We start from the raw sequence: 72089 nt of genomic DNA, 5'->3' as shown, positions 1-72089 counted from the left end.
GTGGGGGCTTTAGACAATTAGACCGATCGAAACCACAAATGGGGTGGAGTTTCGGAGTTCGAAACCACAAATTCTTGCGTTGGTGCAGGTTGAAAGAGAGTTGCAGGTTTTTTTATTATTCAAAGAGAGATTGAGATGATACCTGCAACTCATCTTCCCCAATCGATTTGGGGAAGATGAGTTGCAGGGTTTTTTTTTTTTTGTTTTTCTTTGCAAGGGTAATTTTGATAATTCACATCGTATTTTTAACGGTGTTAGTCATAAACTGACGGAATGGGCTTATTTGTTACAGTTTGCAAACCTCAGGGGGTACGTAGAATTTTCCAAAACTAGGAGGTAAAATTATCCTTTCGTCAAACCTCAGGGGTGGTATGTGTAAATTACCCTATAATTTATTAATAAACTATAATATATTAGTACCAAATTCGGTTTGAACCGACAATCCTATGCTTGAACCAAAGCCGAACCAAATTCGGTTCCTACATTTCAAATCTTGATTGTAATCAAATATTTAGGGCTGCAACAAGGTTGGGTTGGGCCAGGCTTTTTAAAACCCCAGCCCAACCCTGAGTCCCCTTAGCTAGGCCCAGGCCCGGCCTAACCTTGAATCAGAGCCTGAAAAATTCAACCCTGACCCACCATCCTCAGGGTCGGGCTGTGACCCTGATTGGTCCTGATTATGGCAAGGGGAAGGGACATGCATGGGTTGGGCTGGACCATGGAGAAAATCATCAATTTTACATAAAATATATTATATTATTTATTATCTTCATATATAATATATTATATAATAAAATATATATGAAGTTTAAAGTTTATAATATATATTTCATAGTATAACTTAAAATAGGGCCGGGCTGGACCGGGCCAGGCTTAGCCCAAGGTCTCAACCCTAGCCAAGCCCGATCCCAACTCAAGGCCAGAGTATCTCAGCCCAGACCCTGTTCGGACCAACAGGGCCAAACTTGCACCCCTACAAATTTTATTGGATTCCGGATTTGATTTTAGGTTTCAATTCCAATTTGACAACCCTTAGCCTAAATGCAATACACCAGGAAAACCATTACCCTATTGTGTATCAAGCATGTAAAGTTACATGAATCCGTCTTAGAAAGTTTACCCCAAAAAAGTTAATAATAAAATAATCTGTTACACAAACAAGTCTCCCAACTCCCAATTATGGCCCCAATGCAACGGATATGAACTTATGGAACAGAAAACAATGAAACAATAACCTTAAACCTTTCCTTTTTAATAAGGAGTGGAGTGCCGCTATCATAATAATGCTCTTACATAATAATGATTCTGAGAAAAACAAATCCACTTTCCTGGGTGGGCTCAACACTTCCCATTACCAACTCTTTCTTTTCTTGTATTTCTGGATCGATCTTGTCTACTTGGGTGGGCTATCATCGCTTTCACATAATAACATAACATGTCATATTACCAAACCCTGTCTCTTTACATGCCAACATTCCTAACTATGGTAATAATGATCTTAATTCTAAAACATTGTAATTATTATTCCAATTACATGTTTATTGAGTCTCATACATGAGAGATACCAATACATTTAACATTGAACACATCCATAGATGTTTTTTGTATTCGTTTGAGAATGTCCACCCATTAATCTTGTACCTCTTCCAAGGTGAAGGAACTCAAGATCATATCAATTTCACACCAAATCATTTTAGTAGTTAGTCATATTTTTTAACCAACGTCCATGACAGTGCACTCTAGATTAGGTAGCCCTTTCTAAGGGGCTCCACTCTGCTCCAGGTGTGACCAAAAACCTAAAATACAAAAAAAAAAAAAAAAAAAAAAACCACCATATGCCTGAGGTGCTAAAAAATGAGCCAAGCCAGATTTCTTAGGCTTCTATAGCATCAGGTCATTGGCTAAGAGGACCATTCAGCTCGGTTGAGAGCTCTGATCAACCTAAACTAGTATTATTGTGGTAAATTCAGTTGTATTATTTCATTCATCAATATGTGTTTATATAGTACAAGAGAGAGGGTTCAAAACCCTAGTGATAAGAGAGGAAATGGATCCTATACAAGAGAACTAGATGAGATGGGAAACTGTTAATGATAACAGCCACATGTGATAATGTGATAAGGGATAAGATCTATCCCATATGAGGATTGAGTTTCAAAGGGTTTGAAACACCTCATACGGTGATAGAGTCCTACATATGATAATACACCCCCCCAAGATGGAGAGGCGTGACAGCGAATCTTCAGCTTGTCCCGTAAAAACTGAAACCGAGTCGTTGGAAGCGCCTTAGTGAGAGCATCAGCAAGTTGATCGGTGGTGGAGATGAACCGGACAGAGAGCTGACGTTGAGCAACACGATCCTGAACAAAGTGGAAGTCGATCTCCACATGCTTAGTGCATGCATGGAAGATCGGATTGGCGGATAAATAGGTGGCGCCAATGTTGTCACACCACAAAATAGGCCGGCCGACCCAATTCAGTGAACAAGGATTCAAGCCAGATCAGTTCGGCAGCAGCATCAGCAAGGGCCTTGTACTCAGATTCGGTGGAGGAGCGGGCAACGGTGCGTTGCTTGTGGGAATTCCAAGAGATGAGGTTAGGGTCGAGAAAGACGGCATAGGCACCCGTAGATTTGTGATCCTCACCACTGCCAGCCCAATCCGCATCAGAGTAAGCCTGTAAAGTGCAGTCAGGGGATCGACTGATCAGAAGACCATGAGTGTGAGTAGCTTTGAGGTAGCGCAAGATACGTTTAACAAGAGACCAGAGATCCTCAGTAGGGGCATGCATAAATTGACATACACGGTTAACAGCAATGGCAACATCAGGCCTAGTGAGAGTGACATATTGGAAGGCACCTACAATGGAACGATACTTAGTGACATCAGAGAAAGGGACACCCCCTTGATCAGAGGGTTTAATGGAGGTAGCCATTGGAGTAGAGCTAGGCTTGCAGTCCATCATACCTGCACGTTGGAGAAGATCAGTGATATACCGAGCCTGTGAAAGTAACAAACCACCAGAGTGGAAAATAGCCTCAATCCCAAGAAAGAAGGAAAGAGGACCAAGATCTTTGATGGCAAATTCCGAAGACAGCTGCTGGAGAAGAGAGGTAATGCATGCAGCAGAGTTACTAGTGACTAGGATGTCATCGGCATAAATAAGGACATAAACCGTGTGAGAAGCATCCTTGAAGATAAAAAGAGATGGGTCTGTCTATGAAGCCCGAAAACCCAACTGAAGAAGATACTGAGAGAGGCGATGAAACCAGGCCCGCGGTGCCTATTTCAACCCATAGAGCAAGCGGTGAAGCTTGCATACATGATCTGGCCAAGTGCTATCAACGAAGCCAGGAGGCTGCACCATAAATACATCTTCAGAAAGAATGCCGTGAAGGAAGGCATTGTGAACATCAAGCTGGCGTACTGGCCAGCCCTGAGAAATTGCAATAGTCAAAACAGCACGAATAGTGGTAGGCTTGACAACCGGACTGAAAGTTTCAAGGTAATCAATGCCAAGCTGTTGATGAAAACCCTTGGCCACAAGACGGGCCTTGTACCGTTCAAGAGAACCATCAGCTTTGCGCTTGATACAGTAGACCCATTTGCAGCCCACTAAATTCATAGCAGGGGACCTGGGAACAAGAGACCATGTGCCATTCTTAATAAGTGCATTGAACTCATCAGCCATGGTAGAATGCCACTCAGGCAGCTTGGAGGCCTGCGAGAAACAAGTAGGCTCAGGAGGGGAAATGTCAGTATGTAAGGCATGAGGCCGAGAATGGCCACTGGATGGAGGGAGGGGAACCGTGGAGGTGTAGAGCTCCTGAATGGAGCGGGTTCGTGGAGGCCGGGGGAGGGGTAAGGGTGAGGGGCTGAGAGGAGGGGAAAGGGGTTGGGGAGGAGCAACCGGGGAGGGGGAATTGGTCATGGTAAGCGGGGGTAGGGGGAGATGGCACCACACAAGGGAAAGAGACCCAAGGAGATGAGAAGGATGGTGAAGGGGAGAGGGAAGGAGAGGGGGGGGGGGGAGAAGAAAAGGGAAAAACATGCTCGTCAAATCGGACATCACGGGCAATCCATAACTTGTTGGAACAAAGATCAAGACAGCGATAACCAGTGTGGGAGGGACTGTAACCAAGAAAAACACAGGGAGAGGAACGAAAATCCATCTTATGAGAGTTGTAAGGGCAAAGAAAGGGATAGCACAAACAACCAAAAACCCGTAAAGAAGAGTAGTCCAGGGACTTATGGTGTACTAGTTGAAAGGGAGAAACTTTGTCAGAAATGCGAGAAGGCATACGATTAATAAGAAAAACAAAGGTGTCAAACGCAAAATGTCAATATTTCCTAGGAACATGACCATGAGCTAAGAGGGATAAACCAGTCTCAACAATGTGACGATGGCGGCACTCAACAGCACCTTGTTGCTCATGAGTGTGAGGGCAAGAGAGACGATGGGAAATACCCAGGGTGGAGAAAAAATTGGGGAGAGTACGATACTCACCCCCGCCCCAATCGGTTTGAACACTACAGATCTTGCGATAAAAGAGGCGTTCAACAAGCAATTGAAAAGTGTGAAATGTAGAAAAGACATCAGACTTGCGCATAATAGGATAAAACCAAATAAATTTAGTGCAATCATCCACAAAAATAACAAAGAACCTGTGATCATCAACTGAGGGAGTGGGAGATGGTCCCCAAACATCACTAAAAATTAAATCAAGAGGAAATAAACTGCGGGAAGGGGAAAGCTTTAAAGATAAACGAGAAGCCTTGCCAAGTTGGCAGGCATTACACAAATTGGAAAGTTTAGTAGAAGCACAAGGTAAATTATTTTCACGAAGCATAAAGCGGAGCAGTTGCTCATGGGGATGACCAAGGCAGTGATGCCAACCATCGATGGAGGTTCTTTCGGCAATATTAGCAGTCGGTGATGACATTGGAGAACAGGAAAGAGTGTAGAGACCATTGCTACTTGGTCCAGAAAGCAGGTTATTCTTGGTGACCTGATCCTTAAAAAAAAAGTGAGAGGAGTGAAATTCAAAATAAACACCATTATCCTGACAAAACTTTTGAACAGAAAGAAGATTCTTAGAAATCGAAGGAACATGTAAGATATTCGATAAACGAAAAGAAAGAGAAGCAGAGTTAGAAGGGACAGAACCAGTACCAATGTTAGAGATAGGGATACCCTTACCATTACCAACATGGAGTTGATTAGAACCAATGTAGCTGTCATAGGAAGAAAGGGAATGGAGGTCTGGGGTAACATGGTGGGAGGCACCAGTATCTGGATACCAGGCTAAGGCAGTGGAGGGTGGAGGGGTAGGGAGTAGTGGTGGATTGGCGTAGTAGGCTGCCGGGGAGGGAGGGGAAGGGTGAGGGCGGTAAGTAGGGGAAGGTGGTGGGATAGGGTGTGAAGGGGTTGAAGGGTGATGGAAAAGTTGAGGTTGATCCTTATAGTGGCATTGCGCTGCAATGTGATATAAGCGATGACAAACGGTGCACCAAGCTGTAGATCCTTGAGGGCGACCACCAAAATTAAGACCATGGCCACGACCACGACCGCCCCTCCCACGAGATGAACCCTGAGGAGAGCTGGATTCAGTAGGAGAGGAGCCCTTGTGAACATTGTGAGCAGTAGGGGCGCTGGCAGTGGAGGGCGAGTCAGTGATAGAGAGCTTTTGTAGAGCAGTCCCATGAAGGAATTCATGGCTTTGAAGCATGGCATGCAAATCATCAGAAGAGATAACATCAGTGCAAGTCAACAGAGAAGAGACCATAGGGCGAAATTCAGCATGCAAGCCCTTGTATATGTGCATGTTGAAGTTGCTAGGCCGTAACGGCTGACCGGTGGCAGAAAGTTCAGCCGATATAGCCTTGGCCCGGGTGAGAAACTTGGAAACAGATTCCTCCGATTGTTGGGTGAGATCGTGAAGGACCATGGTGAGGGCCATGAGCCTGCTTTCAGAAGGGGAGGAAAGAGATGTGGAGAGAGCATCCCATATAGCCTTGTTGGTAGTCTTGCCGAGAATAAGAGGGAAGACATCTTCGGTAAGATAAGCAATTAACAAACTGCGGAGCATAGCGTCTTGGCAGTGCCAAGTAGTAGCAGCTGCAGCATTTGGAGGGCATAGCGTGGAGCCATCGAGATAACCGAAACGGTTTTGTGCCTGCAGAAACGGTTCAACCTGTGTCCTTCAGTAGAGATAGTTAGTGGAGGATAATTTAATGGAGACATAATGATTGGCGTGGGGGAAGGGACTGCCAGGAGTCGCTGCATTAGGAAGAGGATTAATGACCTCATTGCCGCCACCCATTGAAGAAGAGAAAGAGAAGAGACAGCAGGAAAAAAAAGAAAAAAATAAAAAACCAGGAAAGATTAGCTCGTTGGAGAGCTGGCGGATGATACCATATTATTGTGGTAAATTCAGTTGTATTATTTCATTCATCAATAGGTGTTTATATAGTACAAGAGAGAGGGTTCAAAACCCTAGTGATAAAAGAGGAAACGGATCCTATACAAGAGAACTAGATGAGATGGGAAACTGTTAATGATAACAACCACATGTGATAATGTGATAAGGGATAAGATCTATCCCATATGAGGATTGAGTTTCAAAGGGTTTGAAACACCTCATACGGTGATAGAGTCCTACATATGATAATAACTAGGAACCCTACTCAGATACTTATCTGACCTAGTCTGACCCTTAGTTAGTAAATACAGGTATAATATGTGTATTATACGCGTACCCAAATTTTTGAACGTATAATACTCCCGTCCCCATATTTTCCCTTATTTTTATAAAAAAAAACACATTTTTTAATAGATCGAGTATTATACTCGTATAATATGCATATTATATGTTTTTTTTTTTTTTTAAATACCCAAAAGATTAGAATTTAGGGAAACAATTTCACTTTCCCTTTCGTCCCTTTCGATTTGCATTGAACATCCAACCGTAGCAGGCAACAGTAGCCGCCCTCCATCTCCGTTCAACAAAGCGGCACTTAAGTCTTGTACTCTCCTCTTGTTTCTCTGGTCTTTGAACTTTGATGGTGGTAGTGAAGCAAATGAATCTGGTGTGATATTGGCGAGAACGGCTCAATCTCTATTCTATTTTATTCTTGTTTTTCTGTCTCTTGTAGCTAATGTGTATAGTGGAAATCCATATCTGGAACTCTCCCTCTTGTCTTGTGTCGGTTAATTAGTAGGAACTCATCCCCCTTCACAAGAACACATCTGGTTAAAAATATATGGTTATCTCATTGTAGATAAAAAGAAATGTAATGTTGGAAGAATGATTTAATGATAAGGTAATCAACTTGCTCATCTCATTTTCAGACAATCTACATTCATTTCTTGTAGATTATTGATATTTTGGTATGTTAAATGATAATCTTAGAGATGTTATATAGCATATTATATTATTGTGTTTATTTTAGTTCATAAAATCATGATATTATTTTGTTTATTAGGTGGTGAATGCATGTTATATAATGAATATATGTCCGTTTTTTTTAAAGTATTATTGTCGTCTATGCCGTATTATACCCGTATTAAATGCGTACCATATTATTACCATATGCGTTTTATGAAGCCGGATTTTTGAAAAGTATTGTTACCGTCTAGTCTGTTTAATTGCCGTACGTATCCATTCCCGTTCAATTGCCGTTCCCGAACTTACTAACTATGGTCTGACCTAACAACCATTCCGTAGATAACATCCATGTCACGTCTACTCAACAACCAGCTCAACTTAGACCTTTCGCTTTGTGCATGACTCCCCAAAAACCAGGTGCCAACCTGAAGGATGCCACATACCCATACGGGAGACACTCCGAAATGGTCCATCACTACTTGGGTTCAACATCGATCAACCATCTCAACTCTATGAAAGGGACAAATCATTTTCTTCTCTACTTTTCTAAGAGATTTATCTATTACGAGAGGTCTAACTTTAGCATCGGTTTGTCTCTGCCGGTTTAGACCGGCACTCCTTTGTTCAGCTTTGTTCTTCTGTGCTATACAATTCGACCACAAGAGAGCTCAGATCAGATCTTGCCACAACAAAAATCAAGTCTTGCAACTTACAAAAGAAATTAAATGCTAAGAATGAAATAAAACCACGTATCTCAATGTCTTGATCTTTATCATCGTTTTCTGTTTTCTTGATGAATTCTTTGCTTTTGTTTTGAATGCTTTGTTTTTTGGTTTCACATGTTCTTTTTCTGTTGTCTTAGTTTAGGATGTTGTTTTAGACCCGATTTTAATGCATGGCCATGTACGTATACAACCGTACCTTTTAACCATTGAATGAGAGTGGGGACAGAAGTATAATAACACATCCCCTCATCCAAATGGTTGAACACACAACCGTGACCGTGACATAACCATGCACTCATATAACCTTTTGCCTTTTGTTGTTGTTTAAAACTCTTTGTTTTGTTTTGTAGTACCATATCTAGCATTAATTATCAAAATGGCTTGCTAGAATGTGTGTTGCAACTTGCATCCTGATATTCTGCTTGTAGAGGATCTTCGGCTTTTGTAGGGATAAAAATTGCTTCTTTCTCAGGTGGGTCTAGTTTCTAAGGCTAAGTGCTCTACTTGATATTTTTATTATCTGTGGCAGGAAATCCGGAATGGCCGGGTTTGTTCTTTATTGAGGGTATTCAATATATTTATCATATATATGCTTTCTCTCAGGTGCTTCTAGTAACTTACTTTTATGATCACATTGCCATCTTCTCGTCTATTTGCATCTTATAAGTAGTTGCTATTTCATTCTGTTGGGGTGGTGACTGGTGAGGGTTCTTTTCTTTTTTGTTGCAACATCTTTTAATTTATAGATTTTTTTTGTTACAAATTTTTTTATATCAATTTATTGTAAAAAAAAAAATTCAAAAGAGAAAGGAGGAAGAATATACAACATAGCAACTAAAAAGACTCCCAAGGGCAATACCCTTAAGGTCCCGTTTGTTTGATAGGACTTAAGTAGAGTGGGAGAATTGGGGTGAGAAAGGAGGAAGAATATACAACATAGCAATTAAAAAGACTCCCAAGGGCAATACCCTTAAGGCCCCGTTTGTTTGATAGGACTTAAGTAGGGTGGGAGAATTGGGGTGAGAAAGCATTGATGTGGTAGATCAAATTCCCACTCCAATCTTATTTATTTAATGGGTAATTTACACATACCATCCCTGAGGTTTGATGAAAGGATAATTTTACACCCTCTATTTTAAAAAATTATGTGTACCCCCTGAGGTTTGCAAACAGTAACAAATAAGTCTATTCCATCAGTTCATGACTAACAATATTAAAAATAAAAAGTGAACTGACGGAATTACCTTTGCAAATAAAAATTTTAAAAAAAAAAAACCTACAATTCATCTTTCCCAAACTGGTTCAAATCCTATCATTAGGCACAATAGTCTCCTCCCCCTTACAAAAATCAGTAGCGCAAACATAGGTGTAGCTTACCACTAGTTTTGGTTCCTCATGAAACTCATGGCAAAAAGAGCCAGAAGTTTCAGAAAACAACAAAATGAGGAAAAAACGAAGACTTACGGTTTCGTAGCAGCATAAACAGCATAAAGAGGATCGGAAGGTATAATAATGGCTGCCCCCGAACCGATGTTGACGATTGCTCCTTTCTTCCTCTTAAGCATACTGGGGAGCAGTGCCTGCGTAACCTTGGTGGTGCCTTCAATGTTGATATGAACCAGATTCTTCATCAGCTCTTCATCCACTTCATGAAAGAACCTCGCATAGGAATAGGAAACGCCGACGTTGTTAATGAGAATGCCAACATCCAGACCTTCAATGGCTTCCTTAATCCGACGTATCCCCTCGGAAAGGTCACCGGAGAAATCAACCACCACATTCTTGATCTGGGTTTTCCCAAACTTCGCCTTGATGGCGTCCGAAACGTCCTTCAACTTATCAGGATTGCGACCCACCAGAACCAAGTTGAGTCCCTTCCGTGCCAATTGGAAGGCGAAACCCTTCCCAATGTCGTCAGTGGGTGCCGTCACGAGAGCCCACGACCCATATTTCTTGAGATTCTTACCAGGTCTGAGAAAAGAAACGTAAACCCAACGAAGAAGAATCAAGGTGAATTTTGACAAACACAAGAGACACAGAAAAGATAAGAAACGAACCCAAATGGGTTGAGCATTGAAATGCTGCACAATGAACCAGAATTCCATCTATAAAGACTATAGAGTGATCTGCAATTGAGGAATAAATAAAAAGAAAAGAAGGGCCTATAAAAAATCTAATCTGGGTTTGTTCGAATTAGGTATGATTTGTTGAGATTAGCAAAGATATGACAAGAAGCAGAGACTGATAACAAAACAGAAAATCTGAAAGTAGGAAGAGGAGAGACGATGAGTTATGGATCGGTAGGTATCCCCATCGATTTAACTGTGTGCACGAATTACCCAATAGAGATTTCGTCCTACAGTTATCGGTATAAGCTCTTGTCTTCCAATAATGAAACTTGGAGGAAAGAGATGTTATCGTTTTGGATTTTAGAAAGACAGCAGGTTTGCCAACTCTTGGGGAAGATTTTTGCAGGTGTACAACAGGGTTTTGATTTGGGATTTTTTCCCAATTTAAAACCCTAAATTCCTTAAAGGTTGAAAGGGTTTTGAAACCTGCAACTCATCTTCCTCAATCGATTTTGGGGAGATGAGTTGCAGGTTTTTTTCTTTTTTTTCTTTTTTTGCAAGGGCAATGCCGTTAGTTCACCTCTTATTTTTAACACTGTTAGTCATGAACTAACAGAATAGACTTATTTGTTACTGTTTGCAAACCTCAGGGGGGTACACAAAATTTTTCAAAACTAGGGGGTAAAATTATCCTTTCATCAAACCTCAAGGGTGGTATAAATTTGGGATGGTGAGATTATAAAAGCTCTGGAAACAACATTAAATGTTTTGTCTACTGACGTGACACTTGAAAATCTCTACCCCTATGTTATCCGAAGTCCAACAAAAAAATAAAGAACTTTGATTACTGTTCATAGAAAAATAAAAATAACACCCATGTTTTTAAACCCACTACACTCTGAGACCCAATCCCACAATATTCCCACCTCATTTTTCCCATCAAACAAACAAAACCTTAAAGGAATCAACTAACCCCAAACATAAATCAACAGTCTAAACCGACAGAGGGCCATCAAAATCAAAGAGAACCCCCCAAGATAGTTCAAGGTGAACGGCAAAGAAACCCCCCCCCCAATAAAGATCAAGACGAACGGGTCCACTAAATTTGTAGACCCCAGGCCAACAGTCTACTAGAAAAGCATTCTATGTAGGGATGTAAATGAATAGCCGAAATCCGTTTCCGTATCCGTGTTCGTATCTGTTTAATACTGTCCGAATCCGTCTGAAAGCTAAACGGACACGGATACAAATAGGCTATAGCTATCCGAAAAGCTATATTTATATGTAAATGGATAAAATATCTTATCCGTATCCGTGTCCATATTCGTTTAGCACTATCCGAATCCGTCCGAAAGCTAATCAGATGCGGATACGGATATAGCACTATCCGAGCCGAATCCAATCCGTTTACATCCCTAATTCTAGGTGGAACTTTAATACAAACTTCCATGAGAAACCTATGTTCTTGAATAATAATCTATGGTAGGAAAAATTCAATAATACATGATTTTCATCTTTAAAATTCAATTTTTAATGAGTCAACCTAACACATGCCTCAATCAACTCAAGTTGAGTGGGTGTTGATGGACTTAAGATGCAAACTCAGTCAGTAATGCCAAATAGTAAAAAGTGGAAGAAAAAAGAGTTCCCCAACCCTTGGTATTTATGGGCTCGAGCGAACCACCATTCAAGGAATCAGAATCAGATCAATCAAAACGGCCAAGATTGATCCCGATTTCAAATTATTCGAATTGACTGATTCGACTTCATTTTAGGGTTCACCATTTTTTTTTTTTTTTGGTTTAATGAAAAGAAGCATTATATAGCAAAAGAAAAATTACACAGTTTTGAACATATAGTCTTTATCACACCATTTAAAGGCTAAACTACTAAAGATAGCGGATGCTTCCGCCAATTCACAGTATTTGTTTATAAGGTTCCAAGGAACGGGATTAGAGTTAGAGATAGTAAGTATTTCACAAAGAGCTTTGTTGCAAAACTGCATTTCTTTTAATTTAATATGTTCTTTCTTTGTTGTTCTCCATCCTTGAATGAACCCAAAAAACTCTACTTCTTTATCATCTTGGTTGACATGCTACCTGCATCCTGCATCTGTTAGGAAATGTTGGTCATCTAACAAAATGTAAAAAGTCCACTTGGCTATTTTATGATCAGGTTCATAACTTCCTACGACTAGTAAACTAGGCAATTCCATTCCAACGCTATCAACTATTGAATCAAGTGGTGGAAAGTGTGTGCTATGTGGTAAATCCATACAGGAATTTGTTAATGGAGGATGAATATTCAAATCTGAAATCCATCTTAAAATGTTATGGATGACCACCGTGGAGTCAGCCTTAGCGTCACACACAATCACTTTGTTTCTTACATGCCAGACATAATAACAAGTTATAATAAAGATAGATAAAAACCAAATTAAAGGTTGTTTTTCAAAGGCATTCGAGCCTAAGAAAGATGCACAGAGATGGGTGAATGGTGGAGCAAAATATTGCTCGATTCTTAATCCAAAAGGGCTTGAAGCCCAGATACGCTTAGTCCAATCACAAGATAAGAAAAGACGTCAAATCGATTCATCGTTAGAACCACAGAAAACATATGAAGGCTCAACGGGCATCCATTTCGAAAGAGAAGCTCTGACAGGAAGTCCTGCATTTAAAACACGCTAAAAGAAAATTTTAAAACGAGAATGAATATAATCGGAATTGGTTGAGGCTGATTCTGATTCTAGTTCCTTGAATCTTGGAGCCAACTATTCAATATCTTTGATGCAAGCTTTTATAAATCGTAAGGATGTCAACAGATATTTGAAAATCCGTATTCGATCCGCGTCCATATCCGTTTAGGAGAATCCGAATCAATCTAAAAACTAATCGGATACGAATATGATAATTTGAATTACCATTAACATTGAATTTGAATTGAATTACCAAGACTGTATACAAATCGAATGAAACTGAATAAGAGTCAAATAAAAATGTTTACACTATTTTCAATTTTGGCAAACACAAAGATTGCAGGGCATGCCAGAGCCTATGAAAGCCCAAGAGAAAGATTTACCTGACCCTTATGAAGCAAAACAGATTCTTCACTCTTGCCTTGATCGCTCCAAGGACTAAATCAGACTTACCTGACCCATATCGGTATGATAAGAAGACTTGCAGAAAATAACTAAATCAAAAGAGAACAAGCAGTCGAAATGTTTGGAAATTTAAGATTACCTTTATTAAAATTGAAGAAAAACTTACAAGAAACAAACTCACCTGACCAACCCCTTCGTTGAAATCAAGAGGAAACAAGAAAAATCAAAGAAAAAGCGAAAGGAAGAAAATTAAAAAGAAAAAAGACACATCTTGCATAATTTCAGTTTTCCATAGTTGTTTGTGATGCCTTTCTCTAGTTCATTTCTCCTTTTTATATTTTCTGACATTCTTTCCATCAACAGTTATTTAATCGCAACCTTGTACTCAAAGCGGTTATAACTAATCTTGATGTTCATCACCAAACCAGCACCTATTAACTGATGGTGATCTATATCCTTTTGGTCAAGAAGGTCTTTCAAGGCCCTGACCGGAATTACTTTGTCATTGCTTTCTTCCATTGATACTTCAGTCAAGATTGATCGAAAATGGGTGTAAACAAAAACCAAAATCGATTCAATTCAATTTCAATTTAAAAATTATAACAATTAATCAATTTAAATTTATGCATATTGTATCTTGAACCAAACCAAAATCCTACCCAAAATAGTTTGGAGGAAGATAATTGCCACTGGAATTGGTTGATACTTTGTCAATAGAGTACAAATGTTCAAGGGATTAAAATCCTCTCCAATTCCTTCATCTAATTGTCCCTTACTACAATTCAGACCTGAGAGTTTGGCATGTGAAAGATACTTCATCCAACAGCACGAGCTCAAATAACTTAGCTTTTTTATGATATTTTTCAAACTCGATATTGTTGAATATCACATCTTTCACGGGTCGAACTCTCTAACCAAAACTGCAAGACACCGCAATATTAAAACAGTGCAGAGGGGTTTTTTTCATGTTCAGGAAGCTACGGTTTCAACTATACTGTCAACACTCTGCTTTTCGGAACTCTTCTCTCTGCCGACAAAAAAAAAAATTCAGATCGAGCCTAAATCTGTGGGGTCTTCTTACTGGATAGCTGTTGGTTTTAAATAAAAGGAACTCTATAAAAACGTGGAAGAACAGTGGAGATGGGAGGGCTTGTGGGTCATGGGTGGTTCTAAAAGTAATAGATAAGAATAAACTAAGATTGATCCTAAGAAATATACTAAGATAACGCTATGCTGGATGACGCACAACTGGGATCTCTGTCGTGCAGTGGGCCATCCCTCTATAGGCATGGGCTACAGGGCACATTGAATGAATGAGATTGACAAGATCCCCACCCATCATCCAATGTGCGCAATCAAGGTAGCACTTCTAGTAGTCTTAGGTTGTGTTTGACATGTATTTTTTGGATGCATTCCAGATCAATAACGCATTTTGAGATGATAAAAACAGTAAAAATTATTATCTCAAAATGCATAATCTACTAAAATGCGTTCCAAGAATATATACAAAACCAGCCTTAATATCTTGTATGAACACTAATATGATACAGCGAGAGGGTTTCATATGTCATCTAGTTTTGCACCAATAGAAGGGGTGGGCACTCATAATGAGAGAGTGTGAAACCCATAGGTGATATGTGAGAAAACGTGCACAAGCATCCACACACTGCCATCGTGAAGAGGCAAAAAAAAAAAAATCATCACAAAGTGAAAAAGGAATCTTTTCATCCACACTGATTTAATGTTGTAATTGGACTCTTGGAGCAGCGAGTGTCATCATTAACTCTCCCATAGTTTAGGTATGGCAAAAAAAATAAGGATATGTACAGATGTTAAACATTCTTAGACTTCAATAATACATTCAATATTTTGAGGTAAAAAATACATATGATAAAATACGATACATGTTTAATACTTGTCTTATATGATTTCTATTTAAAAGCTCAAGAGCAAAAGCACAAGTTTTATCAATACGCAATAAACATGTACATCAATCAACAAAAAATAATTTTATTGTTCTTGCCTTAGTTATATATTTCTTTTTTACATAATAATAAAATAATAATAATAATGTTTACTAAAAAAAATCAACAATAATAGCATCTAAAATACAAATTTAACAATAGAAAATCTTCCAACTTAATAAAATATATAATAAACAAATACTTAATCCCATCATACACCCCACAAGATGGTCATAAATCACGTCAATGTATTATTAATAATATAATCATCGTCATATCATGCATAAAAAATAATAGGGCAAGAGATTGCTGCTTGATTACCAAAAAAAGGGTAAATTACACATCACCCCCTGATTTTCATACGAAACTCAGATCACCCCATGGTTTTTGAAAAAACTCAAATCACCCCCTCTACAGTAACAGTGTTAGTCTGTTGTTAGTTATTGGTGTGAAAAGACTATTTTACCCTTGTACTAAAACATTATAATTAAATTTACAATACTACACTTCCTTCATCTTCAACATTGGTCAAGGGTAGTTTAGGGATTTAGATTTATTTAACTCGCTGACATCATCACTCCACAGCATAAAACTAACGGCAGGGACTAATTTGTCGTATTGGGGTCTAAACCAAGGGATGATTTGAGGTTTTTCAAAAACCAGGGGGTGATCTGAGTTTCGTTTGAAAACCTGGAGGTGACGTGTAATTTACCCCCAAAAAAATTCGTCATATCATGCATAAAAATTAATAGGGCAACAGATCGTTGTTTGGTTGTGTAGCTCTTGCACTAGCGTGGGGGTCAATGAGAGCACCCGCAGGGACATGAACATGGATAAGATTTTTTATTTCAAAATGGATTGTGCGGTGATTTCCCGTGCTCATGTGTTTCATGCGACCAAATAGCATCCTTTTTTTCAAAGTAATATATCATCATCCGGCATATAACCCATGAAATCCAAAAAAAATATAATCCACGGGAAAATGCATCATTTGTCCATATCAATTGATTCCTATGTCTTTGATCTATTAATGAAAAGAGCAGTTATATATCATAGCTTACTCAGATTTCCACTATAATATTGAATCTTGTCTCTTCATGAATAAGAAAAAAGTTTCATTGCTGAAGATTGTAGATGCGGTTGTTGCTAAATGTTAATTGAGTTGCAAACTATGAGAATAATCGTCTAATAATATGTCTTAGAAATGCTTGAGACAAAGCAAAGTTCGATATGTCAACTGGCATCAAGAATCTACTAGATTCAGAGGTTGGTTTCATATTCTCTGTTAAGGATAATGTATTATATATATTATGGATCGATGGAGCGTTTTCTCATTGTTAGTATCAGAGTGCTCTATGTGCCAAGACCATGGATCAATGGAGCCCTCTCTTTTTTAGTACCCACATCCCCCTTCCAATATTAATTCGAGAATGGATCATTTGCACGTACCAACAGGTGAACGTACATCTCAGAGCCAATCACATTTTAATTTTGTTTCTAGAAAAAACCATTTTTCCCTTGTAAATGGCAAAAATAGGACAGGTGGTTGACTCTCACATGTACGTTCAATTGTTGGTACATGCAAAGGAATCAAACTCTATTAATTGTTCGGTTTAACCATTAGAGTGTTCTATGTACTAAAAGTGTGATTGTCAGAAGAACGAGTTGTCCATTTTTTAAAACGTACTATATGAATAACATGTATTATACATATTTAATATGAATCTTTATAAAAGATGTGTACTTTTCCGTATCTTTAGAAATATATGTTAAATAATGTATGCCCATGCCTCTATTGTTGAAGGTTTGTAATACTCTTTCTCGGTCAAATTAGAGGGTCAGATACTGTGGATTAAGAAATACTCTTTTCACCATGGGTGAAGAAAAACTTAGTAATGGAGATTTTATTTTAGGTTATTTTAGTTCATATTTTTATTTGTATTCTTATGGATAAATATTTGATTGTTTGTGTGCTTATGGATAGATATTTGATGATTTGTAAGCTTAGGAATGAAAAATTAATTATTTTTATATTTAAGAATAAATATTTGGTTATTTATATACTTTGCCTAGAACCAATTAGAAACCAGAACCGACCCACCCAATATCAAAGAGTTCTGGGTCTTAGATGTGGAACCGATTAGATAAACGGGCTAGTTCTGGTCCTGACCCCTTAGGATCGGAATCAATTAGAAAATGAACAAATTACCCAAAACCGGGCCGATTTAAACCCTTAGATGTATATACATATTTAGATATATAAAATAAAATGTGTGTACATAAGTATGTATATCTTTGTATGAATGTGACTTGGTACTTATGTAGATGTGGATCACATGTAACCACGGTTAGAATAAGAAATAAGAAACAAAAAAGCACATAAAGTTAGGCGAGTGGGCAACTGGGGCATTCACACCTCACAATATAAAATCTTAGTTGACTATAAAGCATTATTATTTTGTTGAATACGTCCCAAATAACTGGGCCTTTGGCACTATATTTAACCCCACTGGCCACCGCCTTAACATTATCGCATTACAGAACCAATCAAACTCTATTACCATCTCCCATTTTCGATCGATCTGTTACAACTCCATTAATTTTGATCTCATGGAACATAAAGCTTGGCTTCGGCTTCTCATTCTTTTTCTGGGTTTCTCCTATGTTCTCTCCTCTAGACCAGTTCCTGAATCTGGTAAGTTTTCCTTTTGTTCTCTTGATAATTTATTCAAATAGTTGGTTGGCTCTCTTGGTTCTCTTTCTATATTTCATATAAATGAATTTTTTGAATGATTTATGGTTCACAGCTTTCCATAAGGTAAGCAACGAAGAAGACCCTCCATCACTCCAAGAATTTGTGGAGCAGGTACCCCTCTCCTTCTCTCTCTGTGTCTCTCTGTCTCTGTCTCTGTCTCTGTTTGTGTATGTGTGTTTTACTTCACTGCATAAGTGGATAGTTATGTAGTAAGTTTGTTTAACTGATGCAGGGTTTAACAAAGGAAGGAAACTATGGATTAGAATTGGAAGAGGCAATTATAAGAGGAAGAATGGAAATTGAAAGTAATGACTACCCAGGAACAGGAGCAAACAACCACCATGACCCTAAGACTCCTGGAAGGAGTTGAATTATAAATTTTCTATATCTGGGTCAATATAAGCAAGTAGATTTATTGTAACCTTTTAGTGATTAGTTTAGGGTTGGCTTGTTAGAGTGCTCTCTCTCTGTAACATAAACTCAGCTCCTTTTGTAGTTGTCTCCTTAATTATATATTAATCATGTTATCTTATTCTTCCTACTCAGAAATCTTCCCACTCAAATGGTTTTTTTTTTTTTTTTTTGGTAAACCTCACACAAATGGTTTAATTACAGAGAAATAGTGTCAGTAGTGTATGCTTTTGGTAGTTTCCTCTGAGTTGATGACCATTTCAGACTAGATTCACACTGAAAAGGAGGAATTAATGAACCCTGTTGTCATGTAAGCAAGCGTGGTAGGAAGACTTCCATTGCAACCTTCCCAGTTGGAACTGGAATATCTAGACAACGACTCAAATTACTAGAAGTCTTACAGGCACTGTAAGGTGAGTAGGGAAATAAAAAAAGTTTCTTATTTGTCTAATCATGTAAATTGAGGCGCTTTGCTTTGAAATGGGTGGAAGAAAACTTTCCCCAAAACTTTTTAAAGTTTTGATTTTACTCTTCTGTTGACTTTTTTTACTCAATTTTTAATGGTACTATTGTACTTCATGTAAACTATCATCTCACTTTCACTGGTCAATGTCGTGGGCTGTTTTAGTAATTTCATTTTAAACCCCCCCCCCCCCCCTCTTCTCTCTGCAAATGAGATTTGATTGGGTGAACTTACTTTACTTTAATTACTCTTTTAGCCCTTTTTCCTTTGTTTGGAGCACAAATTTTTGGCAGAAGTTTCCTCATCTCACTTCTATTTAATCTCATCATCTCACTTTCACTGGTCAATGTCGTGGGCTGTTTTAGTAATTTCATTTTAAACCCCCCCCCCCCCTCTTCTCTCTGCAAATGAGATTTGATTGGGTGAACTTACTTTACTTTAATTACTCTTTTAGCCCTTTTTCCTTTGTTTGGAGCACAAATTTTTGGCAGAAGTTTCCTCATCTCACTTCTATTTAATCTCATGGGATTTGATTGGTTTCCAAGTTGTCCAAGAGTAGACTTCTGATTTTGATATTTAAGGGGAAGGGATCAATGCACAAGAGATTCCATGCATCAATTATTTGTAAAATATGGAGATGTATTTATCATTGATATTTAAGGTTAAGGGGTCGAAACACGAGACATTACATGCATCGACGATTCGTAAAATATGACACCTTGCCGATATTTAATCAAATAATAAAGGTAGTTGTGACGACTGTTCATGTAGCATGCTGGGGGCTGGGTTGGTTTTCCAGCATGTCAAGGGCTGATGGGATGGGTCGATGGGACTCTCTCTTTTAGCCACATGTCAACTCAATTGCATCGTTCATTTCGATTACGTTTGATAACGGTATGAACAAATAACACCCGTTATTGAGTAGAAATGTATTTTGACGTTTATGGTTTGGAACGGTGTTCTATGATCGAAAATAATCATTTGGTAACAGTCTCAAGAATGTGTTCAAAATGAAAATTGTGTTTGGTAAAAACTGTTCTGCCCTATTTGATATTAATATAATAATATCATTTCTTTTTAAATTATACCATAAAATACTTGTAAAACCCTTTTCAAGAGAGGCATGACAGAACGAAAATTTATTTTTTAAATTTATGTACAAGAGATCGCAGCTTAATTATATAACCCTACACCAAAGGCCAATGAGAGCATGCACAGAGACATCTCAAACATGGATAGAAATTTTATTTCAAGAGAGGCAGGACAATAATTTCACATGCTCTCATGTCTAGACACAAAATCCACGCGATCAGACAACATTTTTTCTCTTAATGTATATAACCATATGACATACTACTCATCAATCGAACAAATTAAAGGCGATATCATGTACACATGGACAAAGAGAAGCACCAACTAATGTGCCAAATGGCAGAAAATGCCAAACAGATAGCTCCAAGTCAAAGGACAAAAACTGGGGAACACTTGACATACAAGTCAAGGATGATAATAGTTGATTGATGCTTGTCCACTTCAATCTGTTGAAGCAAGCACAAAGAGAAAGTGTAACACGAGGATCGTAGATTCGACCGACATTCACAACCTTTGGACCAATGTCGGTTAAATCCACCGAACCAAACTTCGGTGCCCTAGAAGCAGCACCATTAATTCATTTATTTATTTATTTTTCCTAATTGTTTGTTACAACTTGCCATCAATCCCTTTCATCTTTAGCAAACTTTTTCTGTTTTAAACTGTAAGCACAAAATTGGAGGAAAGAGGAGAGAAGCTAGAAGTTTATCAAGAGAGTTTAGATTAGAGTGTCACAAATAGACAGAATGACCTTTTGTATTCACAAGTTGCAGGTGGACTTGGTTACAACTTTTATACCATCCATCTACTAACTTGCACTACAACAGAAATAACTCAATCTTTCTCTCAAATCCAATACTTTTATTTTTTAACTTCAACAATTTAAAGATATAGGGAATTAGAAATACATTTTTAACAACAAATTGTGAATCCTACATGATTTTATCTATTAATAGAAATTTGAAAAAAAAATTATAACAAAACAAATCAAAAATACAATTTCATTTCATGCTTTCATTTAAATATCAGGACTTAATATTTTGGCCTGGCCATCGAAAAATGGAACACGAATAGCAGTACCTCCTCATCCCGGCTATTAGAGTTGAAACCAGGGTATCAATTGAAATCAACTATTTTACAAGAAGACCTAATCGACAGGATATAAACATACAAGGAGTTGAGTTCCACATCAATAATCATCATCGTCATCATAACCATATCCATCTTCTTCATTTCCATAATACAAGCCATCACCATAAGCTAATCCACCATCTCCTTCTTCATAGTCATCCTCTCTGAAATCATCATTGTTATCCACCACATCTGATTCAACTTCTTTCTCACCTGATTCTTCGCTGATTTGCTGCCCATAGGCATCATTGTCAGGATCTGATTCAACACGTTTTTTCTTGGAGTTCTCTGGAGCAGTCTATCACAGATCCATGTGAATTTAAATAAGTGAATTGCAATTTAGAATCCTAAAATAAAATAGAACTCCAAACAGACAAATGTGCATGTAATATACAGAAGCTCTACCTAATCCCAGCAGGAAAAAAAAACCTCTGATGAAACAAACAATTGGTAAACTACATCCAAATACCATCTGCTTGCTTCCCCACTCCAACCCACCCCCACCCCTTGTTTTCCTTTCTTCTTGGAATCTGATACAGAATCCTTCATGCATGAAATTGGTTAGTGCCATGTATGTCGGCATAATTCTACCTAATCCACACCAATGGGTCACTTGTACTGCCAGAACCAAGGATTACATTCTAGAAGCAATATTCACATGATTTCAAGTAACTGAATGCTGATACAGTAATTTGCAAACTGGTGCACAAATTACTGCAGATTTTTTTAAGACACCTCACAAAAACCTACCATGTGAGAGAACTTGCTATGCATATGGCAAATTTCATACCACTATGGAAGATATGGAGTTTGACTGGTCACCTGTTTTTCATTCTCCTTTTCTACCATTTTTGTCTAGACATGTAAATAATGCTTCCTTTCCTACAAGGAGAGGGAGCTTTGCTCATCTGGTGCCTGACATGGCCAACGATAGAGTACCCCACCAACAGAATTACAGGAAGTCCCTGAAGAGTAACTTTATCTTTAAAAGCTATTTAAATGGCCAAGAGTTCACATGTATAAATATCGACTATAAAATAACTTATGTAAGACAATTATCTACTGTATCTATGTATTTAGGCATGCAGATATATTCATATGAATGTATACATACATGCATGTATAATATGTTAGAGAGAGAGAGAGAGAGATGAAAGTGGGGTCACAATGAAAGTAAAAAGTGGACATGAACTTACAGAATCATCAAACAGCTTCTCCAGCACTTCATAGTTGATTTTTGAACTTAACCTCTGTCAAAGAAAAGAAATTGATATTGGTAAAGATAAACAGAGTTCAACATGCAGAAACAAGTTGAAATGTAGTCAAAATCATTATTAAAAGAAAAAGGCAAAAAACTAGCAGAATATTGGAGCATGCATCATGTTGAATTGTTGACACCACAACCCTCCTCGTTCTAATTCATTTCTATAGTAGAAATGTACATCACATTTAGAAATAATTTTTCTGCAGCATACCTTCTTAGTTAGCATTTCACGGGTGGCTCCCGCAGCAGTTTGAGCTGGAGTTCCATTCTTGGCATTTGCTGCTCGTTTCTGTTTCATTTCCTGCATGGAATAATGAAACAAAAATATAACGAATGAGGAGAGAGTTTAAAGTAAAACAAGTAACCCCAAAAAAAACGATGGTAGATTAAACAGGTGGCAGAGCAGGACAGAAATTTAAGAAAAGATACAGTGAAACAATTCCAGAAAGATGCAATGAGAAGATGTCAACATTATCCATTTAATCCTTACAACATAGCTGTTGAAAATTTAGACAACCGAGTGAACCACCTTGGCAGCAGGAGCGAAGCAAAGATTTTCTTTTGGTGAGGAAACAGTACTACTACAAATGTTGGGGTTTGGTAGAATGGGAAGTCATACCAAGGTTGTCCGGCATGCAATGTAAATGCCATGTGGCAGCATAGGGGGCTGAAAAAAATATGGTAGACCTTGCCTTCCCAGCTGATTGTGTATCTTTATCAAAGTAATTCAACATGTCGTAAAAGTGAACTGATCTTCTTACACAACCTAAGGACAACTTTGGACAACTAAAAACATAGGGGAGAATCAAATACATATTGTAATTGTTTCAATTAGTCTAATGGGCCTTTTTTTGAGGGTGGGTGGGGGTAGGCAGGGTGGCGTACAGCCATATCGGCCATTTATGTTGCTGAAGTCAAACCATCAACCCTACAAAGCTTATAAAGATTCCATTCTCTAAAGATAAGAAGTATAATGAATTTAAAAGGAATTATATATTGGAATTGAGTGGTGAGTGTTGTACACTTGTATTTCCCAAACCTAGTGTATATTTTGATTGTTTTAAATGCATATTTATATTTCCAATAGCTAAATTATATGTAGTCTGTGTTCAAAGTAGAGCTAGTGTACAGCAGCATTCAGCATACAGTAGCAAACTTGGATCCAAACCACCAGTACCATTTTGGGTGGTTTTTTTGTGAAACTAAATCATGGAATAGTATACAATGTTAAAAGTACGCAAAACATAATAATTCAGGTCAAACCATTTTCTAGGCCTCGAAATCTAGGTTTTGAGTTGGACCCAGAAAAATACAAGCACATCTTGGTATCGACCAGGGTCAAAACCAGCCTTGAAAACAAGATTTAGAATCTTGGCTGAAAGTATTCACAGCCCAAGCACAACGATGCAATTATCAGGGGCACGCTCTACCACTGAGCTAATAGCCTGTCGTGCAGGCCTCCCACTGGGGACCCGCTATGCAAAATGCAAGAGAAATCCTCAATGTTATCATCTAATCCTGTGAATTTTCATTCCAATCTGAGGTCACCACTTGTCAGAACGTTTAAAGTTCAACCACAAAATCCTTTGGCAGCTCTTCTTCTCCATCCTTTTTCCATTCGATTAATACACACATCCAAAACCATTAAGATGTGTTTCTCCATTAGACTCTCTACTAGGATAGCCTGCTGTGTTTCTCCATTAGGCTCTCTACTGGGATAACCTTATAATCCTTGCATGCTGACCTCTCTATCTTCTCAGTGAGAATATCTTGCCCCTATTTGCACACCCCACTTTCAAAATAAGGCTCCTGCTTCATTCATACAATATAGAATAGAATATTGCTTCTTGAGCCGTTGCATTGGAGCTGCAAACGTGAAAGTTTAATGCAAATTTGCTTTATTTCCTACACAGCTCACATAAAAGTGCCTACAACATCTCATGCAGGTTTTGTTTTTGGTGGATAAAAAATTCAATACCAAAAGGAGAAAAGGGAGAGGGGGAATACACAGGGAAAGAGAGAGGGGGTGGGAGCTATACAATGAGACAAGCCCTAAGGAGCCGGGCCATCAAAGCGAAGAAGGGAGACATCAAAACCCCAGGACACAACAATATGCCTGTTCCTTGGGGGTATCAACAAGAGGCTTAAGGGGGAGCATGTCAAGCTTAGAGCTGGCATCAAAGAAGATGGCTTTCCAAATCATGTCAATGTTAAGAATAGTGTTATCAGGGGTATATATGTACATAACCCCTCTTTTATGTATTCTATGTGTCATTTGTATAAGGCCAAGGACCTGTGTGTAATTTTACATTCTTTTCAATATAAGCTTGTTTGTCTCTAGTTTAGAGACATAACAGATTTTCCCCAAATCGTGTTTGAACTCTTGGCTCTCTTGGAGCCTTTTTCCTTTCTTCTTCATCTACTCTAAAACCTAACAGTCAATAGAGCGAGAGTTGGAGGTCCATCTTCTAAGATTCCGCTCCATCCAAATATGGGAAATAGCAGCCCCAAACACTAACTTGCCGGCGGTATCATAAATAGAACTACCCGAAAAAACCCTACTCAACCAAAGCACTCCCTCGCAAATGGGAGGGGTCTCCTACTACGGTGCCAAATGGAGGCTAAGGCTTTTTTCGAGATGGAAAGGGCTAAGGGGCAAGAGAAAAAAAAAAGGTGGTTGATGTCCTCAATACCATTCCAACAAAGAACACAAGCGGGGGAAACAGGAATGTGGTGACAGAGAAGAAAAGTTTGGGTAGGGAGGGAATGGTTAAGGGTTCTCCAAATGTGAAAGTTGTGACAGGGGATGTGGCTTTTAAAGCAAACAATGTTGTACTAAGGGACAGGGGGGGCATGAAGTCTGACAAAGTCCCAAGCTGAGGAAGACCTAAAAACCCCTTTAGGGGAGGGGAGCCAGGTAATATTGTCCGAGGGAGTAGTGGAGGGGGGGGAGGGGGGGAGAGACGCCCAGACTTGGGAGAGACAAGGGGGAAAGGGGGAGGGGGGATACCAGGATCCAAGGGAAATGATTGAGGAGAGGGGCAGATTTAGGGATGCCAAAGGAGTAAACCGATCGAGCACCAAGATATTGTAAAGGACTCCAAGGGGGTGCCAGGGGTTGAGCCAGAGAGAAATAGAAGTCCCATTGCCTATCGTAGCGGAGGTAGCTTAAAGGGCTAAGGGACGAAAGAGGAGGATCTTGTGGCAAACCCAAGAGGGATCAGCTAGAAAGGGAACTGTCCAGATGAAGTCCCGCTTGAGGAGGTAGGAGTAGACCCACTTAACCCAGATAGAGTTGTGGATATTTTCCAGATTAGCTTGATGATGCCAGCAATGTTATAATCTCGAGTTCTACGAATGTTAAGGCCCCCCCTCAGATTTTGGGAGACAAATGGAAGTCTAGCTGATAGGGTGGAGAAAATTGGAGGATTCCTTACCTTTCCACAGGAAGGAGCAAAAAAGGGATTCCATGGCAGAGATGGTGGATTTTGGAAGGCTGTAAATACCGCAGTAGTATATGTAGGACGATTGAAGGACTGATTTAATCAGAACAATCCTACTTGCAAAAGAAAGGACTTTGCCCTTTCAAAGTTGGAGCCTTTTACAGATGAGATCTAGCATAGGGGTGCAGTGGTGGCTGGTCAGCCTAGCAGGGATCAAAGGAAGGCCGAGGTATTTAACAGGAAGGGATCCAAGAGTAAACCCAGTAAGGCGGAGAAGGGAATCTTTGTCCGACTCCAAGACCCCGGAGAGGAAAATATGGGATTTCAGGAGATTGATACGGAGAACAGAGAGCCTCTCGAAAAGCTGCAGGGAGGACAATTGGCGGAGATAGAAGAGGGAGAGGCCTTGGAGAAGATCATAATATCATCGGCAAAGGAGAGATGGGTGAGGTTCAGGTTTTTGCACTTTAGAATGGGGGAAATGAGATGTTGGTCGGTTTTAGCCTGAATGCTTCTCAAAGGAGCAAAAAAGGGATTCCATAGCAGAGATGGTGGATTTTGGAAGGCTGTAAATACCGCACCAGTAAATGTAGGATGATTAAAGGACTGATTTAATCAGAATAATCCTACCTGCAAAGGAAAGGAGTTTGCCCTTCCAAAGTTGGAGCCTTTTACGGATGAGATCCAACGTAGGGGTATAGTGGTGACTGGTCAGCCTAGCAGGGATCAAAGGGAGGCCGAGGAATTTAATAGGAAGGCATCCAAGAGAAAACCCAAAAGGCGGAGAAGGAAATCTTTGTCCGACTCTGAGACCCCGGAGAGGAAAATATGGGATTTCAGGAGATTGATACGCAGACCAGAGAGCCTCTCGAAAAGCTGCAGGGAGGACATATGGCGGAGATAGAAGAGGAAGAGGCGTTGGAGAAGATCATAATATCAACAGCAAATGCGAGATGGGTGAGGTTCAGATTTTTGCACTTTGGAATGGGGAAAGGAGATGTTGGTCGGTTTTAGCCTGAAAGCTTCTCGAAGGAGCAAAAAAGGGATTCCATGGCAAAGATGGTGGATTTTGGAAGGCCGTAAATACCGCAGTAGTAAATGTAGGACGATTGAAGGACTGATTTAATCAGAACAATCCTACTTGCAAAGGAAAGGAGTTTGCCCTTCCAAAGTTGGAGCCTTTTACAGATGAGATCTAGCATAGGGGTGCAGTGGTGGCTGGTCAGCCTAGCAGGGATCAAAGGAAGGCCGAGGTATTTAACAGGAAGGGATCCAAGAGTAAACCCAGTAAGGCAGAGAAGGGAATCTTTGTCCGACTCCGAGACCCCGAAGAGGAAAATATGGGACTTCAGGAGATTGATACGGAGACCAGAGAGCCTCTCGAAAAGCTGCAAGGAGGACAACAAGCTAGAGCCGATTAACCAGGATTTTGGCAATGAATTTATAGAGAAGGTTGCAGAGGGAGATAGGCCTAAAGTCAGTCAGGGAAGAGGAGCCCTCTTTCTTGGGAATGAGGCAAAGGAAAGTTTGATTGCTTTTGGGAAGTTGACTATGATTGAAGAAGCAGCTACGAATAGCACGGACAAGGTCATCTTTAAGGATGTCCCAGCAGGAAGCGAAGAATCCCATACTGAATCCATCAGGACTGGGAGCCTTATTGGATTTATGGGTAAGGACAGCTTTGATGATTTCCTCCTCCAAGGGGATAGATTGGAGGGAATCAAGGAGGGAGGGAGGAACGAATTTATTGATGAGGCCAGGAGGGAGGGGGGAAAGCAGAAAATGGGGGAGAAGTGGGAGATGACTTCCCTCTTGAAACTTTATCAACACAAGCAAATAAACTTCTTGAAACTTTATCAACACAAGCAAATAAACTTCTCTAACTTAATTTCCATATGAAAAATTACAGTAATTTACCCCCAGAATAAGAAAAATGCAACCTTTTTTTGTCATACGTCACATGAAACCTTCCAATTAATGTCTATCAAAATTACCTTCGAAGTTAAAGACATAATATCCTACAGAACTACAAAACTACAAGCCCACTTATGGAGATAACAAATGGTTTAGAATATCACTCTGATGCTTGTAATGTCAACAGTCCACTTCTTGTCATGCAACAACATTTTACAACTAATTTTCACAGTTCATTACATCAGAAAGACAAACTATGAAAATATAATCATTAAGGGATTAAACATTAGCCCAATCAACTACCTTTCTTGATTTTGCCACAGATGCAGCAGCCGCAGCAGCAAGTTCCCGTGCATTGAGCAAGTCTTCTGAACAGTTCTGTAAATCACTCTCCTGTGCTTCCTTAACGGCAGTAGCTGCTGCTTCCTTGGCTGCTTGTTCCTGGTACAGATTGCATCTAAACCTGAATCTTAAGAGGCAATAATCGACAGTAAAATCTGTATCTTGAGTAAAAGAGTAGCCATTAGAAGCAGCAATTGACAGTTACATCTATATTTTTAGTGCAGAAGAATAACCATTTAATACTATATAATTGGACATGTCTCCAATAACACAAGAAGTAAAACCTGATATTTAAGGGGCCCACCAAGGCGACTCTATGTTCCAGCATCAACATGATCAGAGAATCAAAAGAAACTGCTTTCTTTCATCCTTCTTGGATGGTCATGACTCGTAAGTATATCTACAACAGAAATGGAAGCAATGCTAGGACTGACCCCCTCCCCATTGCATTAACCACATGGTATACCTTCTTTCGTTGCTTGTTTCAAAAGAACAATTTATCCCATGATACCCAAAAATTTGGGGGTCCTCCACATGGCCCTAACATATTAAAAATAAATTGACAGACAAAACAGTTACCATAAACAATTAGGTAGATTCGTGGGTTCAAATCTCAGTACTCTACCATACAACTCATCAATTGATGGCTCATCTTTCCAGCAAACGCTTCACATACCTTCATACTCTGCTTGTAGAAAACATATCCAGCATCTATGGAACTAGCCATTGTCTATAGATGAATCCCTAAAGGGGATAATTTTTTAATTTGAATAAAGAAAAGTCATAAAGTCTCCTGGAATATTAAATCATGGAAGAGGGATTTGGCCAGAATGGAAGGAGATTAAGGTCTGCAATGCACTGCTACTATTTACCATTTCATAATCTCACTAAACGGTGTGCGAAAGAGTATATTCCCCAGCAAAAAGGGATCTAGCAAGAAGCAAGGGGACCGTTTTTCCAATTTGAAATTCACTAATGTATCTATAAAATGCTCAAGGGGCTTCTCAGAGGAACTGGTACAGAGACTCTGGCAAGAGGACTAAAACTTGGCCGGGAGCAGCTTTACTGCTTTAGTCATGTGGCAAGTTTCAGCTCAAACACATCACCATGCAGAAAACTAAAGGCTGACAATGTCAAACCATTGACTGAAGATAATTGGACCATTGAAAGGTCAAGGGAAAATGCAAAATAATCGAGTTTAGCTCCCAAAATTGACATATGGACCAATCTGACCTATCTATCTAATGGTCAGAATGGCCATCCACAGGGCAAAAAACCATTGCCTACAGACAGTGTCCATATACGTGGGCCATAGAAAGATGACAACTATAAGAGGAATAGTGACGGAAAATTACCACTTGCCACTTCCACAGTCCCATCAAGATAAGCTTTTACCTTGACAGTCCGCCTCTTTTGAGCCACCTAGATGATTAACCTAGTTAAACTGACCAGTGGATGGGAACACCTCTTTGGATAAACCATGTGTCAGGTTTCAGGACCTATCTCCACTGTATGGCCCATCATTTTATGACAATTCTTCTTGTATTTTTAACAGGTTCCCTAAAGTTGCCAAAGTTGGATTATAATCCATACATGGTTAAATTGGACTCGGTTGAAACTAACCAGGTGACTAGACGATAGCATGGATAACATGGATCAAACAGGTATACCTTCACCTAGTAAAATTAGTAATAGTAATAATGGAAATAGACTCCTCTTCCTTTACTAGACACTATAGTCTATCCAAATTCCACAGAATACAAGAGTATTATTTAGGTTCCACAAAAGGATTAATCACTGGGGATGTGCTTCAGAGGAGGCACACATGTGGTGCTTTCCATCCCATGTTGCACATGTTTAAGGCACTGATGAATCAAAGAAATTAATGGACCATCTATTTCTTAGTTTCCCTTTGCTTGAAATATTTGTTCAATTTACTTTGTTGTTTCAAATGGACTACGTTTTTCCAAAGGACCTCATTGATCTAATGAAGTATTGACTGGTGGCCCTCTTCTACAAAATTGCAAAATGCAAGCACAGAGCAATTTTTGACTGATGAATTTATTGATGAGAATAAAAAATTTAGTATAATCAAAGGAAGTAGGCAAACAGACCACAAGCCAACAAGAAGAACTATATAAAATAGTAGTACACTGTACACCTCCAAGGAGTTGCACCAATAGCCCCCTAATCAACTAGAACAACATGAGAGTCTATTTCTCACATGAGCCAGACTATGCTTAGTCTCACAACCCCATGCCCAGCCAAAGCATCTGTGCTGAATCATGTCATCCCAGGCCTCCAATGAAAAGAGTTCAAGAAGAAGTCAAATGCCTGATACGTCCAAGAATGACTGAAGAGCATTCTTATTGTATTATTGTAGGAGGAAAGGTTTTTCTTTTCCCTCTTTGATAAATGTTAGAAAAGAGGAACTCAAGGAGCTGTCTAAGATGGAATCAACCCAGTTGAGCAGTTGGTTAGCAGGATCTTAAGACGGTGGGATATTAAATACTGGCTTTGCAATTATTGAGGATTCCTGCCTGATATCATCTATAGGATAGGTTTGTGCCATTGGCCCAGCATCTATTATGGAAACAGATCATTCATTTTGGGGATAGTTTCCCCTCTCCCTCCCAACCTGGGTCTGCTGAAGTTCAACTTTTCAAAGGATGCTATAACGTTGTCCCTTTAAAGAATGTAGTCCTATGCAAGATTAAGATGGCAATACAGCACAATGCTAGAAGTAAATCTGATCGGCAGAGGAAGACGTTTCAAAATGTACAGAGATACTGTCGTTACCTATTCACCTTTCCTTGCGTTTGAGATGGATTTCCTGTACTACAGTAGAAGGTACTCATCCAATATTTTAAGACATATGTGAAGATGATATGGTTATTCTTGGAGATTCTCACATCTTATCTGGAAGACTCATTCTTGACTTCCTTCTTTAGAATCTCATTCGAGTAAAAGGTTGCAATCTGCAAATTAGTGGCTGAAGAGTGACACATGAAAATCAGAGAAAGGGGCCTATTTTAGTGGAAATAAACCTTGCGTTGGGTTACATGTGTTGGGCCTTTAGTCCAAGGGGTTTAAGACCCCTTTAATGGGCCTAAAATATGGGTAAGGAATGAATACAGGATTTATTAGTTCATTCCAGGTTCTGTTTTGGATAAGATTCCAGATCTTTTTTTTTTTTGGGTGAATAAAGAATATAATTACTAAAGAAAAAAGGAAAGGCCCCCAAAGGGGGAATACAAGAGCCCAAGGCTAGGAGAGCATTAGCTAAGAGGAGCTAGAAGAGAAACATTAGAGAGACCCCAGGAGACAACAATAAGCCTGTTCCTAGGGGTGTCCTTACAAAACGAGGGAGGGGCAGATAGCAGCTTTGAGGAGATTTCAAAGGAAATGGAATCCCATATCTGCTGAAAGGTACGTGATTTGGAGGTCCATTTTCTAATATTCCTCTCCATCCAAATGTGACTAATAGCAGCACAGAAAGCCATCTTTCCCACTGAATCACACACAGAAGTTCCTCCATAGGTCATGTCAACCCAAATCCATTCTCTAGAGAAACTGAGAATCCTTCTTTGGGCAGGCCAGCATTTGGAGAGGATGCCTTTCCATATGGCCTTGGAGACTGGGCAATCAAAGAACAGATGAGCCGAGTCTTCCGAGTTGCTCCAACAAAGGCAGCAAGAACTGGACACCTGGATGTGCCGCCTGCGAAGGAAGGCTTGCGTAGGAAGACATTCAGTGAAGACCCTCCAAGCAGTGAAGCAGTGCCTAGGGATGTGATGCCTGAACCACAGAAGCTTCCTCCAAATAGCCATCGGACCTTTCTGCCGGATAAGGTTCCAAGCTCCTTTAGAGGAGAATGCAGGAGAGCTGTTAGCATTCCAAGAGACACTATCTCCCCTAGTAGGCAACCTTCTGCTGATAGACTGAAGCTCACTCCAGATAAGAGATAACTGCGGAGAGGAGGTTGGGGGGGGAGCCCAGTCATCAAGATGGATAATATCAGCCACCCGAGCCTTCCTATGAAGACCCGAAGCATAGATAACCCTAGGGGTGACAAGATGGAGTAATATTCCTTTAGGGTGCCAGTTGTCCAGCCACAGAGAGGTGGAGAGTCCATCTCCAATGTGATTGTGGATATGACTTTGAACAAGATGACGAGCTTCTAGGATCTTGCGCCAAACTCAAGAAGCCTCAGAGGAGACAGAATGCACCAAATAGAGTCGTGGCGGAGGAGTCTCGAGTAAACCCATCAACCCAAATGCTCTTTTTCTTAGAGGCTATCTTCCAAATGAGCTTGATAATACCAGCCCGGTTAGCTTCTTTGATCCTTCTGATACCCAGACCACCCTCCTTTTTTGGGAGGCAGACTGAAGCCCATTTGAGAGGGTGGAGAAACCTAGGCGTGTCAGAGCCTTTCCAGAGGTAAGCAGCTAACAAGGATTCCAGGGACTTGATGGAAGCTTGCGGCAACCCATAGATGCCGGACCAGTAGATGTAGGAAGCTTGTAGGACAGATCTGATGAGGACCAGTCTACCAGCATAGGAGAGGAGCTTGGCTTTCCATAACTGAAGCCTTTTCCTGATGAGATCCAACATGGGAGTGCAGTGATGAGCAGAGAGCCTGGCTGGGATCAAAGGGAGACCTAGATACTTGACTGGTAGATGGCCTTCAAGGAAACCCGAGCTGTCAAGAAACTCCCTTTTGTCCAATTCTGGAATACCAGCAAAGAAGATGAGGGATTTGTTAGGATTGATGCGGAGCCCTGAAGTGGCATGGAATTGACGAAGACAAAGCAATATACACTCGAGCGAGGCTATGGAGGCTTTGGAGAAAATCATCAAGTCATCTGCAAAAGCAAGGTGGGTAAGCTTTAAAGCTTTGCACTGGGCATAGGAGTAATGAGTGCGATCAGATCAAGACTGCAAATGTCTGAGAGGACTTCCAGAGCAAGTGAACAAGTAAGGAGATAAAGGGCACCCTGCCGGATGCCTCTGATAGCACCAAAGTAACTGCCGGGCTGCCATTGAGGAGAACAGAGAACTTGGGAGAGGAGAGGCGGAGTAATCCAGATTGACAAAAGGCATAGGGAACCCCATCTTGAGCATAACTTGAGAAATGAAATCCCATCCGAGAGAGTCAAAAGCCTTGTGAATGTCAATCTTCAAGAGAATAGAGGGCGAATGATTTTTCCGTCAAACCCTCTCACTAAGTCATTGCAAAAGGAGGATGTTGTCGAGAGATGTTCCGCCTGGGATGAAAGCTGATTGGTTTGCACTGACCAGCAGATCAACAACACTCTTGAGTCTTCTGGCTAAGATCTTTGCAATAAACTTGTAGATGATATTGCAGAGAGCAATGGGCCTATAGTCATTCATCAAGGATGCACCCTCCTTCTTCGGGATAAGACAAAGGAAAGTGTGATTGACCCCTTTAATCGAGGGTTAAAGAAGAAGCGACAATGGCTGCTATTAGGTCTTCCTTTATGATATCCCAGCAAGGAAAAAGCCCATGCTGAACCCATCCGGCCCTGGAGCCCCGAGACCTTGAGAGAGTGAATTGCATCTAAAATCTCCTCTTCTTTGGGGATAGAACTCAAAGCTTCCAAGTGGATGGCAAGAATAAACTTGTTTAGCAGTTGACTTTGCAGAGGAACATGATCCGGGAGAGGAGCATTGAAAATGTCACTGAAGTGTTTAACAGCCAGCTCCTTTATATCCTTGACAGTGGTTGCTATAGAGCCATCATGGGAAGTGAGCTGGATGATGGAGTTAACATTGACATTTACCTTGACAGACCGATGGAAGTAAGCATTGTTTGAGTCGCCTAAGTCAAGCCATTTGATTCTTGATTTCTGCTTTAAGAAGCTCTCTTCCCTAGCGAGCAAAGTATTGAGCTCCACAGTGAGATCTTTTTCAGATTTAGCCAGAGAAATATTCAGCATATCAGTTTGCAGCTGCACCTGAACTAATAGGAGCCTCTCCTTACAATCAGCAACTTGAATTGAAATATCACCAAAAGTAGTCTTGTTCCAGCTCTTAAGGGACTCCTTTACAATGCGAAGCTTTCTAGCAAAAGCCACAAGAGGGGAGGAGAAGGCTGGAACAGGTTTTGCCCAGGCCTCAGTAACAGTGGGCAGAAGGAAGGATGAGAGGACCACATATCAAAATACTTGAAGGGTTTTGGGCCGAAAGAAGTGTAAGGCTGAATGGTCAGAATTATAGGAGAGTGATCAGAGATGTCGGGGTTCTCAAAGGTAGCCAGAGAGGAAGGGAAAGAGGAGAGCCAAGCTTCATTGACCAAAATTCTGTCCAGCTTACAAGAAGGGTAAGAATTATAGGAGATTCCAGATCTTATCCTTTGAATTTAGAAGATTAGATTATTTAATTTTTAGGGAGAGAGTTCTCTGAGCAAGCGGCATAGAGGAGCACACCAATGAGGTGCGCAGAATGGTTTCGTACATAAGAGGGTGGTGAGGTTATTTCATTTGAGGAAAGAGATAGAGAGAGAGAGGGTGCTAGCTTACCCTCCCCTGGCGGCTCAGAGAATCTTTTCCAAGTTTTTTATTGTAAAGCTTATCGTGGTTTGGGATTATTTTATTTAAAGCTGAGTTGGCTCCTATTTTTTTATTGGATGGATAATGTATTAGGTTATAGGTTGGAACTTCTTTATTGTTAGGTGATGGAAGCTCTTATTTCCTATTGGTTGAACAATGTAAGCTCTCTTTAGCCAATCACAGGCTTTTAGAGAAGCTAAATACATGTAAGGCCATTAGGCCATCAAATCAATTTCTGGATTTTGCTCTATGGATTCAGTGCATACTGTTGTGGATTCAGTGGTGTTGGTGGATTCCAAGTGAAACTAAGGAAGATTGATTAGTGGAAAAGTGGATTCTCTTCACAGTTTTTGGTGGATTCCTAGCCTGGACCTAGGTGGACCTAGTGTGAGATTTGTGGGAGGCCAGGGCAAGGAATTCCCAATTACAGTTACGGTTGGGTTACATCAAGGATCAGACCTAAGCTCTTATTTATTTGCGCTTATCATGGATGAATTAACCAAGAACATCCAAGACAAGGTACCGTGGTATATGCTCTTCGCCGATGATATCGTTTTGGTGGATGAGACAAAAGCAGGGATTAACACTAAGAGATGTGGAGATCAACCTTGGAAACAAGAGGCTTTAAGATTAGCAGATAGAAGACGGAGTATATGATGTGTAACTTTAGTCACTCTATGATGGATAATGACATGGTGAAAATTGAGGAGAGAGAGATACTACCAAGTGACTATTTTCGATATTTGGGGTCTACCAAAAACAAAGCAGGTGACATAGGTGATGATGTTTCACAAAGAATTAAAGTGGGCTGGTTGAAGTGGAGAGGTGCAACCGGAGTACTGTGTGACCGACACATTCCTTTAAAACTTAAAGGAAAGTTCTACAAGACTGTTGTCTGGCCAGCTATAATGTATGGGTGGATTGGACAGTCAAGAAGTGCCATATACTGAAGCTATGAGTTGCAGAGATGAGGATGCTAAGATGGATGTGCGACAAACTAGGAAGGATAAAGTGAGGAACGAACATATTAGAGCTGATGTGGGAGTTGCCCCGATCAGCGACAAACTCCGAGAATGTCATCTGAGGTGGTTTGGCCATGTACAACAGAGGCCTGGGGATGCCCCAATAAGGAGGAGTGATCTGATCCAAATTGAAGGAGCTAAATGAGCTAGGGGCAGGCCTAAAATGACCATAGCTAAGGTTGTGAAGAATGAAATGCATAGCCTGGGTCTTGTGCCAAGTATGACCTCAGACAGAGCATCTTGGAGGGCAAGGATCCATATTGTCGACACCATGTAGCTGAGATTTTCCTGATTTGCTAGGCTATCCTCTTTCCTCTTACTTTCATTTTTCATTTTCCATTTCTCACTTTTCTTATCTCATTTCTTCCTTTTATTCTTCATTCCCCTTACTTTCGTTTTCCCTTGTGAGGATCTCAGTTTTCCCTACTTTGTTTTGAAAATGATCCACGTAGTTGACCCCATTTAGTTGGGATAAGGCTGAGTTGTCAAGTTGTTGAGTATGTCTCCAACTTCAAGTCAGATTTAATCTGTTTTCCGGTCCGGCAATAGTTCCAGTTCGCTGTTCTGACTTTGATTTCTGTTTGATCTCATGAATTTTTAGCTTCTGACCTCATTTTCTCTAACTTGTGACATTAGTTTCTGTTTCCAGCCATAACTTTCCATCGAATTTCAAGTTTCCCAATTCAACTCAACTTCTTCAAATTTGATTTTTCTGATCTGAACTGAATTATTTTGACTGTTCGAATCATTACTTTGAAACCCTAACTGAATTCTACTTGAATTTCTAAAGCATCTGAATTGGTTCTGCTGTTATAGAAATTACTTAGTTGCAGCAGGATTCCTCCATATCTTGAGATATGATCATCATATTTACACCATACTTTGCAGTCTTGTTCTACTTTTTAATCTGAACTATCAACCTAAGTTTCATGCTAGTCGAAGGAGTTCTACTTTCGTTAATTAATTTTCTCTAATTCTGGTTGATGACTTTGGGAATTATGACTTGTGTCTGTGAGGCATAGCCCACCTTTATTTATAATAATAAAATATGAGTACTGTTGAATTCCGTGAATACTGTCTTGTCAATGAGACAGAGGCCATGCCTTTATTTATAACTTCAGAATATTACAAATATGGAATGATTTACTCAATCCTTATCTAACACATTTAACATGTGCATAATAAACCTAAACACTATAGGTACAAGGACAATATTAACCCTGAACCTATATTACAGCACTCTCCCTCAAGTTGGAGCATACATGTCAAACATGCCCAACTTGCTTACTATGGGACAAAATAGTTTACTACTAATTCCTTTGGTAAGGACATCAGCCAATTGCTCACTTGATTGAATGAATGGGACACAAATAACTCCTTGCTCCAATTTCTCCTTGATAAAATGCCGGTCGATCTCAACATGTTTGGTACGGTCATGTTGGACCAGGTTGTGGGCAATGCTGATTGTAGACTTGCTGTCACAGTAGAGCCGCATTGGTAGATCAACAATCATACCCAAATCTTGGAGAAGTCCCTTAAGCCAGAGTAGTTCACATATGCCTTCAGCCACAGCTCTAAACTCAGCTTCAACGCTAGACCGAGCCACAACTGACTGTTTCTTGCTTCTCCACGTAGTTAAATTTCCTCCAACAAAGGTGCAATATCCGGATGTTGACTTTCTATCATTTGGACTTCCTGCCTAATCTGCATCAGTGTAGGCTTCTATGCGAAGATGACTATGTGGAAAATACAAGACTCCTTTTTTAGGGGATGACTTCAGGTACCGAAGTATTCTGTACGCTGCCTCCAAATGAGAAGAGTAAGGGTCATGCATGTATTGACTCACAACACTTACAGCAAATGTAATATCCGGTCAAGTATGTGAATTATCAACCGGCAAACTAATATCTGATAGCTACCCTTATCCACCGGGTCACCTTCCTTACTCTTCAAAATGTGTGTTAGGCTCAAGAGGAGTATCTGCTGGTTTGTAAGCAAGCATTCCTGTCTCACTTAATAAATCCAGGGTGTATTTTCTTTGAGAGAGAGATATGCCCTTTGCTGAATAAGCAACCTCAATCCCCAAGAAATACCTTAACTTTCTCAAATCTTTGACTTTGAATTCACTGCCCAGATAAGTCTTCAGCTTCTGAATTTCCTGTGCATCGCTGCCCGTAAATCCGTAATCACTATATCATCAACATAGACAATCAAAATTGTCACATGCTTTCCCACCCTTTACAAACAAGGTGTGATCAGCATTGCTCTACTTATACCGATATGTCACCATGGCTTTATGAAAGCGACTGAACCAAGCTCTCGGTGAATACTTTAGACCATACAAGGCCTTCTTCAACTTCCATACCTTTCCCTGGGTCTTTGGAGAAGCAAAACTAGGAGGTATCTCCATGTAAACATCCTCTTCCGAATCTCCATCTAGGAAGGCATTCTTCACATCAAATTGTTGGAGATCCCAACCTTGATTCACGGCACATGAAATGATGACTCTCACTGTATTCATTTTTGCCACAGGAGCAAAGGTCTCTTGATAGTCAATTCCTTGGGTTTGAGTGAACCCTTTGGCAACCAACTTTGCTTTATACTTTTCTACTGAGCCATCTGACTTGTGCTTCACAACAAAGACCCATTTGCAGCCAACGGGTTTCTTTCCTGGTGGAGGAATCACCAAATCCCAGGTCTGATTTTTCTCTAGGGCACGCATTTCTTCATTCATTGTATCCTTCAATTTCTGTTCGGCTATTGCTTCCTGCCAATTGTTAGGAATAGTAATAGAGGATATTAGGATAATGAAGACACAAAGGCATGGAAAGAATGAGTTAGAGAGTTGTAAGACACAAAATTGGAAATTGGGTGTTGTGTACAACTCCGCTTTGGTTTCGAAGAGCAATAGGTAAATCCAGACTATGATCAAAGGGAAGCTTACCAGAAGAATGAGTGGGACTTGGAGCAGGTGCTGATTGTGTAGGATCAGTGGTGGTGGTCTCTTTGTACAAAGGTCCATAAGAAGGGAAAAAAGTTCCTTGAGAGTAACCCTTCACACCTTTCTCCCCTGGATTGATTGTTGCTGCTCATTCTGTCCATCCTGACTTGTAATCCCATCCTCCAGTTCAATAGAAGAATCCTCTATAGTAGGTACATGAACATCCAAAGGAACAATCAATGGGACCTCTGAATCACTTAGAATCTCCCCCTGCAGAGGTACCGATGATTTAAAGTAGGCCACAGACTCTCGAAACACAACATCCATGGTAACAAATAATTTCCTAGCACTTGTACCCCTTCTGGGTAGCTGAGTAGCCGAGAAAAACACACCGAAGCCCTTTTGGATCGAACTTGCCGTGAACATGGTGGTTCCGGGCAAACACCACACAACCAAAAAATTTGGGGGGCACAACAAAAGTAGACGAAGGAAGCCTATTGATAAGGTAAGTTGTTGTAAGAACTGCATCAACCCAGAAAAGAGGAGGAACAGCCATATCAAACATTAGAGAGCGAGCAACCTCTAGCAAATGCCGATTCTTGCGTTCAGCTACTCCATTCTAAGCAGGAGTATCCACACAAGATGTCTAATGAATTATCCCATGGGTATCTAAGTAGGATCGAAAGGCATCATCCATGTATTCTTTGCCATTGTCCGACCGAAGAATCTTCACTTTGGTATCCAACTGGGTCTGAATCATCTTATGAAATAGGGTGAAACATGGAAAAACATAACTCTTACTATGCATCAAGTAGACCCAAGTGGTCCGACTATAACAATCAATGAAGGTGACAAACCACCGAAAGTCAAAAGTAGAAACATACCGGGCAGGGCCCCATACATCAGAATGTATCAAACCAAAAGGAGATAAACTTTTAATATCAGAAATAGGATAAACTGTTCGAGTTTGCTTGGCTAAAATGCAAGCATCACAAGAAAGATTATACTTTTTACAACGTTTTACCAAACTGGGAAAAAGATCAGATAAAACCCCTATAGGGGGATGGCCCAAACGACGATGCCAATTATTCAATTCCAAAATTGCAAAATCAGAATCAATAGATGAAGACTGAGATGTCAAAGCTGTCGGTGAACCATCAAGTACATATAGACCACCAACCACCTTACCATATAGCAATCATACGACCCGTCGCCAAGTCTTGAAACAAACAATGGGTGGGAAAAAAGGTCACTTTACAGTTTAAATCTCTGGTTATGCTACTAATGGAAAGCAAATTAGTAGAGAATTTCAGAACATGCAAAACAGATGATGGGTGTAACTAAACTGAAGTAAAATCGAGCAGCAAAGAAGAAGAGAGATCGAGAATGAAGAAGAGAAAAGAGATGAAATCTGGAACAGAATGACTGTCCAAGCTCTCACACACCACTTTATTTATAATAACATAATTACATGAAAGAGCTAGGCATGCAGACTCCTAGAACAAATAGGAATCCACATCTCAAACTCAAAAAGTAAAATAGGAAACAAAAGGAAAATAAGAAACTAAAAACAAGAGAAGTAAATAACTCAAAATAGAACTAGGAGTTTAAATCACTGTTCACGTGAACAGTGTCACGTGAACACTTCTCCTCAAGCTGGAGCATATATATCGCCCATGCCCAGCTTGGTACAACCACGAACAAAAGCCGGCCGAAATAGAGCTTTGGTGAAAAGATCGCCGAGTTGATTGGCCGACGAAACATATGGAGTAGAGATCAGCTTTTGTAACACAGCAGTCCGAACAAAGTGACAATCAACCTCAACATGCTTTGTCCGTTCATGAAATACTGGATTATTGGCAATGTAAATAGCGGCTTAATTATCACAATACATCTCCATCGGTGATGACACGATAATTTCCAATTCTTGCAGAAGGGACTTCAACCACATAAGTTCAGAAGTTGTATGAGCCATAGCCCGATATTCTGCCTCAGCACTAGATCTGGCAATTGTAGTTTGTTTTTTACTTCGCCAAGAAACAAGGTTACTACCAATAAACGTACAATAACCAGTCGTCGAACGACGATCATTAGCAAAGCCTGCCCAATCAGCATCTGAATAACCAATAATGTAAGTGTGCCCATTTTTGTGATAAATAAGTCCCTTACCAGGGGACCCCTTAAGATAACGAACGATACGGCAAGCTGCATCCCAGTGAGCCTGATGTGGCTCAGACATAAATTGACTGATGACCCCAACAGCGAAGGAGATATCAGGGCGAGTCACAATAAGATATATAAGCTGTCCCACCAGTCGACGATACTGATGTGGATCAGAACACGGATCACCATCATCAACACCAAATCGCAAGTTAGGATCCATAGGGGTATCAGTTGGTTTACACCCTAAGAGTCCTGTACCAGACAGTAGATCAAGAACATACTTTCGCTAAGACAGACTAATACCCTTGGAAGAACGAACAACTTCAATACCCAAAAAATATCGGAGTTTCCCCAAGTCTTTCATTTGAAAATGGGCGTGAAGATAAGCTTTAACATCACTAATGCCTTGGGAATCATTTCCAGTGACAATAATGACATCAACATAAACAACCAAGACCACAATCTTCTCCTGACGACGGCGAACAAAGACAGAATGATCTGAAAAACATTGGACAAACCCAAAATCACCAACCACTTTGCTAAATTTGTTGAACCAAGCTCGAGGGGATTGTTTCAACCCATAAATAGCCTTGTGAAGACGACACACCTTAGTGGAAGCCTCCCCGTGAGCAACATAACCTGGAGGTTGCTCCATGTAGACCTCCTCATCTAGAGTCCCATAGAGAAACGCATTTTTTATGTCAAGTTGGAATAAGGGCCAATCCAGATTTGTAGCCAAGGAAATAAGCACACGAACAGAAGTGAGGCAAGCCACGGGAGAAAAGGTCTCAAAGCAATCGACCCCATAGGTCTGAGTAAAGCCTTTAGCAACCAATCGGGCCTTAAGCCTCTCAACCGAACCATACGGCAAATATTTAATAGTGTAGACCCATCGGCACCGAACAAACTCCTTGCCAGAGGGTAAATCAATGAGAGACCAAGTTTTGCGATCCATCAAAGCATCCATCTCAGTAGCCATGGCTTGTTTCCACCCGGGGTGAAGTAAAGCATCTTGATACCTGGTGGGAATGTCAGGAGAACTAATAGACAATGCATACTGGCGGATGATAGGAGGAAGATGAGAAACAGTAACAAACTGAGAAATAGGATTAAGTATAGACCGAGTGCAGGAGCGGATACTTTTGCGAAGGGCAATGGGCTGGTCAATAGGCGGTAGAGGATCTATGAATTCACCTAGAGGTGGGGTGAATAGGTGAAGGTTTGAAGATTAAAAATAAATGCGAAAATTAACACAAAAATACCAAACGTAAAGACAAGCAATAAAGATAAATTTAAGAAGAGAGTCACAAAGATTTATAGTGGTTCGGCCAATTCGTGCCTACGTCCACTCCTCTCAACTTAGAGAGAATTCCACTAAAACAAATCTTGAGTATGAGCAAGAAAACTCGTACAAATCTTGATTAAGAGCAAGAGAACTCAACTACTCTTGATTCCGAGCAAGAGACTCAACCAATCTTGATTCCGAGCAAGAGGACTCAACCAATCTTGATTCCGAGCAAAAGGACTTAACTACTCTTGATTCCGACCAAGAGGACTCAAACAACTTATGCAAAGTGAAAATAAACACCAAGGGGTTTAGTATTACCTCAAACCTTAGTGAAAACTGTGCTACCTTTCAAACAGTGAAGCTTAAATGCAAATATGTATGAAGGAAGCTTAAGTGAGATTGAATGCCTTGGATTGGTGCTTGAAATCTCACTTGGGAGTGACTTGTTCTTGGAGGCTCTTGATTATGATTAATTGTATTGATTAGAGCCTAAAACAAGTGATTATTTATAGGTAAAGAGGCTTGAATTAATTTGGAATCTAGATTAGAATCGGATTCCACAAGCCATATATAATCTAGTATGCTGGATGTCAATCCGGTATGCCGGATCACCTAATTTCCTTTTAAAACAAAGGAATAACGGTCAAATGAGACTTAGTAGTACACTGATCCGGTATGTTGGATAGCCATCCGATATGCCGGATCAGGGCAAACAGCAGACAAATAGGATCCGGTATGCTGGATCCTTATCCAGCTTATTTAACCAAGCCACTGTGACCATTTTCCTGAGATCAACAGTTGATCCAGTATGCCGTTTCATGATCCGGTATGCTGGATCATAAAATTTCTGCTGACATTATTAAGTCATTTATTGGACTTACTTGGGTCGATTCCATTGGACAAGTCCGGGCCAATTTCTTTGGTCTTAGTCCAAGTGAGAAGTGTCTAAAACAACCTCCTAGGGTCAAACTACATGTATGCATGCATGAGTGTGTGCATTACATATGGACTTTAACAAATGAATTTACAACTTAGTACATTTCTAAGTCTTCACAATTCTTCAAGTCTTGAACTTCACTTCTTTACATGAGTATCTTCAAAGTGAGTTCCTCTAACTTGTCTTGATCTTTGACTTCAAAAGTTGTTCTCCATTCTTCATGATTCTTTGATGTCTTGAAAGATTGGACAAGTTCAATTTACTTTGAGCATCAATCTCTTGAATTGAGTGCTCCCCCTCACTTGATGCTCTATTCTTCTCTATGCATCTTTTAGAAAAGAGTTAGTACAACTAACTTATTTGTTATCATCAAAACCATAATGGGTGATGTGTGGAATTTATCCCAACAAGATCCTCAGGGGCTGCAGTCGAGGTGGAGAGCGGAAGCAAAGAAGTGTCTGGTACTACGGGAGACGGCTTCACTTGGCGTCGCTGATATACCTACAAGGGTGGAGATGTATGAACAGGAACAGGTAAGGGGACACGAAAATTATAGGCGTTATCAGGACCAAGAGAAGTGCCAAAGTAAGGAGTAGTTTCAAAGAAGGTAACATCGGCACTAACAAAATACTGACGAGCAACCGGAGCAAAACACCGGTACCCCTTTTGTGTGCGAGAGTACCCCAAAAACACACACTTAGTAGCACGAGGAGATAACTTGTCTAGTCTGGGTCGAAGGTTATGGACAAAACAAACACAGCCAACAGTACGAGGAGAAATATGAAATAAGGGGTCATCAGGAAATAAAATAGAGTAGGGGAAAACACCATCCAAAATATCAAAGGGCATATGGTTAATTAAATAACAAGCTGTAAGAATTGCATCACCCCACAGGTATTTAGGGACATATCAAGGAGATGACGGTTTTTGCGTTCGGCAACTCCATTTTGTTGTGGAGTATAGGAACAACTAGTTTGATGAATCATACCATGATCAGTACAGAAAGAAGAAATTTCACTTTAAACATATTCTAAATCATTATAAGATATCTCAAAACTTTAATAGAAGTTCCAAATTGAGTTTGTATTTCAGAATAAAATTGTTTGAACACAGATAAAAATTCTGATCGGTCCTTTAACAAATATAACCAAGTAAGACGAGAAAAATCGTCCACAAATGTAACAAAGTAAGAAAAACCACACTAACTCTTAATACGACAAGGACCCCAAATATCAGAATGAACTAACAAAAACGAGGATGAACAACGATTGACAGTCCGAAGAGGAAACGAAGTCCAATGATGTTTGCCCAGTTCACACGCCTCACACTTGATGTGAGATAGAGATTTGCAACTGGGAACCATTTTACGAAGCTTAGAAAGGGAGACATGTCCTAATCGGTAATGCCATAACAAGGGAGAAATAGTAGATGATGTAGCAGCAACAACTGGAGATGAAGATTCTTCAAAGTAGTAGAGACCATCCTTCTCACGCCCTCCACCAATCGTTTGCTTTGTCTGGAGATCCTGAAAAACACAGTAAGAAGGAAAGAAGGTAACAGAACAATTTAAAGACTTGGTGAGGGCACTAACAGACATAAGACTTAGAGGAAAATTAGGAACATGTAAGATAGATTGTAAAGTGGGAAAGGAAGAAAAATGAATGGTCCTAGAAGAGGTCACATCCGTAGAGGAGCCATCCGCAAGAATGACTTTAGATGGATGGGAGCTCTTGTGGGAGTTGTCAAGTAGGTAGGATTTACCTGTCATATGAGTAGAGGCTCCTGAATCGATAATCCAAGGAGCAGAAGTAGTAGAAATAAAAGCAGATGTACTTGTATAAGCTACAATAGCAGAAGACGAATCACCAGTGTGAGAAGGTGGCTCAAGTTGCTGTAGACGCTTTAATAGTTGAAGATACTTATCACGAGAAACAGGAGCAGATACTGAAGAGGATGCAGTGACTGGCTCGTTCAATATGGCCTTTTCAAAAGGGCCCTCAGAAAGTGCAGTATTGGCAAAATTAGGTTTACCATGTTTGTTCCAACATTAATCGACGGTATGATAGAGGCGTCCACAAAAAGTAGACTTTGGTGGTGGTCTGTCACCTTGCTGTCCACGGCCTCCACCACCACGTCCACGACCACCTGTGCTGCCGCGACTTCGATTTGAACCTCGTCCACGGCTACTCGTGAAGAGGGCAGATGTGTCCCTAGTTGGAGGATCAGATCGTGATGGAGTAATGAGCTGCTGAAGTCTGGAATAGGCCTCATCAAGAGAAGGGACTGCTTCCCCAGTAAGAAGCTGTCCACGGGCAGATTGATAAGTAGTGTTTAGCCCTGCAATAAACTTAGACACATAAAAATCCTCTTCCCGGCATTAAAGAAGATCAAAATCAAGGGTCAATGGTTGATGTACACGAATTTCATCACTAATACCTTGTAAGGTATTAAAATACTCGCTAAGAGATTTATCATCTTGTTGAAGAGTGAACAAGGTAAGAGTATAATTCATAGACCCGAGTTAAATTCTGTTCAGATGAAAACCGTCGTTTCAAGGCATCCCAAACCCCCTTGGCCGTGGGTTGAAACATAACGTTGGATGAAATAGAGGGTTCCATGCTATTCCATAACCAAGACAGACCTGTATCATTTTCTCACATCCAATCGTCAAATTCCTTGATGGTTTGGGGGTTTTTAGAGTCACCAATGTCAGGAAAATCATTCAGAAGATACTTTAACTTGCCATGAGCATTGATATAAACGCAGACAGCTTGTGCCCATAACAGATAATTTCCAGCACCATTAAGTTTAATGGTAGTAATTTGAATATGAAAGTTATCCTTTGTCTCAACCATGTCAACACGATTGAAGTACGACGAACAAAGAAGAGTGTAGAAGATAATACCTTGAAGAGAGAAGCCAAAAACAAATCTGATTCAATATCGAATCAGATAGAAACACACCAATCGAAGTAGTAAACACACACACCAAACAGATTGAGTTGAAATCAACCTCTGAAACACAGAAAACTTTTCTGATCTTCAAAATCAGAATAGAAGATGCATAAAAAACTTCAAAAATCTGAATCGCAGATGTATAGAATCCTCAATAAACTGTATCGCAGGTGCAGGAACAAAACCAGAATGCCAGAGAGAACTCCATGCATGGAGAAGAACAGATCGATACCCTAGTTGTCCTTACGTATTCATCTAACTAGGGCTTAATCACACTCAGGCAGCATAGGGTGCTGCTCCCAACACGTGAAACTTGTAATCACCTTCAATCTGAATCGCAGGGCAGCAAATCTCCTCCAGAGAGAAGCTCTAATACCATGTAACTAAACTGAAGTAAAATCGAGCAGCAGAGAAGAAGAGCAAAGAGAGGAAATCTGGAACAGAATGAATGTCCAGCCTCTCACACACCACTTTATTTATAATAACATAATTACATGAAAGAGCTAGGAATGCAGACTCCTAGAACAAAGAGGAATCCACATCTCAAACTCAAAAGTAAACTAGGAGTTTAAATCACTGTTCACGTCACTGTTCACGTGAACAGTGTTATGTGAACAGTACATCAACAATAGGCAAAGAGGATGTACACTACACTGATTCCTTTCCCAAGATAGGAGAAAGAGCCCCGTTAGCAACACGAACTTTAGTATGACCAGATAAAGGGAAATACTTGAAAAAAAGAGAGGAAGAACCTGTCATATGGTCGGTTGCCCTAGAGTAAATGACCTAGGAATCTGGTATGACTGAGGAGCAGTTCCCACCCAATGAAATACCTAGGGAAGGTTTGGTACGAATATCAGAAGGCACGAAAACAGCCGAGGCAGACAATAAAGAAGATGCAGACGCTGAAGAAGACGTGTCCAAACGAGTCATCATATCCCTAAGATTTTGTAGTTCAGCCACAACTTGAGAAAGAGATTGCTCGGGCTGCTCTTCAGTAGATGCTTGATTAGCACGGGTGCTAGGAGGCCAATTGGAACCACCTTTCCCACGCCCCCTAGTATCTGCAGGGCGGCCATGGAGCTTCCAACATCAGTCCTTTGTGTGCCACTCCTTCCCACAGTGATCACATTTAATAGGAGGATGATCACCAGATGTCCGATCACCAGTACCAAAATGGGAAGAATTTCCACGGGCAGAAGTTTGGGAACTAGAAATAAGGGCCGATCTTTCCTGAGTAACAGGATGAACCATGGCTGTACGTCGACTATCCTCAGCAGAAAGAATCGCATAGGCCTGTTCAAGAGTTGGCACAGGGTCACGATTCAGAATATTGGCCTGGATTTGATCAAACTCAATATTGAGGCTGACCAAAAAATAAAAAACACGCAGACCATCTTCCCACTTCCGGAATGCCGTTGCATCAACATCACAAGCTGCAGTGAAGGTGCCCAGAAAATCCAACTGCTGCCACATAGTACACATGGTATTATAATACTGAGAAAGGACAACTCCAACTGCTTGGTAGAGTGGATCTTGTGACGGAGTTCATAGCACTGGGTGGCATTCCCAACCTGAGAATATGTGTTCTTGGTCATCTTCCATATCTTGGCAGCCGTATCATGGAGAAGGTAACGCCCGACAAGATCTTGTTCCATGGAATTAACCAGATAGGACATGACCAAGAAATTAAAATTCATCCATCGATTATATGCATGACCAGCCTCCGTAGGCCTGACAATAGTTCCCGTGATGTAGCCAGAGAGACCACGGGAACCAATAGTGAACAAGCAAGAACGAGACCATAAGAGATAGTTACTACCATTCAACTTGATAAGGTTCACCGGAAACGGAATAAAGTCACGTTGCGACGAACCATCAGAACCAGAGGAAGCAGAAGTGATCTCCGAAATATAAGGCATGGTGGCTGGATAACAAAAATCGCAGAAAAAATATCCCCTATAAAAAATCAGATCATAAAGAGGGGAAAAAGGCCCTTGGTAGGAGTCAACTCACCATCAAGGGCGGAAAAAAGAAGGCGGTAAGGGTGTAGAGGCCTCCCGCGAGAAGGAAAGAGAGGCCGAGAGGCCTATAGTGGTTGGCAATGGTCGGCGGGAGGCTAGAAGGGGTTGGCAGAGGCCTGGAAGGGCTGACGGAGGCCTAGAGGGGTCTGGCAGAGACCTGGAGGGGCTGGCGGAGGTCGGCGGGAGGCTGGAAGGGGCTGACGGAGGGTGGTGATGGTGGCGGGAGGCTAGCGGAAGAGTGGTGGTGGCGGCGGAAGGCTGGTGGTGGTTAACCTATGGCAAGATCGCGAAAGAAAGAGGGAGAAGAGAAAAAAAGAAAAACAAAATTATTGCCCATATTCCCGGATGAATTTTGGCTCTGATGCCATGTTGAATTCCGTGAATACTGGCTTGTTAATAAGACAGAGGCCGTGCCTTTATTTATAACTTCAGAATATTACAAATATGAAATGATTTACACAATCCTTATCTAACACATTTAACATGTGCATAATGAACCTAGACACTATAGGTACAAGGACAATATTACCCCTGAACCTATATTACAACAAGTATAAAGACAATAAAGCCCCTCGAGCAACACAAAATAAACCCTAAGGACAATTATACCGTTAAACCCATATTACAACACTCCCCCTCAAGTTGGTGCATGGATGATACACATACCCAGCTTGCACACAAGAGGACAAGACAATTTACTACTTAATCCCTTAGTAAAAAGCATTAGCAAGCTGGTCTCCAGACTTGACAAATGGAATGCAAATCATTCCTTGTTCCAGCTTCTCTTTGATGAAATGGCGGTCAATCTCCACATGCTTGCTGTGATCATGCTGAACTGGATTGTGAGCAATACTGATTAGCAGATTTTTTGTCACAATAAAGCATCATAGGTAAAGATGGAGGAATAGCCAAATCTTTCAGCAGTCCCTAGGGCCACATTAATTCACAAATGCCATGGGACATGGCACAGAACTCAACTTCAGCACTTGACCTTGCAACAACAGTTTGTTTTTTGCTCCGCCAAGTAACTAGATTACCTCAAACAAAAGTACAGTAACTGGCTGTAGACCGTCAATCATCAAGAGAGCTGGCCCAATCAGAGTCGGTAGGCTTCCACCTGCAGGTGATCATGAGGGGAGAAAAGAATTCCCTTTCCTGGGGTAGATTTTAAGTACAGTATTATATGTATCACAGCTTCCCAATGTGAAGTGTAAGGGTCATGCATGTATTGGCTAACCATGCTGACAAAAAAGGCGATGTCTGGCCGGGTATGGGAGAGATAGATCAGCTTTCCAACCAACCGCTGATACTGCCCTTTATCCATAGGGTCACCAATCTTGATAGAGAGCCGAACATTTGCTTTAAGAGTAGTGTCTGAAGATTTACAGCCTAACGTGCCAATTTCAAATAACAAATCCAAAATGTATTTCCGTTAAAAGAGAAACAACCCTTTGGTAGAACGAGCAACCTCAATTGGCTAAGGTCCTTGATCTCAAATTCCTTCACAAGATATGATTTGAGACGAGAAATTTCCTCAGTGTTGATGCCAGTGACAACAACATCGTCCACATAAACTATAAGAAGGGCAACCTTGGATCCAGATCTCTTGATAAAGAGGGTGTGATCAGCATTGCTTTGTGTATAGCCAAAAGAGATCATCGCACCTTCCAAACAAAGTTCGTGGGGACTGTTTTAATTATACAAGGCATGTTTCGGCTTGCATACCCATGAGAGATATCCAAATATACCTCTTCTTCCAGTTCCCCATGGAGAAATGCATTTTTCATGTCCAACTGCTGCAACTTCCAGCCAAGTTAATTGCACATGACAAAATCACACGAATAGTGTTCATCTTCGCAACAAGAGAAAATGTCTCCTGGTAGTCCAGATCATAAATTTGCATGAATCCCCTAGCAACCAACCGGGCCTTGTATCGATCCACAGTTCCGTCCATATTTTGTTAGACCGCAAACACTCATTTGCAACTTACTGTCTTCTTCTGAGGAGGGAGGAAGAGTAAGTCCCAAGTGCCATTTTTTTCTAGGGCCTGCATCTCTTCAATCGTGGCTGCCTTCCACCATGGATCTTGGATTCCTACCAGTTTTTAGGGAGCGAGACAGAAGACAAAGAAGAAACAAAAGCACAATATGAGGGGCAAAGAGACTCATACGAAACAACCTAAGAAATAGGATGTTGCATACAAGCTCGAACCCCTTTATGGAAAGCAGTGGGAAGATCTAAAGAGGGATCAGAAACAATGGGAGACTGTGGAAAGAGAATACCAGTCGGTGGTCGATCCAATGCAGGAGGATCTGGTTGACTTGGAGCAGCTATGGTGGTGTCTATGTGCTTCCCAGAAGCTCGATGAGTATATGTACGGACAATGGAAGGAATAACAACAATGGGTATTATCTTCACCAACAAGTGGAGGCATATCAGGCATATCTTCACCAAACCATGGAGACTCACTCCCTTAGCGAGATGCCGACGAAAAATAGGGTGCGGCTTCATTAAAAAAAAACGTCCATAGTCGCACACATGTGGCGGGTTGGTGGATGGTAACATTAGTAGCCTTCTGGGTGGGAGAATAACCAACAAACACACACTTTAAGCCACACGGTTCCAACTTACTAGGATGCTAATGGTTCCAGGAATAACACACTGATCCAAATACCTTTGGTGGAATAATGAACGTAGTGGATCCTTGCAGAACCTGAATAGGTGAGCAACAATCAAGAACCCGTATAGGCATCCGGTTGATCAGATAGGCAGCAATTAGAACAGCCTCAATATAACATTGTGGTGGAACATGCATCTCAAACATAATTTCTCGCGTCACCTCCAGTAAATGTCGGTTCTTGCGCTCAACCACCCCATTTTGTGTCAACACAACTGGTATGATGGAGAATAACCTGAGCTACAAGATATGCCTAGAATGTCCCATCCTTATACTCCGTCCCATTATCACTACAAAGAACTTTAATGGTGGCATTAAATTGGGTGTGAACAAAATTGTGAAAAGATTGAAAGCATGAAAAAACTTCACTTTTATGGTGCATCAAATAAAGCCAAGTACAAAGAAGCAAACCATTATTGTCTAGAAATAAAAGTACTACGGGTAGGGCCCCACACATCCAAATGGATTAACATAAATGGAGAAACACTTCTAATATTTAAACTAGAATAAGAAGAACGAGTTTGCTTGGCTAGAATGCAAGCATGACAAAAAACATCTTTTGGGTTACATTTGGAAAATAAATTGGGACAACTTTTAACCAAAGCACCCACAGGAGGGTGTCCTAAACACCTATGCCAAAGAAGTAAATCAGGAGAAACTACAGAAGCAGAAGCAGAAACGGTCTGATGAGCACGACTAGGAGATGAAGCAGCTTCGTCGACCAAATAGAGACTACCATGAGCCCTACCAGAGCCAATCATTTCCCCAGTTACCAGATCCTGAAAAAAGATAGTAAGATGGGAAAAAAGTCACTTTACAATTAAGGTTAGAAGTGAGACGACTAATAGAAATCAGATTTGTAGTAAATTTAGGAACATGTAAAACTGAATTTAAAGTCAGAATGGGAATACATGCGATGGAACCCTTCCCAGAGACAGAGGAAAGAGAGCCATCAGCAATACAAACCTTCTCTTCACTAAAACAAGGAGAATATTAAAAATAAGACCGGCAATATTGGTCATATGGTCAGAGGCACCGAGGTTGATTATCCAGAGACGGGAAACAGTTGATGCACAATGACCAGCAAAATAAATACATGGGGAAGCAGAGTCTGAGGGTACCAACGTGGAAGAGGAAGCGGAAGCAAGTCTGGCAGAGCTGGATGAGTCCAACTTGGTTACCAACTGACAAAGGAGCTTAGTAAGCTCATCCTGAGAGGAGGAAGGGGCAGCACCAAGTAGAATAAACTGCAGTAGCCTCTGTATGATTTGCGGATGGTTTCCCGCAACCACGGCCTTTGTTAGAAGAGGCAGTGGGACAACCATGAAGCTTCCAGCAAAACTCCTTGGTGTGTCTTTCTTTCCCGCAATACTTACTTGATAGGGTCACGGTCAGAACGATCACCAGGGTGAGAAGGACCACTTTTGGGTTGTATGGGAGGACCAGAAAGAAGGGTCGATTAATCCTGGGGAGAGGGAGGCAGCATTGCAGTGCGACAACTATCCTCTAGCTGAATCAATGAGTATGCCTGTTCCAAAGTGGGGAAAGGATCCCTGCTAAGAACTTGAGCACTGATCTGGTCATACTCCACACTAAGTCTAGCAAGAAAGTCATACACCCCTGAACTTATCTTTACGTTTCTTGAACTTGATAACATCGTCAGGAGTAGAGGCCTGGAACGTATCATAGAAATCTAATTCCTGCCACAAACTGCGTAACTCTAAATAATATTGAGACAGGTTGAGTTCCTTCTGCTTGGTCTCATGAAGTTTCTTACGTAGTTCATAGACCTATGCATCGTTCCCAACCTGGAATTCATTGTCACCAAAAAATATCCCACGAGATAACAAAGCCACAAAGCTGAAGAAAAGATGCTAGAGCATCACCTAATCACCAACAAAAAATCCACAAAAGGGAAAAAACAGCATTCAAATCATGAAATAAGGCTGGAACAAACAAAAGGAGGGAACAAAAAGCCCTCAGTGGTGGAAAAAAGCACCACCGAGGGTGGCAGAACGGTGGGAGTCGGTAACCCTGCCTCTCAATGGCGCTAGAAAAGAGAGAGCGAGAGAGACGCCGAGAAAAACCGAGAGGGAGGGAGGCGGTAGAAGGGTGGCGGTGGTGGTTAGATGGTAGTAGTGGTGGCGGCGGCTAGGTGCTGGAGGTGCTGAGAAGAAATCGAGAAGGAGAAAGAGAAGAGGAGAGGAGAGAGTCGATCAGAGTTGGGGATTCCTAGGTCGATTCTGCTCTGATACCATGATGACATTAGGAATTGTGACTTGTGTCTATGAGACACATCCCACATTTATTTATAATAATAACATATGAGTACAAAGACAATAAAGGCCCTAGGGCAACACAAAATAAACCCTTAGGACAATTATACCCTTGAACCCATATTCCTAGGTTTATGTTCCTTTTTCTTTTTCCTATAATTATATTGCAACCTAATCTCCTTCTAATTCTCCTGGTTCGGGATTAGACGATTAGTACTACATTAAAGAGCTGGCTAAGCAGGGGGTTTTTAACTTTTAAGACTCACAATGTCGGCTGAGTTATTATACCTACTGTAGTTGGACACAGCATTTTAGTTGGGCTTCCCCCCATGTGTCAATTTGTCTTGCCGTAGAGGACTAGATTCTGATCAGTCATATATTCATTTCCCCTTCTCTCAATAAGAATTCAGTTATAAATCCAAAAAAAAAAAGAACCAAGTATTATACCTCGAGATACTCCCTGTTCATTTCTTCCCAAATGATCTTTTTATAATGCTTCTCCTCCGCATTGTGAAGGTACCCATCAACCTATGCAGCATTTAAAAATTTTTAGGTTATAAACCCTACCAATTTTAACGGAGAAAGAAAGGGAGGGGAGGAGAAGTACTGTGAACAATATGCATGAAAATAAAGAAATAAGGAAAAAATGGATATAAAATCACAAAGGGAATCCATGGATGCATCATTTAGGTTAGAACCATTCCATTGAGGATAGGAACACTAACATTGCGTTTGGTTGCGTAAATCTGTGGGTGTTACATCTATGGACGCATGAATCTCAACTTTTTTAACCATTTGGTTGAAAAAACGGATTTACATCCTGAGATTCACCAAATCTTAAGATTCAATATTTTAGCCTAAAAGACTGAATCTCAAGATTTTACCTCATGAGGTAAAATCCAGAGATTCAAGGAATTAAACCCTAGGGTATAAAACCCTAACATCTTGAGAATCACAAATTATCGATAGAGGGGAGACCAAATCGCGATAGAGGCAAGAACCAGTTGAAGACTTGAAGAGAGGAGAAGCTGAACCTCGACGAAACTCATCTCTCTCTCTCTCTCTCTCTCTCTCTCTCTCTCTCTCTCTCTGTGTTTCTAGGGTTTCGGTTGTGGGAAGTTTTGATCTGACCTAGGTTATTCCCTCTCTCTCTCTCTCTCTCTGTCTCACTTCTCTCTCTCGCTTTCTTAAGGATTAGGACTGTTTAAGTCTTTAAATACATGCTGTAACAAATGATTCATGGATTTTTGGAATGAATAAAATTTGAGTTTCAACTCTCAGTTCCTGCTAGTATCATACTTGTGGTTGAATCAGAGATTGTTACAATTATTTATTCCCTTAACCATTGGGTCCGAAATTTCTTGGGCTGTGCATACATGAAAGGGCGCTCCTGATTGTGAAGCTTGAATTCAGATTACAGCCACTATGGTGCGAACCAGATTCTTAAATAGAAGTGAGTTCAGTTGTTCCGCTAAGCCAGATTTCAGAGGATATTTAATGAAGTTTTGACTGCTGTACTTGTGGCTAAAATATCATAGGAAACCAACAGTTAGATTGAAATTAAAGAAGGTGGACATTAAAGAGAAACTTAATAAAACCAGAAAATAGAAAGTTTTCAAAACAAGAATAATTTACAAGTTTCAGATCTGATGAATCTGCAATTCTGGACAAGCGTAGACCCTCAGATGGGGCAACTTATAAAAAATTTGGGCTAGATTCAATGATTGGATTGAATAATATTTGATGAAAATCTGAGATCAAAGAGGGCAGAAACTGCTATTGCAATGACTGAAACTGAGAAATAAAACTAGAAGAATATGGTTGAGTAATAACTGAACTAAACTAAACTGATGATAATGAAAATAATAAAGGTAGAATCAATCTCACAAAGTTTAAGTAGATTACCTTGGATATCACCCACGCAAACACTATGTGAGCTGCTGAAACATACCACCCCCGGTTTTTGGGTGTTTTGGCTGGGCTGGACCCTCCAGCTTTAGCCACAGTTGGAGAGCCAGATCCTCTTAGTAGTATTTCTGTTATTTTGTTACAGCTTTGAATCTTAACTGCAATTTTGATGGGTTTTCTCTTCGAAGCAAGGTACAAGGCAACATCTCATGATTACTTGTAAATTCCAAACTCTACTAGATGGGTCTTTAGCTCAAATTGGTAGAGCACTTGGAACATGAGCATGTCTCAAGCATGTTCCAAGGGATGGTGGTTCGAATCCACCAAGATCCTTTTTATTCCACTGGAACATGAGCATGTCTCAACTATAGTTGGCTTCAAATGGATGCTTAATCATGTTAGATGTAATGACATTTTCATAATTATTTTAGGAAAGAGGAACTTTAATGATATTTTTATAATTTTTTATTATGGTGTCTTGGATGGTAATGACATTTACAAAATTATTTGAGTAAATTAAGCTGAGAAATAATTAATGTCTAAATGGATAATGTGGCAAATTGTGAGGACTGTGGTTGTGAATGTATAATATTAAAGGGCAAAGGTTGCATGGAAGGCAGTGTGCACACGTAATTAAATTACTAATTAAAAATACTAAATTTTTTAAATACTTATATTCTAATTGTGCGTATATTTTATTATTATTAAATAATAAAATAATTAGTATAATTAATTTTATTTCATATTGCATTTTATCACATTTTGGGTAGATTCAGGTTTCAGAATCAGGGTAACCAAACAATTATTCTGGTAGATTCATGTTTCAGAATCAAGGTAACCAAACAGTTATTCTGGTAGATTCAGGTTTCAGAATCAAGGTAACCAAACAGTTACTCTGTCAGAATTTCAAATCCACAAATACTCTCATCTATGGATGCTACATCTGATTCAATGCAGGCATCCAGAAATTTACACAACCAAACGCAATGTAAGGATTTTGAAGAATTTAATTAGCAGAGGTAGATTCCTCGTGTTTTTTACGTCTTCAGAGAGAAAGAAAAAAGGAAAAAGTCGCATCACCCTCTGGATGACTAAACAAACCAATCCAATGGATAGAAAAAATAGTATCCAAGGATAATTACAGTAGTTACACATACCCACAAACTGCACTTATGTAAATACCCTCTGAATACCTTTTTGCATTATTTGATTTGATCAGGTGAGCTATCATTCCTCAGAGAAAAGAGTTATTAAGAGGAAATATGAGAGATTCGGGGGCATTAAACATTGAAAACTCTCCTAAGGCCATTGTGATTATTAAAGATAGTATTCAAAGGATGGCTTTTCCTCCAATTATCAAAATAGATGTGCAGCAAATGGTCATACCTCAACATCATCAACATCGGAAAGGCTTTCAGATTCATCACCAGCTACATTATCCATATCCAAATTTCCCTGTGACTGACAAGAACCATCCTAATAAACAAAGTGATGCTCAGCAGCAGCCCCTGAACAAGACAACTTCCCAAAATAGTTTTTAGCATCCATACATAATAATGAAAGATTAGAACACATGTCATGAGAATTTGGGGGAAAAAGAATATAACATGAACACTTGCATACTCACCGGAATCCATCTTGTCATTTTTTGTCACATCTGGACGGTTTTCTCTAACAGATTCCTCTCCTTTCTCAAACTGAAAAATGGAAAATTATAAATTGACAAGTACAATAAAAGATAAAAAGAAATAATTAGATAAACTAGACACAAGCATAACAGTAACACAACCAGTCACATATCTTTAGGAAACCTAAAATCAATGTGTATATATATTTTATGCATCCTCCTCTTACACACAGGATGATGTGTAGCTAGAAGCAGGGGAGTTCTTCAGGAAAAGCAAGCTCCTTAAGGAGATAAACTCTACCAACATTGGAGTGGTTCATAAAGGCAAAGGTACAGATTCAAAAGTGACTCTCAGCCTAATTCAGTTTGCAATATTTTCTAGTCTTATTCCAAGGTTATCGCAAACCAGTTGAAGAAGGTAATCACAGCCTTGGTCAATGAAACACGTGATGTTTTTATCAAGGGTGGGCGCATCCAAGATCATATGCTGTTGTGGCCTTACCTTCTCCTTATATCACCTAGATAAGGGAATTATGATGATGGCTATTTAATTTTAAGGTAGATATCCATTAGGCATATGGCTCTATGTACAGAGCATAGTCGCCAAGGCACCGCTTAGGCGTCCAGGCGGATTTGTAGGTGCCCCGGCTGCTGCCGCCTTATTGTAGGGCGCCTTGCATTGGTTTAATTGGTATCAAACTAGGTTTTGGCACTTATTTATGCCAAATATCATTTAAGTAAATGTTTCATTTACTAAACATTTACTTAAGATATTATTCATAAATAAGCAAATACCCCCTATTTGAATCCAATAAAAATAGTTATAAAACAAAATTCCAAAAAGATAAAAAATCAACTCCCCAGTTCAAGAACAAAAACTAGATTTTTGGCGGTAGGTGAATTTTCAACTTTTTAATGCTGGGGTTTTTCTCAAATCTAAAAATTCCATAAATCTTAATATGGTAAAACATTGCTAAAAACCAAAAGTGCAGTAAAAGATTCATTTGTTTTGATGTCTAAAAAATTATTTTCATTTAGAGCGATTTTGACAGCATTCGCGCACACCAAATAAGGTTTGACCAGAACATAACTCCTTCAATACAAATCAGATTTAAGCAATCTTGGATTTGTTGGAAAGTTGGATTTGTGCTCTACCTAATACAAAAAGTCTCATGTAAAAATAAAATCATTTGATCAATCAAATTTCTTAGAGAACCAAGAACTATTCTCTAAATCGAGAGCAAGTTAATTACTTATGATAACATCATATTTTCCAAGAACAGTATAAACCAAATGTGAGACTAGGTATACTTGAAAATGACCAATTTCAAGAACATATAAACCAAATGTGTGCTTTGATTGTTTCACACATAAAACTGATATATTTAAAAAATAATATTGGAACGCGATTTAGGCCGCCTAAGCGCTTAGGGAGGACCTCAAACGCCTTGGATCGCCTAGCGCCTTGACAACTATGGTACAGAGCCTTCTTCTACTAAAGATTTGATTTTGATGCATTCAATTATTATCAATGGGAACCCTGAGGAGTATTTTGAAGGTAAATGTGGGCTATAGCATGCTAACCCAATGTCACCTTATCGATTTCTTCTTGTCATGGAGTACTTAGATATAACCCTGGTCATAGGCTCAACAGTCACTGAATCCAACGCAATTTCCTTCTGTCTATCATGTGCGCTCCATTTGCTTGCAAGAGAAATGGGGAAAGGAAAGTGAAGAGAAATATTTGCATTTCCAGTAACATATATTTAACTTTCCAAGGAAATATTTGCATTTCCCTTACAATCAAACAGAGCTGTGGAGATCCTTTGATCATAAATGTATTATTTTCAGTGATGTGTTCTTATTTGCAATGGCTGATGTTAACACAGGTAGAGAGCTGATGGCTTCTACTTCTGAGGGGTGTAGACCTCAGCGAGCTATGGCCATACTGTTTGAAATAACAGTTCGTCATTGCTGGTTGCAATAGCTTGGTTAAAGGTGCTGAGTTTCAAGAAGGCCAATGTTGGTGCTATAGGGCACCCACCCCCCACTGCTTCCTCAAAGTCATCAGCAATCAATTGCCAGCCTCTGAAGGATGCTATCTTAAGGAAGGTTCCTCTTGGAAGTTCAAGGTACCATCACAAAATGGTAGGTATTGGAATAGATCCGAAGAATCTTCAATGATGATTTCTCTTTATTATGCCAGTATTTGCCAGGGTGGAGATCTGGTTTAATCGAAAGTAAAGAAAAGGGCCACTGTTGGAGAGCTTTATGAAGAGGAAGGCTGCAAATGAAAGGGAAATGGATAGAAAGATTGTGATAAAGTTGTGATTGATGGCATAGTGGATGGCATAAAGCAATGGGAGAGCATCAAATAAGGAAGTAATACGGAACTACTTAAGAATTGATAAGCTGTAGCTGAAAGGGAAAGAATTCTTTCTGCTTGATCTTTTGACCTCAATGGATGCACTTTGCATTGCGGATTTGAGATACCTAAAACCGAAGGGGACTTTGGGTATCGCAAGGGAATTAGAAGAAAACCAATTATAATGGCATCAAGAGTCTCATCTCGTTTCCATGGAGACTCAGAACAACTATAGAACACATTAGAGCAGCAGCAGTAAACAGTGAAAAAGAGAGAGTGAGGGACCGAGATTGGCTGAACCAAAGTTAGTAAGTTTGGGTACAGCAAGAAAAGGGATACAGATATGTAAGGGTATTAAACAGACTAGACAGCAATAACACTTTTTAAAAATCCGGTGCAAAAAAGCGTGCACAGTAATCATACAGTACATATTTAATATGGTTTCTCTGTAAAAATTGAGGAGCAAATTACAGGCATATATTCACTATGCAACAGACATTACATCAGTTAAATAAACAAAATAATAGCATATAGACAATGATTTATCAAAAGGAAGCCTCACAACTGGAAGAAAAAAATACATTATATAATAGTTGAATACTTAATCCCCTATTACATCCCATAAGAGAAATAAGTAAATTCTAAAATACTCATTAAAGACGATAACAGATTATAAATCCAACAGAGATTACTTCTTGAACCAAATGTTGACGGACTAAAACAACAGTCTGCTGCACAAGCAATAATGGATGTGATAGCATATAATAAAAGGCTAGTTTGTTAAGGTTTCTACACGTCAGTATCAGCCTAACTAGGTGTTGTGGCCGTAGGGTTTCTTTGGTCGATAACATATTAATCCAATGGACATTATTCCTCAAACCAAATATTGAACATAGCTTACATATTAATTAAATCTCAATCGGACATTATTCCTCAAACCAGATCCAAGAAATGGTGTACATTAAGATTGAATGCCTTGCAACAGAGGAAGAAATCGTAGCAATTGCACTCAAGGAAGTTCATATTATGGCACTGGAACTCTCAATCTTTCAAAAATATATCAAAGAAAATTCTAAGGTGGTTGTTTTTAACATTAATGACACAACTGTTCTCTCTCCTAGAGAACCAAACCACTACCATGGACTGCAGATACCTCACATCCCTGCTTCAGAATGTAAAGGTTACATTACATCCACCAATCTCTTATTGACGTTATTTGGGATTGCACTCGATATATAAGCCAAATTATCTAAGAGGAGTGGTCCATTATCTTCATTGTAAATAAGTCTCAAAGTCAATGAAGAGTCTGCGTGTCTTCTCATTAGAAAAATTAAAAAGGAGGGGAGAGAAAACCAAAACCAGAAAAAATAAACGTTAATCCTTCAAAACAATGTTAACATGGCAATGGTTGAATACGAAGCAGAAAATCTGAAAAGCAGGGTAATAGTTGCAATCCTAGAATGAACCTCTGCTCATACGACACCAGTGAATCAAATAGTGAGGAAGAGATCATAATCAGCACTCACCACTGATTGAAATGTTCTAGAGAAACAGTTCAGTACAAAAATAAAGGAGTTCATTTCGATCATTTCTGCCTAACTTTACATTTTGGAGAGACCAAGACTTTCGGAAGCAAAGAGCATTACCTTTATTTTTGTCCTGTAACTTACATGGTTGGTAAAGGGAGAGAGAGAGAGAGACAACGAGAGATACTTACAAGGGGACGCTTCAACCCACTGGAGGGTCGGAGACCGGAATAAAAAAAAAGGCAGCTGCAACCGTTGCCAGAATGGAAGCGTCAAATCGGGAAGAAGAAGGGGGACGTGGAGGATTTGAGGGGTTTTACGGTTTTAAGCTGTGTTTGGTTGAAAAGAAATTGATAGAAAATAAAAGAGTAGAAGGAAAAAACAAAAAACTTTCTATTCGTTTGGTTGCAATAGGAAAGAAAATAAAAAAAAGTTGGGGAAAAGAACGATACCTCGTGTCGCGTGGCCCGCATGGCTCTGCACCTAGATACAGAAGCACGTGAAAGTACCACACTGACCCCATGGAAAGGTGAAAATCCTGCCTAGAGTTATGCTTACACGCACTCTCATTGGCTAGCACGCACGTGCAGGCTCTAAAGGCCCAATCAGCGATCCCTTTCCCATAAAAAAAATACAAAAGGTGAGAAATCCGAGAGAGAGAGAGAAGAGAGGATAGACTGGTTTAGATGAAGCAAGGTTCAATAACTCAAACTACGAATGATATTAAAAATAAATAAAAAAAAGTGCTAGTATTCAAAAGGGAAGAGTTCAAAAAAAGAGAAAAACGAAGGATACATTGGCCTAGGAAAGGTTGGGAAAATCTTACAAGTTACTGGGGGCAGAATTGTCAAATTCCTCTGTTAAACATTCAAGGCAAAATTGACAAATTAAATCATAGGAGCAGACTTGCCAATTTTCTTAATTAAACCTTTGAAGGTAGAAATGCCAAGTTTTTAGCTAAACCTACTTAGTTGTAGACACTGAATTTTGACACACACACCCCGACGATGATGACAACAAGTACATGGACAGATGACGTCTTTTTCAATCCACTCATAAACCCATAATATACCCAAAAATAAGAAAAAATTTATTGTTTTAGCCAAACAGTCACCTAAAAGCCAAGCGAAGCCAATCCGAGCCCAACTGACGCCTCCCAGGAATTGAGCAGCACCCCTTGGCAATTGACGGCACTGCACGGAGCTCAATGGCACCACCGAGACCCGGGTGGCACCACCCAAGACCTCGACAGCAGCACCCGGCACAAGGTGGTGCCTCCCAAGCCTTTGGTCCCTCTACTTATAGAGGGCCCCTTCCTCCTTCGATACAGTTTAGAATCCGATAGAAATGCTCTGAAAAATCAAGAAATCTAGAGAGAGAGAAAAGATGGAGGATTTGGTCCCTAGATAAGTTCTTCTTCTTTTTTTTTTTTTTTTTGCTTTTTAGGCTTTAGTTTTGGCCCTTAGGAGGCCCTGATGGCGAAATGGCGTGGAAGCCCTGCCAGTGTCTAGGACGCCCTGTTGGTATCTAGTTGATGCAGTACAAAAGCCCTGTCGGTGTCTCGGAAGCCCTGCTGGTGTCTAGTCAATATAGCGTGGAAGCCTTGCCGGAGTCCAAGAAGCCCTACCGACATTTTAGTCCATATAGCACTGAGGTACTGCCTAAAGCGTGAGAAATGTGCTCTTTCCCCCCCCCCCCCAGTGATGCCGTTACTCTACCCAAAGTCTGGGTAGCAGGAGTCCCCATTATAGATGTTAATTTGCTCAAAATCCAAGTGTGAAATCTCCATTATAAAATGATGTTACTCTGCCAGAAGTCGAAGAATGAAATACCTCATCAACAATTGTCATCCTACCCAACAAGAGAGAGTCAAGTAGTTGTGCTTTGTTCAATACTTCTAGGATGTCCCTTAGCTTTATTCATATTTTTAGCCATGTGTTGTACGGATTTGGTTATGATGATGTATATGTTTATGTGTTGCTTTCATGCTTTTGTGCATGAACTTGTGACCTACCACAAGTATGGATCACGCAAGACTGTCCTGGGTTGGTACGGAACAATCTATAGTGTTAGGAAAAAGTGAGTTGCGACTACAGGGTTCGAGGACTTGGCTCTATTACATACTGTGAGGACAATGACATGACGGGGGAATCGCCATGTGTCCTCCATCTCATCCCTTTCTTTTGGGGAGAAGAGAAAGGGGAATGGAATGTTTGGGAGTCGCTACCTAAAGGAGGGTCTAGGACCTAAAGTGTAAATGTAATGACTCTCATTGCACTACCCTTCTAGGGGCAAATGGTTTGTTGGTCTGAGTACAGCTCAAGTTACGGTCTGGGGAAGGTATTAGGCACCACAGTCCGCCCGGACTTGCCGGTCTTCCTATTACTTGGCTAGGCAATGGTATAACATGCTTTTGGGAAAAATGTAAATTAAGTACAGAGAATTGTAAGAAAATAAAATGCAAGGATGGATAAGAAACACATATCCAAAGGTTCGGCTGCAAGGCAAGGGTTAGTATACGTAAAGGACTCAAAACCTATATAACCTAGGCATGATCGACACTAAACTAAGCATGATAAAATAATGAATATATAAAAACAATGATAGCGGTTTAGTACATGTACATGGAGAAGCATGACAATTAGGATTGAAGCCCAAAAGCATATGCATAGCATGTGAATATTCATAAAAATACATCATGAATGCGAGCATCAGGGAGTCTTAGACTACGGGGGATAGGGATCATGGAAAGATGCATGCATGCAAGAAACCTACGTCATGGGGAAAAAAAAGAAGAAAAGAAAAGGAAAAGAAAGAGAAGTGATCACCATCTAGAAAGATGGGATCACACCCTTTCAGATATGCAAAATGAATCAAATCAATGAAACAACGTGAAACAAATGAAAACTTGAGATAGAATTCTTACCTACCTAGTTAGAAGTTGACCGAAAATCAGAGATGTGGAGGTTTGCCTTTGTGACTCGAGAGGTTTGCACATTGAGCGAGTATCGCCTCTTGTAATGGCTTCTCTTGTCTCTTCATTTAAATTCTGAATGTCAAGGTAAGTTAGACAGTAGGAATTCTCTCCTCGACAATCAATTGGGATATGTCGATGTCGATGGAAGGTGGGGTCGATGTCGACTCGGGATCTTTGAGTGTCGACCTAGATTTTGGTGTCGACAAAAAAGGATTGGGCTATTTGGGCCAGGTTCTATGCTGGGCCAGGCTTCTTCCAAGGGGTCTGGGTCTGAGCTAGCCTTTCCAAGGGATCTTGGAGGGCTTGGAGGCTCTGGTTTGGACTCCAGGCCTTGGAGGGTGCTCATCATCGTCATGGAAAACCTCCAGGGGGAAAGATAAAATGAGATGTCCACACATACCAAGTCTTTTGACACTTGGTGGAGAGGTGGTGGCCTACTACCCATACTTTCCACTTGCCTATGGAGAAATGGCCATCACCCCACTCTGCTACTTTTTGTACACCGGCTTGTCATTCGGTGGTGTTTCTGTGGTGGGCCGCCCAGCAATTGGGAGTATTCTAGAGATGATCTGACATCTCAACTGGGGTCTTGCCCTCCAAAGTCATTGGTGAAGGTGCAGAGGTTCTGCCGAGCCTAAGAGGGGAGGAAGGTGACTGATTCCTCGTGGCAAGAGCACGCTGTTCAGGAACAACGGCATGAAGATCCACATCTCTCTGGTGTTGTATTTTAGATAACTGTCGAAGGTGAAGTCCTTTGACTAGGCTAGTATAACGCCTCAGTCTCGGGATAAGGGAAAGGTACAGCCCTCAAGGGCGCTGATTGTAAGGCCAATATAATTTACACAATGTATGAACTATTATTTCTTTAGCTTCCATCACTATCAATGATTAGCACTTTAATATTCTTTCCTAGTTACTTCAGAGTACTTTACGCAACGGAGATGAAAATAAGATTACAACATGGTGATACCCTCTCAACAAATTACATGCACCAAACTTACACTCTTGTTCCTAAACACAACCCTAGTTGGTATCGTATAATCTCAATCACAATAGTTGTAAAATGATGATACTCTATTTGGTAAGCGACAACAACTCCCGAGGTTGTCCTGCAAAAGATGAAAAAGAGGGGTCCTCAAAGGGGTGAGCTACCACAACTTCGTGAGTAAAATCCACTCAAAGACTTTCTGACCAACCACGCCACAATAGTTAAACAATTATGATTTATAACTAAGTTTCATTTATACTCTTTCAAAGTCATAACTGAATTTATTTTCTCGATTTCAATCGGTACCATCCCACATCTCATGGTGAGATAGCCACAAGGGAAGTGGAAAACAAAGGAGGAAAAGTTGATACCATATCAAGAACATATTGAGAGGTTATCTAAAGAGTTCAAACTGATCTCCTTCTCTTACTTGCCAATGGATAACAATCGGTTGGCAGATGCATTAGCAACTTTGGCATCCATGGTTGAGATGGAATTTGGAACAAAGGTACATCCATTCTCAATTGAACTAATACATCAACCGGCATACGCCAATCACATCCATACTTTGACGTTTGATGGAAGACCATGGCATGCAAATATCATTATTTTCATCAGGGAAGGACGATACCTCAAGGATGCCACGACCAAGGAAAAACGTTTCTTGAGGAGATACGCTACACAATTCATTCTACTAGAAGACATTTTTTACAAAAGTTTGTATGATGGAGTACAACTGTTGTGTGTTGATGAAGAACATACAAAACTAGTCATGGATCAAATCCACCAAGATATATGCGGCCCTCACAGAAATGTAAGAATGATGGCCAAAAAGATCCTTAGATTAGGGTATTATTGGAATACCATAGAAGCCGACTATGCGCAATAGTGAAGAAGTGTCACAAATGTTAGATATTCGACAACCTCATGCATACACCACCTTCAGAGTTACACACTCTAAGTTCTCCCTGGCCATTTGCCGCTTGGAGCATTGATGTCATAGGCCAAGTGTTCCCTACGTCCTCTAATGGTCATGAGTACATTCTAGTAGCCATCGACTACTTTACCAAGTGGGTGGAAGCACAATCTTATGCAAAGCTAACAACAACCAAGGTGGCTAAGTTCATCAGTAATAATATCATGTGCTGATATGGAGTCCCTCACGAGCTCATATCAGATCAAGGATCCCACTTCAGGGAAGAAGTGAAGAAATTGTGTGACAAAATGACTATTTAAAGACATGCGTCTTCACCTTACAGACCTCAAACTAATGGTGCAGTGGAAGCCACTAACAAGAACATCAAGAGGATAATACAAAAGATGGTTGACAAACACAATGATTGGGCCGACAAGCTGCCCTATGCACTTTGCACATACAGAGCATCCATCCGAACTTCGACTAGGGCAACACTTTACTCATTGGTCTATGGAATGGAAGCAATCCTTCCAATCGAATTGAAAATACCTTCTATATGGGCCATGATCGATAGCAACATTCCAAAAAAAAATGGATCAAAACAAGATTCCAAGAACTAAACCTCATTGACGAGAAAAGGATGCGCACCATCGACAACATGAAAAAGTACCAACAAAGGATGATATAATCCTTCAACAAAAAAGTTGTACCACGCCAACTATCCATTGGTGACTCAGTACTTAAGGAACAAGAGCACCCATACACGATCAACGAGGCAAGTTCAGCCCAATTGGAGTGGCCCTTACATGATCAAAGAGATACTACCCGGTCAAGCGGTTTGAGTAATGGATCTAGATGGGATCAAGCTCCCTTACATTAATCAACTCAATAAGTACTATGTCTAGAGTTTCCTAGCAAGGAACTACGCTCCACTTGATCCCTTAAAAATTGAAGGGTACGTAGGCATCTGGGTGAAATAACATCAAGTTCAGTCACTCAAAATAAAAAATGAATAAGTCTAAAGTTCAATCACCAAGTTCACAGTGCAGTCCAAATAAAAAGCAAGTACTAATTCAAAAGGAAATTACATGGAAAGGAAGAAAAATGAGTAAAGGGCTACTCTTGGCAATAAAAAGCTATTTGTTAACCTGGAGAAGTGCAGCTTTATGATAATCGCCTTGTCTTCCTGGGGTTCATGATCAGTTCAGAAGGGATCCGTGTTGATGAGGAGAAGGTGTGTGCCATCAAGGAATGGCCAACCCCACCACTGTCATGGAGGTTCGTAGCTTCCATGGCCTAGCAACCTTTTATAGATGGTTCATTAGGAATTTCTACAACATTATGTCCCCTATCACTTATTGCACGAAGAAAGGAAAGTTTCAGTGGACTACAGAGGTTGCACAAAGCTTCAATGTGATTAAAGAGAAGTTGACTTCTGCCCTTGTTCTAATCCTACCTAATTTTGAGCAAGTGTTCAAGCTCGAGTGTGATGCTTGTGGGGTAGGGATTGGTGTTGTTCTGTCCCAAGAAGGCCAGCCCATCGCATTCCATAGCGAGAAACTGAATGAAGCAAGGAGGAACTGGTCCACTTATGAGCAGGAGCTATATGCAGTAATCTATGCCTTAAAGACTTGGGAGAGTTATCTCATTTCCTAAGAGTTCGTGATATACTCAGACCATCAATCCCTCAAATACTTCAGGAGTCAGAAGTACATCAACAACATGCATGCCAGGTGGGCATCCTTCCTCGAACAATTTACTTATGTGATCAAACATAAGTCTGGAGCTATTAACAGAGTCGTTGATGTATTAAGCAGGAGATCAACTATTCTGATCACATTGAGTAGTGAGATTGTTGGGTTTGACTACAAGGAAATGAGGAGTTTGCTGAGCTTTGCATAAAATGTCTACATTGACAACCCTCAGGAGACTTTCATGTATTGGATAACTATCTGTTCAAGGGAAACCAACTCTGTATCCCACAGATGTCCCTACGTGGGGCAGGCTGAGTGGACACTTGGGTGTAGACACCTCATTTTGTCACCCGGAGGCTGCCCTGACGATGATGAGTAACCCTTGAGACTGAGAGACTTTATATCTATGGATTTAGGAGGTTTTTTATGTTCCCTAAAAAGTCCACCAAATCGTCCATGTAAATGACCAAAATACCCTTGAAGAAAAAATTGTGATAAACGTGCCAAGATGCCTGAATAACGGATTATTTCACTATACCTAAATTTGGTACGAAAATGAACTCATTAGCCCCTTTTTTGGGGAGAAGATTCTATTTCTAACAAGTGGGACCCACACTTGAGGTAGTCTATGTTGACCAGTACTATCCCCTTGTAGACACTAAAATTTTGCCACCACCCTTGGCGATGCTGACAACAAGATACAGATGGAAAATGTCGCACCCATACCAGAGAAGCCCAAAGTAAGCCCAGACCAGCCCAGGAAGGCCCACATAACACGGCGTCGTGGTGATTTACCATGGCACCACAAAAAAGGACGAACGTCACCAAAGTGACGTCATCCACGGCGCCGTTGTCTGTGGGGCACCCTTATAAATAGGAGGGGCCCCTACCTCTATTTTCATGGAAAAATAGGCAAGGGAGACCCTCCAAAATGATTTCTCAGCTGTTTTCCCTTCTTTTGGGCTATTTTGAGTGACTATGAGTAGCTTCTCCCAAAGAATGGATAGATCCTTCGATTATTCCACTTGAGTGATGAGTGCTTCCTTCCTAAACTAGTCGTTACTCCGTCTGTATACTGGTAGAAGGAATCTCCTTTCATAGCCGTTATTCCGTTCGTGTATGGGTAGAAGCACCCTCAGAAGGTCGTGACTCTGTCCGAAGAACTGGTGACAATACGCCCATCCGTCTCCACCTGAGCTAGGGGACCACTGATAGTCAAGGAATTCCCGCATGAAGGTATAATCATCACATTTTCATCATTACAATGTAGTCTTTTGTGTTTTCCCATTCCTATTTTAGTGTACATAATGTAAATAGAATGTATTCCGTATAGTCAATTTAAACATACTTTATGAGGAGAGAGTATTCGATATTCAGCATCTAGAATAGAAAGACCGATTCAATCAATAAAATGGGTGCCTAACACCTTCCCATACTTGTAACCTAACCCCTTACCCGATCTCTAACCAAACCATATGAAATCTCGTAACCCATTTCCACCCCACTGGATAGGGCTACCCCCATTGGGTCCTAGGCCGTAATCCTAGGTGGTGACTCCATCCCTGTGAAGCATGATCCCCATCCCCTTAACAATATGTCCTAATGACATGCAGTCAACATTGTTCAGACCAATCCCTGTCGCCATAAGGCTGGGTGGAACCACATCCCCAAGGACCGCGGTACTTACAGTAGCGACTCCGCTGGGGAGATGGTGGGTAATAAAATGCCCATCCATGGTCAAGCTTTCGAAAAGAGATCCAATCAATAAATGCAAGAATATTCTCTCCGTTTCTGTGTGAAAATATGTATGGCTAACTTCTGAATTATACTAACCACATCATGCATAGTGTTCGAAGTGAAATTAAACGACGAGGGTACTCCCTGTCGTACCTCTACCCCCGGGGAGGTGAGGTACGCCATACTAAGTACTCTGAGATCGGATGATAACCGCTTCCTACACCACGTTCATGCACACACAGACAGTATGGGAACACATTTAGCAATGTAGTTAGTTGTTGAACCCCATGTGTAGTCATGGGTAATTCATGACAAAGCTACAACTCCTGACACATACTTTACGGGATTAGTAATCACCGATGAGGATAACAACTAGTGTGATGTAGCGTACTTCAGCCGCTCAAAAAAGGCACTAGCATGGTTATTCTGGGATCGTGTGACCTACTCCCTAGGTATATTAAAAGAATCACGTACCCATAACTCGTATAAGTGATAGGGATATCAATTCTGTCAAGAGTGACCTTTTTTATCTTGTAAGCATACCTATATCATGCATCATGGAGGAAAATAGACCACATATGATAGGGATGCGACACAAACTAGCTTTTGATTAGCGTGTTTGATGCCCAATTTAAGAATCATCAATGATTAACCTTGTTTTAATATGAGATGCCAACCGGACTAGGAATGTCGTGGTCCCGCGATAGTCCCTAAAAAAAATGGGGAAATGTGTCACCACGCATCGGAATCCTACTTGTCCCTTGAAGAATGAGCATCTTGTGTTATATCAGGAGATATCAGGTAGAATCTTGGATTGGGCTTCCTTTTTATGTCCGCCTGATGAATTTGTTCTTGGCTCGAGAAACATCAGACGATGATGGTATTCGAGGCATGCTCCTTCCTAAAAAGGGGAGGTTTCCTGACCACCAATGTTAAGGACCGTGATCACAACCTCAATTACCTAAGTATAAGCTGACCAAAAGCCAAGAACGACGGTCTGGCGAAAATTAACTATTTGCTTGTCCATTGAAAATCGTTTCTTCTCTCCTAAACATCTGAATGGGTTTTCTTTCTTCTTTCTTATGTAGAGACATGATTCCCTATCCGAGAAAGTTTTCCTTACCTGTGTGGACTAGAAATGATGGGAATTTAACTCGGATCAACCAGTCAATCCTTTCAATCATTCTGTCACCTTCCCTCTCATCTAATTCTTCGACCGAAGTATCACTTGGAAGCAACATGGACTCTACCGATGATCATCAATCTGAAAGTCATTTGGAGCAGCAAGTAGAGCAATTGCAAGTAGATGTGGCAAAAATGAGATAACTCATGACCCAGGTGTTGCAAGCAGTCTAAGTGACCTCCAAAGGGGATTCAACAGGAATGCCTATTGAACAGGAAGTGAGGAAGGCTACTCCAACAATTCCCTGGCATCAGTTACGATGAAAGCAGAAGAAGTAGAAGATGTTGTGGCAAGTCTATCATCTGACCCTCCCAAAACTGAGAGGGAGAAGAAGATGAGAGAAAAGATTGAAAAACTAGAGGTTGCAATACCCAGTGACTTTAAATGGAAGCTAGATAATTTTGATGGTTCAAGAGATCCTAAAGCCCATCTCAAGATGTTACACCCGCACCCCAGATATACCCCTATACCCCGGGGCAGTGTAGACCTTACCCAATGGGTAATGCCTTATGGCCATGGTCAACACTAATGATTTTGAAGTGGTAATACCGTAGAAAGAATCCCCTCGAAGACTTGGAAGTGTGGGCCAAAGCCCCGCAACTTTCCTTGATGTTTGGGGCATGACAACATCACCGGAGTTACGAACGGACTCACTCTTACTGAATTCGCTCGAGGATCCGCCCGTGCTGTCATCAGCCTTTTTGGATTATTTTTCTATGGGACCCATACCCTCATGTTCTAGACTCCCTAATTTAACCTTTGGACCATATGGACCCCTGCCCTCACCATTGATTGGTTGAGTGGGCCCACAAGGCTTAACTAGGTGAATAATAGGTTTTATACACCCTAGTCTAGGCCAAACAGACCCTAGTGGACAATTGAGTCCTATGGACTTAGGGTGCACCCCAAACGTGACCTCATGGACCTAATGGGTATGGCTAAAGCCAAACAAGCCCTAAGACCCAAACCAAAATCCATTTAAAGACCTAGGGCCACTAAGTGATTGGGGGTACCCAAACCAAACACACCCTAAAGCCCATCTAACCCCTTAAAGGATACCTAAACCCCTCTCATTTACTTATCTCTCCCCCTCCCCCATTAATCATGGAGGAGAAGAGACAAGAGAAAAGAGAAGGAGGAAGAGGAAGGAAGAAGAAGGTGAAGTAGAAGAGGAATAGGAGGGGAAGGGAAGAAGGTGGAAGCCATGTAAGATGTTTAGCATCCCCACACCTCCTCCCCAGCTGGCCGGATCTAAGGGAGAAGAGAAAGAGGAGGAGAAGAGATGGAGAGAGTGGCTGGAAGAAGGAAGCTCACCAAGGTAAGCTCCCTAAACCTAGCTCTCCCTCATTTCTCTTTGTTTTTAATGTTTCCTTGAGCTAGGGCTAACCTAAGGTTCCATTTGGGTCTCAAGGTGAAGCTCGGCCCTAGTTGGGAGCTCCAATGGATGTTGACCTAGGCCTCTAAGTGTTGCAATTGCAGCCATGGCCAATGAATCCCTGGTTTAAACCTTTAAACCCTCAATCCTTGGACCAAATTAGACCCAAACCATGTAGGATCTTGGAACCTTGAGGTGAGCCTAGGATCTAGTGACCCTAGGAAGGCTTAGACACCTCTCCCTTGTTCCTGAGGTGCTAAAGAGCTCCAAGCTCCAAGCTGGAGCTAAAGCCCTCTGAAATCTCGGAAGAGACTGCTGGCGGACGAATGACCGGATCCATGTATCGTGGTACCGCCCATCAGTCTACCCAGTACAAACCCTGTGTGTTGGCCTGAGCGGACAAAGGCACGGATTCACTCTATTTGCCTCCGCTAGGGATCTGTTGCTCTTGGGTCTGTCTTAGGAAATCGAACGGATGCAAGGGCGGACCCAAGAAGAACATCCGCCCTTGGATCCGGTCCCTTTTAGGATTGTCTCAGGTGTCTAACGGATCAATAACCGAATGCAACCAAGAAGTTTCGCTCGTGGGTCCGCTCGCTCTATTTTTACTTTTTGGCCTGAACGGAGTTAGGGGCGGATTCACCTCTGCTGAGAGCGCCCGTGAGTCCGCTCGCGCTATCTTGGTTGAAATCTGATTTTAACCCTATGGGCCTAGCAATGGGACCCTTCTATACATGTTTTAATGATTGTTTTTGTATTCCTAGGCTACCCAACTCGCTGGTTGGCGGAGAGCCCAGGTGAGATTCATGTCAACCACACGTGACGGCGCCCGTGTTAGGTAAGTGGGTTCTGGGTGATTTGTTCGGCTTTAATATATAT

The 72089-nt window shown here is 40.6% G+C and overlaps 2 protein-coding genes across 3 annotated transcripts; both read right to left on the bottom strand.

Annotated features, from left to right (window-relative positions):
• Positions 1-9557: 9557 nt before the first annotated feature.
• Positions 9558-10217, bottom strand: LOC122650722 (very-long-chain 3-oxoacyl-CoA reductase 1-like). Its single transcript, XM_043844112.1, has one exon. It carries the CDS (start codon positions 10215-10217, stop codon positions 9573-9575), a length of 645 nt encoding a protein of 214 aa, XP_043700047.1. The 3' UTR covers positions 9558-9572.
• A 10910-nt stretch (positions 10218-21127) lies between these two features.
• On the bottom strand, positions 21128-56529 carry LOC122653033 (transcription factor IIIB 90 kDa subunit-like). Of its 2 annotated transcripts, none has more exons than XM_043846955.1 (7): positions 56450-56529; positions 56209-56330; positions 53362-53442; positions 28022-28159; positions 22573-22662; positions 22294-22347; positions 21128-21395 (listed from the first exon to the last, which is right to left on the bottom strand). In XM_043846955.1, exons 2-7 carry the CDS (start codon positions 56263-56265, stop codon positions 21156-21158), a joined length of 660 nt encoding a protein of 219 aa, XP_043702890.1. In that variant the 5' UTR covers positions 56266-56330; positions 56450-56529; the 3' UTR covers positions 21128-21155. The 2 variants fall into 2 exon arrangements, with proteins under 2 accessions (XP_043702890.1, XP_043702889.1); XM_043846954.1 differs by having other exon boundaries at positions 56209-56343; positions 56450-56522.
• Positions 56530-72089: the final 15560 nt, after the last annotated feature.

Source organism: Telopea speciosissima, chromosome 2, assembly GCF_018873765.1.
Source record: "Telopea speciosissima isolate NSW1024214 ecotype Mountain lineage chromosome 2, Tspe_v1, whole genome shotgun sequence".
Taxonomy (NCBI): domain Eukaryota; kingdom Viridiplantae; phylum Streptophyta; class Magnoliopsida; order Proteales; family Proteaceae; genus Telopea; species Telopea speciosissima.
This window is presented reverse-complemented; position numbering and strand designations above follow the sequence as displayed.

Coding starts and splice junctions, on each gene's coding strand:
- LOC122650722 (XM_043844112.1), bottom strand. CDS start 10,217: ATGGAATTCTGGTTCATTGTGCAGCATTTCAATGCTCAACCCATTTGG.
- LOC122653033 (XM_043846955.1), bottom strand. CDS start 56,265: ATGGATAATGTAGCTGGTGATGAATCTGAAAGCCTTTCCGATGTTGAT. Junction 22,663..28,021: donor CTGTGGCAAAATCAAGAAAG/GTAGTTGATTGG, acceptor TATTCCATGCAG/GAAATGAAACAGAAACGAGC. Junction 21,396..22,293: donor AGAAGCTGTTTGATGATTCT/GTAAGTTCATGT, acceptor GATCTGTGATAG/ACTGCTCCAGAGAACTCCAA.